We start from the raw sequence: 60,000 nt of genomic DNA, 5'->3' as shown, positions 1-60,000 counted from the left end.
ACTAAGACCTGATCATTTCTATGGTCTGTATGAGCGCTGTCTCGTAGGCCACCAGTACTAACCTCCTCCCCGTGCTGACCCTGCCCTTCCCTGTGTGTCCACCAGGGCGGCTGTACCAGACCCACCCCAGCAGGCTGCTGCAAGACCCAGGGCTGCAGGCCCAGGGAGCAACCTCTCGCAGGTCCATCAACAACCACACGTCCACCATGGCCCCTCCCCCCTCCTCCTCCTCCCCGTCGGCCTACCAGCTAAACCACGGGAACTACCAGAACTGCACCATCGTCCAGTCCCACTTGCCCTACTCCAACTACGGCACCTACGTCACCCTGGCTCCCAAGACTCTCATCTTCCCCGTGTTCGTCCAGGTCAGAACTGTCTGTTTACCAGCTTGTTGTTGTTGTTGTTGTAGTTGTAGTGGTTGACACCGACGTTGTCTACGTTGTCCTTGTTGCGCCTAGCCCCTGGACCTGTGCAGCCCAGAGAGAACCCTGCTGCTGTCAGAGGAGATGATCCTGCATGAAAACAACATGCTGCCCATTAAGGTAACACCACCACAACCATACCAACCTACTGGCCAGCCATACCAACCTACTGGCCAGCCATACCAACCTACTGGCCAGCCATACCAACCTACTGCCCAGCCATACCAACCTACTGCCCAGCCATACCAACCTACTGGCCAGCCATACCAACCTACTGCCCAGCCACTGCCCAGCCATACCAACCTACTGCCCAGCCATACCAACCGGCTGTCCACCAGTGCGACTACCGATCCAACCGTACAGCCTTATAGACAACTGAAGGTGACCCCCGGACCGGGAGCTGTGCTGACTACAGTACGGAGTCAGTTCAGTTTTCACCCAAATTGACGTTCTGAGTGGTCTGCTGTAGGTCCCTCGGAGACCTTCCCAGACAGACGGGCGGTATTATAGAGGAGGATGAAACTCTATCTGCCGCAGCCTCATCTATATCACCCCGCCACTGGTGAGACGCAGATCACTGGCTCCCTGTGACGACGATGCTGGATTGATCATCTGATACTATGCGTGTGCGTGTACCGTATGTGTGTGTGTGTGTGTGTGTGCTGGCTACATGCGCCTGGTAGTGAGTGTGTGTCAGGCAGACTCTTTTAAGGGTGTATCTGTTTTCCTGGCGGAGTGGTCAGGCCAGAGAGGGTCCAGTTGAGTGAATAATCCTGGCGCTCCCAGCAGCATCACTGAGAAGAGCTCAGAACCAACAGGCTCAAGGCCCTCCTGACCTCAGTAGAGCGGAGAAGAGATTCTGGCCGTGGCTCAGTAGTCTAACAATGGCCTTTCCCTCCTCCCTTCCGCTCTCGAATCACCGATCTCACAAGACTGGATGGGTGACAGCTGTTTAGAGCTTCTATCTATACAATGAAGGGAGTATTTTTAGAGCGACAGCGCACATGGCAGGAAGACGGTGCTACCCTGGTCAGCAGCTCCTCCTGTCCCCGCGCTGGTCGAGTGTGTCGCTGAGCTGTCTACCCGGTGCTCCGTCGCCCCCTGCAGGTGACCATGCTGATCTACAGCGACCTGCTGCTGCTCACCAGAGAGGACGAAGCCGGACGCTGCAACGTCCTCCAGAGTCCCCTGTACCTCTACAACCTGCGCTTGAGAGACGGTCAGTACCACGCGCACACACACACACACACAGTTTTTTCTTTGTTCATGCGTCAGCAGTAACAACATGTTGTCTGTACTCTTCCAGTTCCTGCTGATATCATGAGGGTGTACATCATCCACTGGACTGAGGTAGGCAGCGTTTCTATCCTCCCAGCCTGGTCATTATTCTCATGGGACTGCAACTACTGTATTGAATGAAGAGTAGTTGAGCACTCCCCAGAGGATAGCAGCCCTGATAAAGACCCTGTACCTTTTGTTTTAGCTGTCATTGACCCCACCTCCTCCTCCCTCTCTCTCTCTTTCTTTCTTTCTTTCTTTCTTTCTTTCTTTCTTTCTTTCTTTCTTTCTTTCTTTCTTTCTTTCTTTCTTTCTTTCTTTCTTTCTTTCTTTCTTTCTTTCTTTCTTTCTCTATCACTCTCTCCCCCCCCACTCTCTCTCCTTCCCTCTGTCTCTCTCTCTTCTGTATCTGGTCCGGTCTCTATCCCGCTCTCTCTCTCTCTCTTTTCTCTCTCTCTCTTTTCTCTCTCTCTCTCTCTCTCTCTCTCTCTCTCTCTTTTCTCTCTCTCTCTCTCTCTCTCTCTCTCCCTCTCCAGAGGAGTGAGGGTCTGTTCAGTCTGGAAGCCTACACGGTGGACCAGAAGAGGCGGGTGCACCAGTGTCTCAGAGACAACATCGACAAGCAGCTTGGCCTCAAACACACAGCTGACCATGAACAGGTAGGGCTTAGACACACGTGCAGTACACACACACGCACGCACACAAACACACACACATACAGACAGTACAGTGACTGCAACCAGGTCAGCTGTTCTGTTAGTTTGTCCATGTCTTTCTGCCTCTCTCTCTGACAACATTGTGTGTGTGTGTGCGTGTGTGTGCGTGTGTGTGTGCATGCGTGCAATGTAATGCAGGAGCCAGTGGATGACGTCCAGTGCGATCTGGGGGTCCTCAGTCTGAGCCACCAGGACTCGCTGTACAACCACTCCCCAGAGGGACCCCCCTACAGTGGCTCTCCCGAACCCTACAGCCTGGGCCTGGGCCTGGGCCTGGGCAACCTCACCCCTCCAGCCAGGACCCTCACCCCCCCAGCCAAGACGCCCACCCCCCCGGGGCACGTCCTCACCCCCCCTGTCCTGAGGAGCACGGAGAACCTCCAGCAGCAGTCCCCCCCCACCTCCCCGCCCCTCACCACCCCTCCCTGCGCGGCGGGGAAGGCCCGCAAGCTGCTGGAGAGCCCGGTCTGGAGGGAGAGGGAGAAAGAGGGGGAGTGGAAGGAGCGGGAAAGGGGAGCGGCAGACGAGCGGATCTGGAAGAGGAGGGAGAGGGAGGAGGCGCTGGAGAAGGAGGAGCGGCAGCAGGGGGAGGGCGAGAGCGCGTCCGAGACCTCGGAGACGGCAGGCGCGGCGGGGGCCCGCTCCTCCTCCTCCTCCTCCCCCTCCCCCCTCACTCTCCCGGACCTCCGGCCGGACCCGCTCTTCCCCTCGCAGGCCGCGCCCTCCCCGGACAGGCAGGGCGAGGAGGAGGAGGAGGATAGCGACGAAGACGAGGAGCGCCGCAGCGCGGGGAGGCCCTCCCCCGACAGGGAACGGGCGGCGGCGGCGTGCGGCGGCGGTCGGAGTTCGCTGCGTCGGCGCCGCACGTTGAGTGAGGGCAGCCTCCTCCAGGAGCCGCGCTCGCCACGCTTCATCTCCGACAGCACCCTCCACCACCTGGTCCAGCCCGACCCACCGGGCGCCGCCCCCGCCCGCTGGACCCAGCCCTCCGCCCAGACCCTGAGGAGGGAGCTGACCAGAGAGGGAGGCTCGGTCTGCAGGATGTACATGCTACTCTCGGGGAGGACGGTACGGTCAGATCCTCCTGCTCCTAGATCTGCGTGCTGCCGTCTGGCAGAATGATATTCTTCTGTACTGATCTAGTCTATCTAGATCTACAGTAACTACACGGCATCGCTACATTCTGTTACGTAGATCTGTTTAGATCTTTACCCTGGTACTCGGGTGTATCTTCTCAGTTTCCCTTATGGCAGCAGTGGTTGGGATTCTTGTAGGTTTGGAACAAGTTCGAGACGGGGTAGCAGCTGCAGGTCCTCATCCCTCCCCTCCCCTCCCTCCTCCCTCCCCTCATCCCTCCTCCCTCCCCTCATCCCTCCCGTCCTCCCTTCCCCTCCAGGTGTGCGGATATTCAGACTGTAGCTGTGAGTTTGGACACGCCCCCGGGAAGAAGAACAAGACCAAGAGTCTGTAAGTCATCGTGGAATCCTCCAGTCTGCTGCTGATATTCTGTCATGTTCCCTTCTGTTCCACAGACCTGTCTGATGTTCTCTAATGTGTTCCTCAGGGCTAAAGACATGAAGAACCGTCTGACCTTCCTACGATGGAGAAATGACCTTCACAGAGCTAACTCTGCCCACGGCCTGGAGAAGCTCCTCAAGTCCGCCAGGTCAGAAACTCTCTGGTGTCTCTCTGTTACAACCTATAACCAGTCTGGTGTATTGGAATGTATTTGTCATGACTTTGTTTGTGTTTGTGTTTGTGTGTGTATGTGTGTATGTATGTGTGTGTGTGTGTGTGTTGTGTGTGTGTTGTGTGTGTGTTGTGTGTGTGTTGTGTGTGTGTGTGTGTGTGTGTGTGTGTGTGTGTGTGTGTGTGTGTGTGTGTGTTGATTAGCAGGCCATCCCCAGAAGAAGCTCTACAATGGGGGGAGAGCTTTGACACACTGCTGGCCCACAAATGTAAGTCTCTTTACACACACGCGCACACACAAAATCATTTTTCAAGGTCTATTGGCTTTCAATAACTGAGTGTGTGTGTGTGTGTCTGTGTGTGTAGCGGGTGTGGCGGTGTTCCGAGGGTTCTTGAGGTCAGAGTTCAGTGAGGAGAACCTGGACTTCTGGTTGGCCTGCGAGAAGTTCCACCAGACCAGAAACCAGTCCAAGATGGCCGCCAGGGCCAAGAAGATCTTCTCAGAGTTCATCTCCACACACGCCTGTAATGAGGTGAGGAGAGCCCTACATACCTCCTACACACCTCTCAATTTAATGTAATTTATTGCTTTATAAATGTTCTTAGCCGTTAGACAAACATACTCCAGGAGCTTGCTCGATCGCCTTGTTGAGAGGGATCAGGGAAGAATTTTTACAGCTCACTATTCTGGCCCCCGGGTGATACTGTTTTTTTGCTTTGTTCTCTGTAAAGCACATTGTGTTGCCTCTGTGTATGAAATGCGCTATACAAATAAAGCTTTGATTTGATATCATGAAGTATGACCAATCTGTTTTCATCTGTCTCAGGTGAACCTGGACTCCTGGACCCGTGAGGCTACCCAGCAGAACCTCCTGAACCCGGGAGGCTTGACTGCTTCCTGTTTCCTGTTGGCCCAGAGCAGGATCTACACTCTGATGGAGAAGGACTGCTACCCCCGCTTCCTACGCTCTGCCCTCTACCTGGACCTGGCCAATCACAGGCCCGCCGGCATACAGCAGACCAATCGGAACAGACCTCTCTCCATGGTGGACCTGCACTAAGGAGGAGGGCAGACAGTTGGATGGTGATGGAGTGGTACTATTACGTCTGAGTTCCCTTTACCTCAACAGGTCTCCTCGTCTCTTCTGGGACTGCCCTCTCTCTCTGTCCCTCAGACAGTACAGTGAACATTTGGCCCGCAGGTCTCTGTCCCCTGGGACCGTACCCTCCCCACACACTCCTGGTAGCAGGGCGGGTCTCCAGGCTGTCAGTCCAGTCTGACCGGTTGAGCCTCATCCTACAGACTGAAAATCACCAGCAATCTGAGGCTCTTCTCTGGTGGTGGACTGCAGTCCGGGAGGCCAAGCCCAGTCCCAGTCCGTTACTGGGAAACTGTCCCAGTGTTCAGCTTCAACTGTCGCAGTGTTCAGCTTCAACTCTCCCAGTGTTCAGCTTCAACTGCAAGGCCATCTAGTGCCCTCATCCATAACAGAATACACTCCATAGACATTACTGTGCAATGGCCTTTTTAACCAGTTTTTATATGTCAGGAGTGTGTTTAATATTTAACAGCACTGGGAACTGTAGGCATGGCAACATAGAGAGGCTGTCCTTGTTCGGAGAAAGCCCCGCCCACCACTGTCTTGATTTTGAAGTGCAATAGGAAGGAAGATTTGATTGACATGCAGGAGGGATAGTCTGTTTTGTGTGTGATGTATCTTATGTAACAGCTGTTGAAGGGATGGCCGCCTCCACATACATACATATAAAAAAGGACTGAGAGAAAAACATGGAAGCACTATTTCTCTTGTGAATAATTAATCCAAGTAGCTGTCGTGCGTTTCTGTGGAACACCAAGGGAGGGCAACTTTTAACCAAACAAACAGGAAGTACAGTATTATAAAGAGAAAGTGACACTCTAGAATAACGAGTCTGTCTGATACAGTTTGGCTAACATAGAGATGATCACTTAAGAAGACTGCTTTACCGTGGCGTAATCACTGTACAGTTGAACACAGGAAAGCTTTTGTTGTAGAGACTGAGTACTGATGACTGATAGGAGCAGAGTGGTGGTAGAGTCTGGCTTGTCTCTCTGTCAGTCTGCTATCTGTGGTCTATGTAGAACATGTAGTGACGTTTTTCTGTACGCATTGTAAGCTGTAACCTCTATGCAGTATGAACACTCTCCTCTGTCCTACACCAGTATTAGGTGAATAAACTCCTTTATGTGAATCTGCTTTTGCGTTGGATATGTTTCTATCACCTTCAGAGAGGCCGATCTTTCTTTTATTTGCCACTGGAGGGCAGTGATGGTTCTAGAGAAAGTGAAAATAGCCATTATAAATTCAGCACGCATATTGAATTATAAACTACATTGAAAATAAACATACAGTTTCCTTAAATTAACTCTTTACTTAGAGAGTTAATTTAAACCAAGTCTCTGAGACATCAGTCACATAAACCAAGTCTCTGAGACATCAGTACCAGCCAGTCAGAATGGTATTAGTTCTGGCCTGCTCCTCCCGCCCTCAACCTTGCGATGACTTTGGTCGGCCATGTTGTGACATGAATGTGCCTTGGGCTGCGGAGACCAGCTGCGGTGACAGGACAGCCACCAATCACTTCTCAGAAACACGCACTCACAAACCTCCTCACTTAGCCCTCGATAATTACCAACCCATAATTGTACCTCCCGTAGGCCTGTGTGTGTGTACGTGCTCTGTAGTTTTATTTACCAATCAGAAGCTAATCATGTTGACACTAGCACTGCTTGCCCTGAGGCAGATTCTGACATCTCGGTACAAGATGCCAGCTCTGGAGGTGAGCCAGATATACTTAACCCAACAAATACTAATGAAGTGTATACAGTATATCACCCACAAATACCACACAGGACAAGACGAATAACCGGCAAGACTTTATTCAGCTATAGACGTAGGAGGGAGACAGAGGAACAGGTAGATGCTGTGTTGAGTCCTGGGGGGCCATGAGTGATGAAGAATTGAGTGGAGAGGAACACCAGTAGAGGGAAGCTGTCTCTGGCCTGAAACTGCTGGTCTCAGGTCAGTTTGCCTGTGTCCTCTCTAGAGTGTCAGGTCAGGGTTTAGGGGAGGGCCGCTGACCCCAGAGCAGTGGATCAAGGTTAGAGGTCAGCCAGAACAGAATGCGGTCAGCCAGACATGATGTGCTTGACGAAGGCTTCGTAGTTGACGTTGCCGTTGGCGTCCTCCTGGCCGACCATCAGGCGGTCGACCTCCACCTCCGTCATCTTCTCCCCCAGCGTGGCCAGGACGTGCCGTAGCTCCGCCCCCATCACCGTGCCGTTGCCCTCCTTGTCGAAGACGCGCAGCCCCTCCACAAAGTCCTCGTAGGTGCCCTGCTCCTTGGAGCGTGAGATGTGCTGCAGCATGGGCAGGAAGGTGTCGAAGTCCAGCAGCTCGCGCTGCATCTGCTCGGGCTTGGGCTTCCCCAGCAGCTTGAGAACCTCCGCGTTGGTGGGGTTGTGCCCCAGCGCCCGCATCACGTCCCCGCACTGGGAGAACGTGATCTTCATCTCACCCGCCGGCGTCTCGTCGAACAGCGTGAAGGCGTCCCGGAACTCCTCGATCTGGTCGGGCGTGAAGTCCAGCGTGATGCTCTTCAGGTCCAGCTCCGGCTCCTTGGGCGGCTCCGGGGCGGCCGGCTTGGCAGGCGCCGCCTCCTCCTTCTTGGGCTCGGGCTTCTTGGGCTCCGGTTTCTTCGGTTCCACTTTCTTAGGAGCCATGTCGCTGTCGCCCGGCTAGCTCGTGGGGAGCGAGTGAGTGTGAGGTTGGAGAGAGAGATGGAGGGATAACAAGTGAGTGTGAGGTTGGAGAGAGAGGAGGAGGGATGGACGGATGGAGGCCGCTCCCACAGCCTCTTCCCAGCCTTTATAGCCCCCGGGAATTGAGAGATAAGGTTATCTGAGCTTCGGTGTTAGCAGACTATAATAGGAAGAAACTGGAAATAGAACCACTTCACACTGGAATGCTGAGAGCCCCCACACCCTGAGGGTCTGTCCTCGGGCCCCCCTACCCTGAAGTGGGTGAGAGGAGAGCAGAGAGATACTGTCTCTCGGTCTGGGAAGGGGCCTCTCTCTGCGATATGAATGAATGAATGTGTGTGTATGTTTGTGTGTTTTCATGACTGTCGTGGGTGTGTGTGTGTGTGTGTGCATTTTATCAAGAAATTCATGGTCCTGTAGCACAGTCTGCAAGGACAAATTATTCCATAAAAATCAATTTTATTGCTGATTATTGTACATACACAGGGTTAATGGGTTACTGGCTCTGGTCCCGGGGCTGGTTTGTTCCCGGCGCTGGTTCTGTCTGATATATGATAACTATAAGGCACACAACAGCACATCCACAGTAGACTTTCACAGTCTTTTGCACAGCTCTACTTGGCTATGTATGTCAGTAACACGGATTACGAAAGGGCACGCAACATCAGCATGACGATAACAAAACATTATTATGGGTTGTAATATGTTATATTTACAGTGGTCCGTACAAATGGCTCAGAACTCAGAGTAAGGAGTAAGAGTTCCATGACTTGAGTCTATAATGGAGGGTTGACTTCAACCGGAGACTCCTTGGTTGGAGCTACAGACTGCTGGTCAGCTCTGCTGGGAAAGTCACTGTCTGGAGAAAGAGAGGTGTGAGAGGGGATAAAAAGAGAGGGAGAAAAGAGGAGAGAGAGAATGCGGAGATAGAGGGCAGAGGGAGAGAGAGAGAGGGAGAGAGAGACAAAGGACTTAGAAGCAGCATCCCAATGTGGACCAATAACCTTTTATAAACGTTATTTTGCTCATTCATTTATTCTTTCTCTTTCTCATTCATTCTCTCTGTCTCTCTCTCTCTCTCTCTCTCTCTCTGTCTCTCTCTCTCTCTACCATCAGTATGTGTCCAGTTGGGGAACAGTCTCTCTCTGACGGCCTTGCTGATGTCTGAGAAGATGTCCTCCTCTTCTCTATCTGCATCCACCTGCACCAGGAAATACAGCAGGTTATATCAGCAGGAACTCAGGACTCTAGCGCCCCCCACAGGCCAGGACCACCATAGAACACCATATCACCAGGGTACCCTGAGCAGCAGTGGTCTGTCTGTATGAGGGGTAGTGGAGTGGCAGCCAGCCAGCGTACATACCCTGAGCAGCAGCGCCCTCTCCTGGTAGTACTTGGCGATGGGCGTGATGTTCCGTTTGAATGTGTCCAGACGCTTCTCAATGGCGTGGCTGTTATCATCAAGACGACCCTGCTGGGTGGCCCGCCTCTCCAGGCGCAAGCGGAGCTCCTGATTGGAGCAGGCCAGAAGGATCACCAGGTCCGGGGAGCCAATCTGGAGGCAGGTGGGGCGGGACAGCAGGAAGTAAACATGACAATGGAAGGTGTACTGAGACAGAACGGAGGAAAGTGGAGTAGAGTAGAGTAGAGTAGAGTAGAGTAGAGTAGAGTAGAGTAGAGTAGAGTAGAGTAGAGTAGAGTGAACCTGTTCCTCGAAGGTGAGAGCCTGAGCTATGTCTCTGGGAAAGCCATCCACTATGAAGCCTCTGGCTGCCTGCCTCCGAATAAACTGCTGCTTCAGCTCTTCAATGGTGGTCTCCTGTTCAACAAAACAACAGCAGCTTCTGATACTTCTTCTTATTGGCAAGGTAACTGAGAGACAGAAAAGGTTAGGAGAGGGGTTTGTGGGAGTGTAGACATCGAGCCAATCAAGGCAGCCGTACCTGTGGCGCAAGCTCGCCATTGGCTATGATCTTGGCAATGACCTCCCACTTCCTGTCACTGGAGGCATGGTTAAGGAGCTGGGTCCTGAGAATCTCCCCCACAGACACGCCCTCCAGAAGGAACCTCCCCGCCAGTTTGGCCGTCTGGGTGCCTTTACCACTGCCTGGACCCCCTTGGGAGAGGAGGAAGAGGAGGAGGGTGAGGAGGTTGATGATGATGGTGATGATGATGATGATGATAATGATGGCTGCCTGGTGGGTCATTTCCACTGACTAGACCTGAGCATCTGTCTGACAGAGGCTGAACATGAGAGGAGGATGATGTTCGTGATGATGATGATGATGACGGCATGCCGTACCGATGATGAAGATGATGTGTGGGCGCGGCTTGGCGGGGTCGAAGACGTCGTACTCCTGGATGAGCCCGGACGACTCGGTCATGTCGGAGTCGCTCTCGATAGAGAACTGGGCCTGGATGGGAGGCAGCCGTTCATACCGCCGGTACGGACCGGCACTGGCACCCAGAGCTGGCTCTGTTGAAGAATAGAATAGGAAAGAATTGAATCGAGAGTCCTGTGTTATGCCTGAATCAAACTACAGGATTTCTGGGCCAATTTATCCCCGATTCACCCCTCCCGACAATCGAAGGAGAAATCTGGAACGTTGGTATCGTCGGTACCGATGTTCGGCCCAGATTATCTTGTAATGTGTATTTACATATCCAATCTTATACCTCCCGATCGGCTCGCAGACCCATTGGGGCGGCCCCGATAATATCAAACATGTTTGATATTTTGATTATTATGTCACTACAAGATTAAATTACATTATTACGCAACACAGCAGGGGTTCATTGCTCCCTTGGGCACGATAATATCCTGGAGTGTGTGATGAGACGTTATTTTCAAATCTTGTTGTATGTGGTTCTTTGAGATTCTCAAAAAATCTGTTAAGAATCTCCTTATGTGCGTGATGCTACCCGATTTTGAAATCAGTTAGGATTTTTTAAATCCTGTAGTGTGAGCCTGGCATTAGTCAGAGTTTTATGTTACCTGATCCTCAGAGGAGAGACAACAGCACAGAAACAGACACGGCAAATTGCATCCTGGTTGCCTGAGGCATGTCACTATCCCGTATGTCATGATATCTCCAGTAGAACCCAATGCGCCAGTCAGTTGTCGTCAGCTGGCTAGTTGCCATCAGTAAGAGAGAGTAGTCATGGTACTGCACCTAGTTTGCTGCCGGCCTTCCTGCTATCCAGTCCCGTGGCGATGGGGGGGAGGATCTTCCTGTCTATGGAGAGGAAGCTGTCCCAGGCCACGCCCTGCGGCCCGCCCAGCTCTGCCGCTCTCTGCAGGCAGCCCTCCAGGAAGCCCAGAGGATCCTCAGGACGGTGGAACATCAGCCCTGTCAGCATGCTCTGGAAGGGACAAACACACACACACACTGAAAATATGAAACAAAAGGAAGTGCTCATTGTGTTTTGTGTGTGTGCGGGAGGGAGAGGTGGGCAGGCTGTAGAAGGTGCAAATTATACCGTTTTTGAGGTGCATAATGAAGCTGGATGATTGCATAATGTTCTCTCTAGTTCAGAGGCCTCTGAGAGCCTCTTCTCTTCTTTCTGCTTGTAATGCTAATTCTCTCTGAGCGGTGTCTGTGTGTGTGGGTGTGTGTGTGTGTGTGTGTGTGTGTCAGTCCTAGAAGGTGACATGGCTTGAAGCACTGGAACACAGCTGTCCTGTCTGAGGTGAGAGAGGAGAGAAGAGGTGGAAGATACTGGTCTATCTAGTGTTCAGCAGCTCCTGTCACCTGAGGGTTGTGTGGGTACAGTCACTTTTACCTTGCAAAGCCACCATAACACATTGTTGATTCACTGTGTGCTCCTCCCCTTGGTGAGTCACACGCAGTACACAGAGCTGCTGTATCCTAGGTGACCGCCTGTCTAGCTGCATGTGCTTATGCTAAACCTCCCAGCACGATGAAACCCTCCCTCCCAGATATTCAGAGTCAGACACTAAGCTGGACATTCTGGTGTGTGTGTATGCTAAGCTAGGTTATGTCACCGATATAACTTGAGAGCTCTACACTTCCTAAAGATCTCTATACTGGGTATCATCATAGTGACAGTTTCATGGTTCTGACCGTCACCGGATACGGAGACAGACTGATACACTCATAAAAAAAGGTAGCATGCCTAAAAGATACGAGCCACTGGTTTGGTACCTTAAAAGGTGGGAAATGGGGTTGGTTGTCACACGGGTTGGTTGTCACACTGCTTATATCTTGTACTGTTCAAAAATGTTGGTATTAAAGTGTTCAGCTTTGGTGTCAGAGTTCACCCATATGGTAATTTCATGAATAAGCCACACATCATTGAAGTGAGGGGGGTTTAATGTTTTTCATGTCAAAAAGTAAATTTTCTACTTCTCAATGTTTTTCTTCTATACCTCTAAGCTATTAGTTTATCTTTAAACAAATATTTACATTGGAAACTGTGAAGGGAAAGCTATAGTTGAGACAGATTGTTCTTTCACTAGGCTATATGATGTGGTCGCTAACTGCAATAGTAGCAAAAATGTGTGTGTGTGGGGGGGTGGTTGTCACATTTGTGTTGGGGTTGGTTGTCACAACATGTCATAGATTGTGTATTACAATCTATAATATCATTCATTTGAATCAATTAGAATTTCAGAATCTTTTTTATAATGACCACCCTGATTTGACTATACACCCGAGTGTTAAATTGATACATTTTTGTGAAATAAAACCATTCAAAATATTTTTTTTACAGTGGTGTCCATTTTTCCTTTTTTTGCGTGGCTGTAAGCCAGCGCACCTAGCGTTTGTCCGGTTATCACTCCCTCCCTCCCTCCGGACAATGTTGGCCTGCATTTCTCTGTTGGCACCACAAGAGGCAGTAGCACACCAAAATCAAGAAAGACACCAAAATCAACCTGCTGATTTCCACTGCACAAGTAGAGTAGTGGTGAGAGCATTGGACTCCCACCCGGGAGACCAGGGTTCAAGACCCGGTGGGACTTTATGTTATCATCAGTGTAACTACTTTAGCCACAGACCTCTACCATTAATGTTATGGAAGCTGCTGCTAGTTGTTGTGAGCTCATGAGCTAACTGGCTATCCCACTCTTATTGTTCTGGATTAGCATTGGAAGCATTGGAACTCATGTGTCCAGGCGACAAGACCTATCTTAATTTATCAGCCATTTTTTCATGTCATTTCAATTCACAGCTATTTCAGTGGCATGCCTAGCTTCTGTCCTACCAGTCCTGAACAGAAACAAGCCAGCCACACACATAAGCCAGACTGGACCTGGCCTGGTTTCTCAATAGCATTGGGACAACCAACCCCATAGTGTGTGACAACCATCCATGCGATGGGGTTGGTTGTCACAAGTGCACAAGCTGTATTTGACAGTCCATCAATCTTTTGATCAGAATAAGCTCAGTGAGAGCAGAGTAGCTCCATTCCTACCTGACACCTTAGGCCCAATTACATGTTGAAAAGAAATCTATTAGGCATATGCTTATGAGAAATTCAAATGAGAGTAAAACGTGTGACAACCAACCCCGTTCTCCCCTACCATGCCATGTCAGTGATACATAGTTGTACCTTTATAGTTTGTTAGCCTCGTGAGATCTCGCCAGAATGTTTCACGAGGCTATCGTTTGTACCTCTGTTCTCTAGTCTCTAAAGTATCGTTCACAGAAATCAATCTGCACACATCCGTGATCAAAGATAACTGCTGTCTAGAGAATGTTTATCAGAAAACTACAATCTCAGTCCCCTTCACAAACAGCGTCCATTGACTAAGCTAGTCATAAACGTATTTAAGGTTGAATACAATCAACTCAACTGAATTAATTAGGCTTTAATTAGGCCATGCAGTTGGGGACTGCCAGGCTTGCACTAATAGTCTGGTGCATGAATGAAAAGTGCATAGATATGCGAGAATATAGAGCAAAATCCTTCGCCTACCTCAAAAAGTTGCGGGATGTGGCGTTTTGAAAGATACTCTTTGACGTCTTGTGTGTTCATCCTGGTTAGAATCTTGATGAGGTGGTGTGTGCGTGTGTGTGTGCTCCTGCCTCCGCGTCTCTCACATCTGGTGGCGCAAGCTCATGTCCGAAGGTTACTGCGCGCGAAGCAGCCTATATGCGCTTCCATGATTGACAGTTCCCTGACTGTGCCAGCGGAGCATATGTTATTCGCCCATTTAACACAAAACAACACAACAGGATACTTGGCCAGTCATAGTAGACGGCTGAGTTAGGGGTTGGCTGTCTTCAGAGTTTCAGTCACAATTTGGTATTTTATAGGCTACCATATAGCGTACACCTGTTGGTCAGGCGGTAGTATCGCCAATTGGCTGTAGGCCAAGGAGGTTACAGGAGGTGAGTGTCGCTTCAACGGGTTAATTTGAATAGGCTTATTGACTGTTACAACCACACACTGTTGGGTACGACCGATCCTACTCTCTGACAGGTCACATATGCAGGGTAGAGACAGACATGTCACTCTTCTCAGTAATCAACAACATCAACACCTTAAACTTGGAAGAACATATCTCCCACTTCTTTATTTAAACATGGCAGCATTAGGCCCTGCCTATCAACCCCAACACCCCTTTCTGGCTCCCTAGCCCTACACACCTAGGCTACAGTATGAAATGATAGAACGAATGCATCAACCCAGTCAAACAGAGGACAAGACGGAGTCACAGCCATCTGGAATGATGTGCCTTTCCTCTTCTACAGGGTTGGGTGTGTGTAGGGGGTTCTAGACAGGTTCTGAGAGACTGATGTATCTTACAGCGTCCATCCTACATCCATATTGGCAGTCACTCTACTAATAACCAACAATATTACTATACACTGCCACTGTGTGGTTGATAACAGAAACTACAGTTCTAGATCTCCCTCCATCCCTCCCTCTAGATCACCTCCCTCTAAGTCTTTACCAAGGAAGAAGTACTATTAAGCCTACACACGTTGAACTCTGGACTGGGGTCGGCATGGATTCCCGCACTAATGGTTAGAGTTAGGACACGGGGAGAGCTAGAGAAGCTGGTCCTACTGCTATGTACAGAGTCATTCCCCACCCTGGATCCTGGTTCCTCAGTTCATACTGACCCACTCTCTGTGATCGGATGGAACACAGGTCATGAAGCTCACTCTATCTGTGTGCTCACAAGTTCACAAAGGTCCAGGATGCTGTGTTGACTCTCTAAGTAGTGTACAGTCTTATTTAGCATTGTCCAGAAGGAGCTGGGTCCAGTATGCTGGGTCCTAGCAGGTTCGAGCTGCTTCCGGAATGTTCGTTTCTAGGCGTGTCCTGGTTAGCCTGGTCCAGTAGCCGGTTTAGCCTCTGGATTGGTATCGCTGCCCTGTTGTCCGTCTGTGTTCAGCAAGGCTCTCTGCTCGTCCATGCGTCTGGCCTGAACCCGCTGGATCAGACTGAATAAGTCCTCATCTCCCTCAGAACCAGCACTAGAACCATCTGGGTCTGGCAGAAAACACCTCTGGTCCTCTAACCTGGAGGACTGGATCGTGGGAAGCAGAGAGAAAGAGAGACGGTGGACAACATTTTCATTGTATTTGTCCCCAGAGGGCAATTGGTTTACCTGATACCTGATGTTCTCAGGTATTTGATGTTTACCTGGTATTTCATGAGCATGTTGAAGAAGTCTTCCCCGGGGCCCTGGGGGCTGCAAGCCCCACAGCGATGTCCCAGGCTGGGCAGGGAGAGGCTCAGCTCGGGGAAGTGGCTGATGCTTGCTCTCTGGTCATCCAGACGCTGGCTCTGGGAGTAGGCGATCAGCTCAAACAGCTCCTCCGTCTGGGCCAGCAGCAGGCCAGAGTCTCGCCTGGGGCTGGGCCCGCCTGAGAGGGTGCTCAGCTGGGCAGGTCTTGGTCTGGATCCCCCAGCCTGAGGGCTACGCTGTGCATGTCTGGGGCTCTGCCGGGCGGGTCTTGGGCTGGAAGCCCGGGGGCGGAGCTGGACAGTTCTGGGGCTGGCCCCCCCGGCCTGTCCGTTTGGCTGTGAGAGTGTGTGGCCTTGCTGGTCAGCCATGACACCACTCTGGAACTGTGGGAGGAAGTCTGAGGGGCTGTCCTTATCAGAGGGGCAGGGAATCTGACAGAACAGGATAACAGAGGTCAGAGGTCACACAGAGGGACTTACCAATCAGGAGATGATTGGAATGTGGCAGATATTCCAATCACACCTTGTGTCCTCTTAGAATTGAGGTCTTGTACCTAAATCCTCAAACATTAGAGAGATTTTAATATGAGCTAGTAAGTAGCCTCATCTGTAGATCAGGGAAAGGTATTTTACATTTCTATTCACACAGAGGCAGCCTTGTAAACTAGGTCATTGAGAACAATGCGACAAGCACCAGCCTAAGCAAATTATGCACAGTGGATGTCCAAGCGACAAACTCTATGACACCAACATAGAATAGAATACCCTGGACTAGGAATACAAGGTTCTGGATCAGGGCTAAGACAACTCCGGCACACCACTGTCTAGCTCGGACACAGAAACTAGAACTGTCCAAGAGGGTTCCACCATGTTTGTCAGCGATGGAGTGTTCAGCTCCGTGCTGCAGGGTTCCCCTATACAGAACACGCTTCAGGGGGGCAGAATAGTCCACAACTGTTTTTAAAAAAAAAGACGTTTTCTACTGCACCTTCCACTCCCGGAACATGGGCGTGTGTTTGTGAACTTCAACAGAAGTCCAGCTCACCTCCTCCTCCTCCACCTCCTCTTCACAGTGAAACTCCTAATGTTCCTGCACTGCAACGAGCTCCTGCTCACTCATTCTCTCAGCCTCCCTTCAGCTCTGGCTGTCTCAGTCGGCCACATGCAGCGGGGCGAACGAGAGAGAGAGAGAAGGGGGAGGGGACCGGGGGGGCTGAAAGAGAGATGGACAAAGTTGCCCCTCTAAGCTTACATCATGGTTGCTATAGGAACAAGAGAGTGGCTTCCAAGTCTTGCCAGTGACTCAAACACACATACACACATGCACACACATACACTGTTTGTCTCTCTGTCTCGCTCTCTCTCTTTCTGTGTGTGTCTCTCTCTCTCTCTCACACAAACACACACACATTCCTGCATTGTTAAGTCCCATTCAGTGACTCCAAGTGAATCCGTCGCCTCCCTCTCCATCATGAGGCTCAGTCAGGGAGCTGGTGCACTGTGTTCTGGAACCACACTCATCCACACATCTACTCAGAAGTACACAGAACCAGGGTTGTTGGTTAGCTGCTATGTTAAGATATGAGAGGGACCAGAGTAGCCTATGGTGAGGACTAGAGCGAGAGGATGCTCTAACCTACTAAGAGCCCAATGAATGGCCCTCTGTTCCTGGGTTATTGTCTGGGACTCCAGCCCTCCCCATTGGCTGTCCACAGGAGTCTGCAGAACTCCAGCCCTCTCTATTGGCGGTCTGCACTCCAGCCCTATTGGCTATCTGTACAACTCCAGCCAACTCTATTGGAAATCTGTAAAACTCCAGCCCTCCCAATTTGCTGTCCAAGGGAATCTAGAGAACAGGAAGATGATAGATAGATAGATAGATAGATAGATAGATAGATAGATAGATAGATAGATAGATAGATAGATAGATAGATAGATAGATAGATAGATAGATAGATAGATAGAGAGATAGAGAGACAGAGAGACAGAGAGACAGAGAGACAGAGACAGACAGATACTTTAATGATCTGGAAATTTGACGTTTCAGCAGTGGAAAAATTACAGCAGAGGTTTGAAATGCAGATACAGACTATTGCATAGTGGCAATAAGCATAAAAAGAAGAAGAACAATATACATCCAGAGAATAGTATAGAATAGACTATGTACAGTATATCTTACATGTATTCGATATTTCCAGGAATACACATACATACATACATACATACATACATACAAACATACATACATACATACAGGCTGTATAGATATGTTTTGTAATAGACATACATACAGTACATACTGTACATACATACATACATACATACATACATACATACATACATACATACATACATACATACATACATAATAGAATAGAAATAGAATAAAGTACTCTCCATCTGCCACAGCTCCAGAATAGACTTGAGTTTGTCCCTCATCCTCCTCTCCTCCATGAATGTGGAGTTGTCAAATCATGAATACTTCTCCAAATATGGTATCCATGAAAGTTTGTCATTATTGCACACATTCCTCTTCCAAAGACACAGAATTTCCCCACATTTTTCTTCCAAAGAAAGAAATACCTGGAGCTTCAGACTACGCCTACGCTGATCTTCTACCTTTCTTTCAACAGGTGTTCCTTGTCTAACTTCAGTTCACACACACACGCACACACACACACACACACACACACACACACACACACACACACACACACACACACACACACACACACACACACACACACACACAAGGCTGTCTTTTTGCTGCTCCTTTTTTTTCCTGATGAGTTAAACATTCAGTGACCTTTTGTTCTCTGAACACAGGCAGACAGCTTTACAGCAGTGTTTCAATATCTACCGGTATGTAAATAGATGTGAGTTTTCCGTCCATGCAGGAGGATCCTCTGGAACACCTCTATGCTGCTGCTGTAGCCATGCGGTCCTGTGGTAGGAAGTGGAATGTGGTAGCCTGCCCTATGCAGTCTATAGTGGGTTTAGTTATAGACACCCCCTCCTGAACAGGGCAGGGATTGTGAATGACAGAGGAAATGGGATCAGAGCAGCAGCCATGGAATTTCCTGATCAGGCATTTGCCTTTGTGCTTTTGGTTTTTCCATCGACACCAGCACACACGCACATGTAGGCCTATGTGTACACACACACACACACACACACACACACACACACACACACACACACACACACACACACACACACACACACACACACACACACAGAGAGAGAGAGAGAGAGAGAGAGAGACAGAGATGGAGAGAGAAGAGGAGGAGAGGTGATGATGATGGTGAAAATGAGGATGAGGAGTGAAAGGTTTCCCTTTGCTGACCCTCAGGGCTCATTCTCACACAAATTCTGTTAAGAACCTATACTATCCAGCTGAACCACAGAGACGTTGACTTTTTCACCAAGCTCCTAAAGTAGAATGACTGGCAGGACTTCATGCGGGCTGCGCTGCTCCTGCGCAAACTGACGCTTCTAAACAAATGCCAGCAGCGTCATCGTCAATACCGAACAGTCACGTAGCCTAGCTGGCAACAGATCGTATGTTGTCTCATCTTAGTGCTGAAATTATGGCGATGCCGAGTGTTGACTGCCGCCAATCACTCCGAATGTCAGGCATCTTATTACTGAAGACCAGCATCATTTTAGTGTTTCTATTTGACAGGACTGGAGGCACGCGACTGTATACTGAAGAGGACCCGGTGGTGATTCTGACCAGCTCCACTCTCAAGCCGTCTGTCCACAACTCATCCACCGCCTGGCTCGTACAGTTCTACTCGTCATGGTGCGGACACTGCATCCAATACTCGCCCACCTGGAAGGCATTGGCTGGAGATGTGAAAGGTAGACTAACAAGCTAAATTGCTACTAGCAGCCAGACGATTAGATATGCTGGCGCCCTGCCTCTAAGTGCTTGTTGGGCTGGCTAACTTGCTAGCTTGAACAGCAACAGCTGCTGCTGCTTGAGCCCGGGTACGGATGATGCCATGTAACGTTAGGCTACTCTTTAGTCGAGGATATGATAGCTAGCTAACGAATTGGCTTATGAAAGTGACTGTGGGGCACAGTTACTTTCCAGTCTTGATCAAGAAGGTCAACAGCTGGTAGAACATTCGATAACAATCACGTCACACCTGTCCGCACAGGTGAGGTATGGCCGAACCTTCTCACGGCAACGTTAGTGGTAGATAACTGATAGCCGAGCCTAGTAGCCCCTAGCTGGCATCACCTCCAAGCTGCTGAATCTGTAATGACCCGGGTCTTTGTTGACGTCCGCTGGGGGCTGGCTGGCTCGTGAGAGGCCGCCTGCCAGCTGTCGCCAGCTCAATGGGGGTCAGGGGGCTTTTGTCTTCCTTCAACCCCGGGAAGCAGGTCGGAACAGCAGCCCAGACACGGGGACCGGGAGAGAAACCAAGAATATATGAAGAGGGCCAAAAACTGGGAGATAGACAAGGGGGACAGAGAGGGGGACAGGAACAGGGTACCTCAAGTCTCTCCGCAGTCTGAGTTTACATAAATAAGAATCTCTCTTTCTGTGTTATCAGCTGGCTTTAGACCTGTTGCTCTTTGTGTGTGCACTGCAGTGCCTTCTGTCAGTGGGTGTTGACATTCTCCTGACCCATCTGCCTCAACAAGCTACTCACAGGAGGGCTTCTCATTCATTGATATCCACATGGACCTTTTAAATCTCTGGATCAGGATAGTCCTATATTACAATGTTATCTCTCATCATTTAAATTTGCATTTGCATAATCATCATCTCAATCTCACTTTCTTCTCTTTGTCTCCCTCTATCTCTCTCTCTCTCTATCCCTCTATCCCCACCCCCTTTCTCCCGCTTCCTCCTCTCAGATTGGGCGCAGGCCATCAGGATCGGTGCGTTGGATTGCGCTCACGAGAACAACTTTGACGTCTGCAAGGAGTTTGGCATCCACTTCTACCCCACCTTCCGAGTAGGTGGCTGGCACAGTGTTTGGAGTCGAGCTGGTGTCTCTGAATTCTGAAATGTGCCGAGCTTCTAAAGCCTGCGGTATACTCGCAGCACATTGCTTCGATGTGCGTACCTGCACATTCAACCGCAACCGACGCTCCAAAGGAACACAGGAGACGCGTGGTAGACGCGTAGGCTTAGTTAAAAAGCAAGCATGTCGCAGGCTTAAAGGTGTGTATTGACATTTTGCCCTTGCTTTCTCTCTTTCAGTACTTCAAAGCACAAAGCCTCACATTGGACTTTGGGAAGACCTACAGAGGTAAGAGCTCTTACAGATTCTGTCTGTCTGTCTGTCTGTCTGTCTGTCTGTCTGTCTGTCTGTCTTTGTGTGTGTGACTGTATCTGTGTGTGTGTGTGTGTGTGCAGGGGCAGACCGGGAGCTCCAGACTGTACGTCAGCTGATGGTGAACATCCTCCAGAACCACACCAGACTGGACTGGCCCGACCGCTGCCCTCTGCTGGACCCTCTTAGGTCAGTACACCCCTGCCCCCCACCCACATGCCCTGGACTCACTCAGTCCAGAACCCTCCTATCCTGCTGGTCCTCAATAGACAACGTTGAGTATGGTCAAGTACAGATGTGTACTTGGTCCTGGTGGTTCGTGTGTGTCCCTGACTGATTTCGGACTTCCTCTTGACTGAATCTTCCTCTCTCCTCAGCTCGGCGGATATCGTCCCTCTGTTGGGTCAGAGGTCAGACCGGTACACGGCCATCATCGTAGAGAACCAGGACTCTTACGTTGGGAGAGAGGTAATGGCGAATGAGTGTGTGTGTGTGTGTGTGTGTGTGTGTGTGTCTGTCTGTCTGTCTGTCTGTCTGTCTGTCTGTCTGTCTGTCTGTCTGTCTGTGTTGAAGGGGGCTGTAACGTGTATGTGTGTGTATGTCTGTCTGTCTGTTGGAGCGGGCTGTAACGTGCGTGTGTGTCACGTGCATGTCGCGCATGTGTGTGTTCCAGGTGATATTGGACATGATGACCTATCAGGGTGTGATGGTGCGGAGGGCGCTAAGTACAGACAGCAGACTGGTAGAGAAGCTGGGCCTGGACACCTTCCCCTCCATCTATCTCCTCCACCCCAACGGCACACACACAGTCCTGGACGTGTGAGCGCTCCACCCGCCTTTCTCCTGTCACCTCTCAGCTGCACCACTCGCTTCCACTGCATACTTCTCGGCTTTACTGGAATAACTGGATTGGTAACAGTATTGTGTTGTGTGTCTACAGCCAGAAAAGACTGCGCTTCTTCTTCTCCTCGTACCTGAAGCTGCTGCCGGGTGTCCAGAGGCAGAGCAGTGCCCCCCAGGGCCAGGGAGCAGTACTGCAGGCGGTGCCCGGAGGCCAGCACACTGAGCAACCCTGGAGGGACTTTGACAAGTTAGTCTCATGGTCATAGACGGTGCACAGTACAAAGTAGACAATCACTTTTCTTTATGTCAGTTATGATTAGTGACTCAGGTTTTGATTGAGTTTTAGCATTAATGTTGATGTTCCTGACTTTTAGGAAGTATTATACAAGTGTGTCTGTCTGTGTCTGTCTGTGTCTGTCTGTGTATGTCTTTGTCTGTGTGTTTGTAGCTCTAAGGTGTACATGGCTGACTTGGAGTCTGGCCTCCACTACTTGTTGAGGGTGGAGCTAGCCACCCATCACACCCTAGAGGGGGAGGAGCTAAGCACATTCAAAGATTTTGTCACGGTGGTTGCAAAGGTACACACACACACACACACACACACACACACACATCTGAACCATCTCAATCTACCACTAGAGTCACCTAAAGACTCCTATGTGTTTGTCCATAGCTGTTCCCGGGGCGCCAGTGTGTTGTGAAACTGCTGGAGACTCTGCTGGAATGGCTGGTCAGTCTGCCCCTGGAGAAAATCCCCTATGATGCCATCCTGGACCTGGTCAACAACAAGATGAGGGTGAGAAACACACACACACACACAAACACACACACACGTGCACACACACACACACACACCTTGTGTGCTTGTATATATTTCTTGTGTGTGTGTGTGTAGATCTCCGGCCTGTTCCTGGGGGATCAGCTGCAGTGGGTGGGCTGCCAGGGCAGCAGGGTCGGGCTGAGGGGTTACCCCTGCTCCCTCTGGACTCTGTTCCATGTCCTCACCGTGCAGGCGGCCTCCAGGCCTGACGCCCTCGCCAACACCGGTGTGTATCTGTTATTTCTATCTATCCTTTATTTATATAAGGAAGGGGGCGCCTTTACAAACACACCTTGGCTGTGCCTGGACAACACGTGCTCACAAACACACGCACGTGCCTACCTGTAGAATGAGCTCTGCTCTGCCCCTCCCCCAGGCCTGGAGGAGAACCCCAGGGCCGTGCTCCAGACCATGAAGAGGTACATCGTTAGGTTCTTTGGCTGCCAGGAGTGTGGTCAGCACTTTAACCACATGGCCCAGGAGTCTCTGGACCAAGTTCAGACCATGGACCAGGCCGTGCTCTGGCTCTGGAGCAAACACAACCTGGTCAACAACAGACTGGCAGGTAGGTGTGTGTGCGTTTGTGTGTGTTTTTGTGTGTGTGTGTGTGTGTGTGTGTGTGTGTTAGGGCTGTCAAATGAGCTCAGACAGTGATTGATAGATTAGAAAGCAGCAAGGTCTCTATCTCCCTCTGTCTTTCTCCCTAGGATATCAGAGTGCATTTAGTAGGGGTAGGGTACAATAAAACCTCAATAATAGACCTTGACACTTTTATTAAACTATAAACATAATTACAAAATATAGCTGCAAGCAGCGATACGGGGGCCAAGCATCAAGCGCAACGAGCGCCTCAAAGGTAACCAGGGAAACACGCCATGGCCACGTTTGAGCTACGTGATCATTGAAAATGTCAATGAAAATACGATGAAAGTGCGATGGGGTGGCTTTTCACAAAAATGCTTATATCAACATCAAAATTGAATTTGGCGATTTTGTGTCCAATTAGTAAGTTGTACAGCATCCCATGACCTACTCACACAAGCAGTTTGAACCCCTTTTGGCCACCGGGGGTGCTACAGCAAGCGTTTTTAGCCACTTTTAAGCATTTTGGCTTGTTATAGTGCCAGCCTGTGGCCAATCAGCTTCATATTTCTCCCGTGAACATCAGGCATGTCCATGCAACAATGTACAGTTTCAGAAAAATCGGCATGGCAATTTAGTTTATTGTTTATAGTTTAATCAGGATCCCCATTAGCCGACGCACAAACGACAGGCTAGTCTTCCTGGGGTCCTCATAAAATACTTATGTTACAATAATAAAATACACAAGTTACAATAATAAAATGTACAAATTAATGTTACAATAATAAGATACACAAATTACAATAATACACAAATCCAGTCTAAACTGGAAATGAGTTCTCTAGCGCTCCCATTTCGTTTGATTGGGCTAATAATGGAGGCTTATGGCGCGTTCCAGGCAACCCGTAACTCGTGTTTTTCCGACCTTCTACACGTGAAAATGCACTGGAATGGCAGTCAAACCCGTAACTTCCCACCCGTGAACTCGTACCAGATCGATGTACTCCCAGTTGCGCTCTCTGACGTCACACAGCCCTCTAAGCAAGATGGCAGCCCCCATGGGTATGGCGACAAAGATAACTTGAGGGCAACATGAAGTAAATTTGTACGTTGTAATCAAAATAATACAAACGATTATGCACTACAATCTGCTATGTGTATGTAATGATGCCCAAATATGTTGACAAGAGATAGCTAGTGCTAGCTAGCTAAAATTAAGGTAAACCCGAACGTGACCATGCAAAAGCCGATGATGTCAATAAATAAAATGTAACGTACGATTTCTTAGCATAGCGAAATTAGGCATACAATGTTTAGCTTGCCAGCTCTGACAATGTGCCAAATCTCAAGCTTTTACCATATCGGCTTGTATACATTTATCCAGAATGCTGTCATTCAGACAGTTTGTCGTAACTTACGGGCTCAAAATCCTATCTGGAACGCGGCATTAGTCTCCGTTTGTGTGGTGATATGTTTGTGTGGTGATATGCGTACAGTAAGTTTTGTGGTGTCCGTCCAACCGAAAAATCCACTCCGCTGTTTTCATTGGCTCGTAGTGGCTTTGTTTTTTGTTCTACAAAAATTCCCAAGGAACCAAAGTTTCGTACAGATTGGTGAGAATTCCTAGGGCGAGATTCATTTTAAGTGTTTTTCACAAAATCCAAAATGGTGGAAAATCCAATGTGGAGGAAAATGACGTCATAGAACTCGGTTTGAGCCAAGGAATCCAACAATACCTTATTTTTGAAAATCTGACTTACTGGTGAGAAGTCAATGTCAGTGTCATTTTATTTATATAGCACCATTCATACAAATCAATGTAGCACATAGTACTTTAGATAAAAGAAGAAGGATAAAAACATAAATCATATAAACACAGTGAGAACAGCTTTAAAAGAAACAATAAAAGTAAAATCATTAAAAATTTAAAGTAAAATAGAATAAAAACTATAAAACATGGTGCAAATTAAGAACACAAAGATATAAAAACAAGTAAAGCTACGTGGTAAAAGCAATGTTAAAATTGTATGTTTTAAGATCTCGTTTAAAAATTACTACGGTCTCAGACATTCTCAGGTCTTCTGGCAGGGTGTTCCAAAGGCTGGGGGCATACGAACTAAAAGCTGCCTCCCCATGCCTCTTAGTCCTGGATCTAGGGACCATTAAAAGCTCAGTGCCAGAGGACCTGAGGGACCTACTGGGTCTATATATTAAAAGCATCTGATATGTATTTAGGTGCTTGATTATGTAATGACTTATAAACTAATAAATTAATCTTAAAATCTGTTCTAAAACTGACAGGTAACCAGTGCAGTGATTTTAAAACTGGTATGATGTGAGCTTTCTTTCTGGTCTTTGTAAGAACATGTGCTGCAGCATTTTGAATCACTTTTTTTGGTAGGACAGACAGGAGAGCATTACTAGTCCAGCCTGCTAGTAATAAAAGCATGCATTAGTCTTTCAGTATCAGTCTGGGAAAGGAAAGGTTTCACCTTGGCAATGTTTCTTAGGCGATAAAATGAGGTCCTTGTCATATTCTTTATATGGGCCTCAAAGCTAAGATCAGAGTGCAAAGTTGTGTGCATACATCTTGGTGGTGCTAAATTGTTGGAAATAACGACATGACACTTGGTGACAGGAGTCATGGGATTGTCCCTGATCAGCATGCCAATTTTCACAACTTTTTACCATATAGTTTATGGGCTGCCTTAGACTCCAGTAGCAGAGGATGAAGAAGAAGAATAGGAAAAGGAAGAAACGCAAAAAAAACAAAAACAAAACGCTGTCACTATAATGTAAGAAAGAACATGAAACATGATTAAATACAAAATGGAATAATATTCAACATCTAGTCTACTACACAATCACTATTTCCTCTGCATCAACGCTACATTTACTTCTGTATTACTGCACTATAAACTGCTCATTCTGTTTGGGCCTCAGTGTCCCTTGCAGTCTTGTGTTCTTTTGCTTGGGGTTGCGTCTCTTCTCTTTCTTGAGTTGCTGTGCCCTTATATTCTGCTCCCCATTGTCAGACACTGCATCCATGCGTCCATGAAGTACAACATAATATTGGTAAAGATACAAGATACATGTACACTTAAATTATCATTACATGCCCATTAGAGTCTAGTGCTCCAACAACTAGATCAATATTACTTTGTTTTAAATGCATAGAAAGATAATATTGTATCCGAAAACAGTAAATAAATAAAGTTGATATCTATCTATATAAAGCTGAATGGAGTCCTCATTCTAACGAAGAGCCAATGTTCTAAAAAGAAAAAAAAAAGAAGTTTTTTTAATGTTCCAGTCAGGATTCCAACTGAGGACTTCAGTATTCAAAGAGCTGTGCTTTCCCACTGCACTACAGAAAGCACTGTGAATGCATGCAACGGAAGCGACATTGACAAAGACCTGAGCCTAAATCCAAAAGTAAAATTGAATGGGCAGGGAAGTTTTGTTTTAATTCGTGGATCTGCCCAGTGATTCGGAGCTGGTCCAAAATTTAATGGGTTCTAAGTTGGCCCATGCTACACCCTTCCACCGAGTTTTTTAAAAATCGGTCTGGTAGGTTTTGTGTAATCCTTCTGAAGAACAAACCAACACACACGACAAAAAACATCCTCTCACCCTGCGACTTATGCCAGCCTTTCACCTACCGACTTTCCCCTCGATTTCAAAGTCTCAGACCAAATTCCAAAGTGGGAATAAAATCTCGAGAGCCTTGCTGGAGTTGCTGTGCGCTCCCGTGATCACAGTCGATAGCTGTAAGGTGGTCTTAACTCGATTCTGGCCAGTCTTTGTCACGTCTTGGCCTTACGACAATATCAAACATCGAATTCGAATATCGAAGAAGACCGCGCGTGCTGCTTTGGTCCAACAAAGAATTGTCATCTTAAACATTGAGCGGAAGCTACTAATCAAACATACATTTTTACAATCAATTGTTTGTTTTTTCCCCACTGTTGACGAGTAATCGTAGTTCAAATATTTATTTGACAGCCCTAATGTGTATGTGTATGTGTGTGTGTGTGTGTGTATGTCTGTGTATATACAGAGGTGTCCAGGGTCAGTAACATGTCCTCCCTCCCCAGGGTCGATGAGCGAGGACCCCAGGTTCCCTAAGACCCCGTGGCCAAGCCCCGCCCTGTGTCCATCCTGCCACGAGGAACAGAGCGGCCTGCACGTCTGGAACGAGGAGCAGGTCCTGGCCTTCCTCAAACGTCACTACGGAGCTGACAACATTTCCCTCAAATACACCCTCAGCCCCCTTACCCCACAAGACCCCCGTCCTGACCCCCGTCCTGACCCGCGTCCTGACCCGCGTCCTGACCCGCCCCACCCAGCCCAAGGTGCTGCCCAGACCTCTAAGCCTGTCCAGGAGGGGGGTGCGGCCCACCAGGAGCAGACGCTGCCCCCCAAGGGCTCTATTTCCCAGTTGCCCCGGGCCCGGCAGGGTGGGGGGGGGGTGAGGCCGGGCCCGTCAGCGGGGATCCTCAGCCTGGGGTTCTCCAGCGTGGACATGAGTCTGTGCGTGCTGCTGTACGCCTGTTCCTGTCTCTTCCTCATGCTCATGTTCTTCTTCTTCCGCGTGCGCTCCAAACGCTGGAAGGTTCGCTACAACCGTCCCTATGTATAACAACCCTAGTGGACATTTAGGGAAGGGGACAGTGGAGGACAGAACTGCTCAGAGACAGATCACTCAGATTCAGCTGGCAAAGGGAGTGTGGTCTCCCTGTTTAACCCAGATGGTTAAAATAATATTTTTTATTTATTTGTTTGTGTTCTTTATGTTGATATTTACTGTGAAATATCCCTCCTCTCTTGATGAAGGGTTTGCCAACAGAGACATAATGACATGGATAGATCGATCGTTAGATACTTTATTGATGCCCTTGGCCAATTGTTGTGTTGCAGCAGCAAAGGACAACAAAAAGGCAGGATTGGGATTAAAACAAAGCGAGCGAGTATACACCATGGACTGTGGAGTGAATGGAATCAACCATTTCAACAGGTTTTTTAGTTGTTGTTTTTTTAAAATCTTTTATCAGAGACCTTAATGTTTCTATTTGAGACCTTTGTTTGTATGCTTAAACTATAACTCACTCAGTCCATCCATGATCTAGTCACAGAAATACTACAGTAGATTCGTCCACCAATGGAAGAGAGAGAGATGTGCACCATGCATAATGTATGTTTTGATTGAGAGTAATGAGTTTTATTGTACTGTACATAATGCAGGTTTTAATGTAAGCAAGCACACGTATGTCCACTGCTGTGATGCGTGATCATCGAAATTACACCTCAGTTTGAATATTGGCAAAGTCCTAATGATATTGCGGTTTCTTTTGAACATTCTCTTTCGTAATGCATTATTGTATTGATATTGTATGGATCATAACTCGTAACCTGCCTACTTGAAAACTACAAAAATGTGTCCAAACTCTTCAGTAGACCCAGAACAGCTCTCTGACTGAGGGTTGCGCTGGTTTATAACATTGCCTTTCCAGATTTGATTAGACTGGAAGTTATACAACCTGTATATATGTGAATAGGCCTATGTGATGATTCTGAGGGCTGGTTTTGTAATACAGCTATGTGTGGGGAACGTCTGGTTTTCTGACCGCCAGTGTTCAGTTGAAGAGGTGACGGAAGCTGCACAAGCTACTTTGGCACATGATTCTGTACAGAGCTTCTGATCTGCTGAAAGTTAATTTTATTTAACATGTCTTTTAACACGTTTTATTCCTGTACTGGTGTAATATTTTTCTTGAATTAATAGGTTTCTTTATTTCCTCCAAATGTGTTTTGATGTTTTATTTTCACATGGTTTTCAAGTGATAATGAGATGAGTTGTGGTGGTTGTGTGTTGTGGAATGGGATGCTGTAGAGTTTGCCTTAATAAGACTAGAGGATCTGAAGTCCCTGTCTGCTGTCTCTCTTCTGAAGGAATGAACCACATTCCCTCTTCAGCTGTTTAAGATGTATTTTCATGCTGAAATAAATATTTTGAAAGTTTTCATGCCTGGCTTTCAGAGACAGAATTCTTCATCAATGGCTCTAGATCTGGAGTCAAATTAACTACTTTTCTCCTGCCTTTCCTATAGGCCCTGCCCTGCCCCTCCTAAAGCTACTGCCCTGCCCCTCCTATAGCCTAATGTCCACTAGGGGGGGCTGTTACATGGGGACGTGTTGATTATATGAGCTGTTACTGTACATGTTAAATGTCTGACCCAGAATGCCAAAACTTGTTCTAAGGTACTGTTTTCTATCTCAGGGTACAGAAAATGTGTTTCGACACTGGAAATAATAGGCTACTGGTCAAGTTGGGACAGTGTGAACCCTAGTCAGTGACACAATGTGCCTATTTTTGTACATCCAAAATGTTGACGTTTGCTATAGTTTCATTTGTTTTGCAGTCACATTCTGTCTTGCGTTGTCTTCGTTTGATGTTTTACGTTTGCCGTTTCACAATAAAAATGATCTCAAAATGATCTCTCCCTTCTTTGCTTTATTTCCTTGTCGCTGCTGCCCTGTCCTGCCCCTCCTATAGCTGCTGCCCTGTCCTGCCCCTCCTATAGCTGCTGGCCTGTCCTGCCCCTCCTATAGCTACTGCCCTGTCCTGCCCCTCCTATAGCTGCTGCCCTGTCCTGCCCCTCCTATAGCTGCTGCCCTGTCCTGCCCCTCCTATAGCTGCTGCCCTGCCCTCTTACAGTTGTGGCTTCTTGGACCCACACTGAGAAGCCCTCTGCCTCTGTCAGTCCAGTCCTTAGATACCCTCTATCCTCCTTCACCCTGCTGTCTGCTTACATGGCAATCATATGAATATAAACACTGTCTCATGCAGTCATAACAGCATCATCTGATGACATTTTGTTTGTTCATTTGTCCTCCTTACAGTATATAAAATAGACAGGGTGAGCTGTTTTTCCAATGATAGATTAGACTATTCAGTGGTGTGCGTTGCTGTGTGTGTTTGTGTGATTGTGTGTCTCTCCGTTGGCACATAGACGCAGTATGCACACTATGTACTCAGCATGCCAAGTTGGGCCAGGCACTGCATTGCAGCGCTGTGCATTTGGCCAAGTCATGGCACACAGACAGACAGACGGGCAGGGAGACTGTCCCAGCACTGTACTGTAAACAGTCACTGCACACACAGAACCTGTACATGCTCTGTCTGTCTGTCTGTCTGTCTGTCTGTCTGTCTGTCTGTCTGTCTGTCTGTCTGTCTGTCTGTCCGTTTGTCTGTCTGTCTGTCTGTCTGTTTACATAGACTTTGTAACATTCAACCTTGGGATGTGTTCCTCTTACGGCAGATGAGGTATGTAATATGTGTTTCTGTCTCTCCTCTCTTCTCCTGTCCTCTTTCCTGCTCTCTCCATCTCTCTCTCTCTTTATCTCCCCCATCTCTCCCTTTCTATATCATATCCCTGTGTCCCTTTCTCTTTCCCTCTCTCCTTTTTCCCTCTCCCTCTCTCTGCTCCACAGTACACAGCCACCCTCTGCAGGGCAGTTAGCCGCATTAGCTCTCTCTATGTCCTTAAATGACTCCTCCACTCCTCTCCGTCTCCCCCCTCCCCCCTCCCTCCCTCCCTCTCTCTGTCTGTGTCTATACCCGGCCCCCCTCTCCTCCCTGTGACACACACGCCAGACGATGCATTGATTGTGCTCAGAACCTCACCCTCCTCTTCAGCTCGGCTTCGTATGGAGAAGGAGAGGACGACTGGAACACCGCAGCTGCTGTCTGCCGGGGTAACACGCTTCTCTATCAGCCTTTGTAGCTTGGTTAGAGGACTGGCCAGAGCAGATGAGAGGAGAGGGAGAGAAAGAGAGAGTGAGAGAGAAGGAGAGAGGGAGAGAGTGAGAGCGAGCTGCTTCTGGGGATTTCTGCTGAGTGTTGGGTTGTCTGGCTGCTCTGTTTATCCTCAGAATACCTGGGAGCTTCTGCAGAGCAAGGAAACTTAGACTACATAGTCAAAAAACAACAATATGGAGTTCATGGTGAAACTGAAGTGTGGAGAGTTGATGCTAGCAGCGTTAGCTGTGTCTGCGGAGAGGATTGTCAGTGATGCTAGTGATTCAGATATTCTAAATTAGATATTAGCATGCAGTGTTGTTTGTCTGAACTGAACTTTTTTTCCTGTACGCCTTGCTTCTACCCCCCACCCCTCCACACACACCTCCTCTCTCTATTTCCCCGTCTCCCACCTCTCCCTCTCTTTCCTTCTCTCATCCTCTGTCCCGCCCACGTCCCCTCCCCCTCCTCTCCCCATCCACAGACATCTCCTCCTGGTTCTGTACCCAGGTGTTAATCTGTGCACAGCTAGGCTAGACTAGGCTAGGCTAAACCAGGTAGCTCTTTCTTTGTCCCAAAGCCGTATAGGTGGCTGTACCTTATAGAGTAGGCTAGCACAGGTAGCTGTACCTGCTAGACCAGGCTAGCCCCAGGTAGCTGGTCCTGTCCCTCCACACTTATCTAGGCTAAGCTAGCCCAGGTACCCAGTCCTTGTCAACTCTAGGTTTGACTAAGCTAACTCATGTAGCCTGGCCCTGTCCCTCCAAGCTAAGCTAGGCTAGGCTTGCCCAGGTACCCAGTCCCTGTCCCCCAGGTAGCCTGGTCCTGTCTCCTGGCTGGCCTGGTCCAGTCCCCTGGCTAGCCCGGTCCTGTTATTCCATACTAGACTAACCCAGGTAGTTGTTTTCCCCTCTGAGCTAAGCTAGGCTAGCTGTTGTAGGTCCATCATGTCCCAGCTCCTCCACATGGAGATCCCAGAATTTGGCAGCTCTGTGCTGGGAAGCCTGAACGAGCAGCGCCTGCAGGGCCAGTACTGCGATGTGGCCATCTTGGTGAACGGTCAGGCCTTCAAGGCCCATCGCGCAGTGCTAGCCGCAAGCAGCCTCTACTTCAGGGATATGTTCAGCAGCAACTCCCAGAGCCTGTTCGAGCTTCCCTCCTCCGTCACGCCTGCCTGCTTCCAGCAGATCCTGTCTTTCTGCTACACGGGCCGTCTGAGCATGGCTCCCTGCGAGCAGCTGGTTCTCATGTACACAGCCGGGTACCTGCAGATCCAGAACATCGTGGAGCGTGGTATGGAGCTCATGCTGAAGACGAGCTCCCCCCACTGCGACTCCCAGACCACCAGCTCAGAGGACCTGGGGCTGGAGGCGGCGACGTGCAGCCCCAGCCAGGTGCACCCTGGCCTGGGCACGGCTGATGGTCTTCTGGCTTGTGGTCAGATCAAGCAGGAGAGGTGTGACACTCCTCTAGATGGTGAGCACGGCGGATGCCTGGAGGTGGAGCAGGGGGGGAGTCAGGGGGCGAATCAGGGAGGAGGTCTACGGGCAGAGTCCAGGGGGTCAGAGGGTCACGCCACCAGAAGCAGTGCCCTGTGTTACAGCGGTGTGCAGTCCTACCCCCTGGCCAGTGGGGAGCGCTCTAGTCCTGGAGGCTCTAGTCTGCCAGCCACAGACAGCCCCAGCTCCCATCCCCTGGAGGAGGACTTTGAGGAGGACTTCTATGGGAGCAGCACGCCTGGAGTCTTCGGACAGATCTACGGTCATCCCTCCAACCCCTACAGCAGTAACCTCTCTTACTTCCTACCTCCACACTGCTTCACTTTAGCACTCTACTACACGCTTGGACACTCATACACATGTATACTAATCTTTAGTGCTTTACAACTCACTAGCATACTCATCACACCAGTCTACTGATCCCTTTGCCTGTGGTGTTCTGTCCCCTCAGTGCAGGAGAAGATAGAGATGCTGTCCCTCCCATTGGCCACCGAGAGGCGCCCCTGCGTTCTAATTGGCCGAGATACAATGGCTCTACCTGCCAGTCTGATCAGTCAGATTGGCTACCGCTGCCACCCCACCCTCTACACAGAAGGAGACCCTGGAGAGAAGGTGGAGCTTGTGGGCGGTAAGACCACCCCTACCCCTACCCCACACAAGACTGCACTCTGTCAACGGCAATGCTGTCTGTCTACCAGGGTCAGGGTCAATGACATTTCAGTCAATTCAGGAAGGGAGATTTAATTTAAAATAAAATAAAAACTTTTATTCAAAAAGCTTTTTTCTCATGAATCCTTAAGTATTCGCAATAATATGCCTAGCTATTCAGTTAAAATTCTGAATTGAGTGAATTAAAATTGAATTGACCCCAAACCATTCTATCTAAGAAAAAAAAACTATAAAATACAATAGCAAACTTGGCCAAATCATTTTAAACAAATAAAAAATGTCGTTTTTCTTCTACTGTAAATGTAATCACAGCATGGCATCTGCATCCACTCCAGATGTAGCTATAAACCTTTTGAAGCCTGCTTACATTTGCAATAATAGAGGATGTTGTCATGGATACAGACTATAAGGAAGATCTGCTGTGTGTTTGTGTAGTATCAGAATCTTGCTTACAAGCTATGCTGGTAGTAGAGAAGCTGTTGTGTGTATTCCAGGCTCTGGTGTGTATATGACACGAGGTCAGCTGATGAACTGTCACCTGTGTGCCGGCATTAAACACAAAGTCCTATTGAGAAGACTATTGGCTACCTTCTTTGACCGGTTAGTAAAGAACAGAGGGGAGGAGAGAGAGAGAGAGAGATGGAGGGCAAGGGAGAAATAAAGATATCTCTGTGGTGACTGGTTTTGGTATTGTATCCATAGAAACACGCTGGCGAATAGCTGTGGGACTGGGATCCGCTCCTCAACCAATGATCCGAGCCGTAAACCTTTGGACAACCGGGTCTTAAACACGGTCAAACGTGAGTAACAGATGGTTAACATAACACACTTTATTTGCTAGGGACCACCATGCATACAATTGGTCCAGTAAACTAATCATATCTCATGCTGTATCCCTCTCTCTCTCTCTCTCACTCTCCCTCCTCCCCCATGATTAACAGTCTACTGTCAGAACTTTGCTCCTAACTTCAAGGAAAGTGAGATGAACGTGATTGCTGCCGACATGTGCACCAATGCACGGCGTGTCAGGAAGCGCTGGTTGCCCAAGATCCAGTCCCTCCTCCCCGACAAAACCCACCGGAAGGGCCAGGCCAAGACCGGGGCTGCTCAGGCCCAGACCCAGGCTAGTGCTGCTTCAGCCTTGGACTTGGATTCCCGGCACATGAGCCAGGCCTATCTGCCCCTGGACCCCCAGCTGTACGCAGAGCGCCGGGATGCCCACCTGCAGTTCCTGAGCTCCCGGGGGGGGCAGGAGGGATCTGGGGTGGGCCAGGCTGACCCTGAGAAAGGAGGGGCCTCCCAGGCAGGACATGGGACTGAAGCCTCCCCCACAGAAGCTCTGCCAATCCCATCCCTCAGTCCACACCAAGACTCCTCCCCCCACCCCACTGGACAGTTGGAAGAGGAGGAGCCAAGGGAGGAGCCAAGGGAGGAGAGCCAATAAGATCTTAGACTCTTGTCGCTTCAGCTGCCTATCTATGTACATGTATGTAGGTGTACAGTATATATATATATATATATATATATATATATATATATATATATATATATATATATATATATATATATAATATGTATATGTTTGTTTGGCAACTCTGCTGCATGTGAGACCCCAGCTTTGCAGTTCAGACCAAGGACATGTAAAAAGAACTCATAAATAAATGCTTCTTGACCATGCTATGGAGATGAGTGCTGCTCAAGGGCACCCCCTGTGGGTTGTTTGACGTCTCAGGTAGGTGGACTAACCTGAGACATGAGGACATGGGTTGGCTGACAGCTGTCTACTGCACCAAAGAGCCCAGTCTTGTGAACAAATGCAACTGCATCACTATAAAGCTACATGTTTTGCTGTACTGTGAACACAAGACACTCCCTGAGGTTGCTTACTAAAGACTGGTTGTGTGACTGGGCTGAGATTAAACAAATGGGCCAGTGCAGATGTCTATTAATACACCGTATGTTCAAACCAGGTCATCCAGCTCTGGTGCTGTAGGTTTGGACCATGTTTTTAGACTATAACTGCTCTCTGCAAGAGAATTTGTATAAAACTAGGGGTGTTTCTAAAAGCAGTATGAGCCTAAAATAGACTGAAAATTGACAATTAGGCCTACCTGAAGCTCTTGATATTGTTGGTTATTAATAAAGCTAAGCTTGAATATTGGTTGTTGTTGGGTGTTTAGTTGCATTTAGCCTAGCCTATAGCCTACCAATTCTCTTAATTAGTTAAATCAAAAAGGTGTGGGAACAAACTGCTCGTTAATGTATCTTATCTATTTGCGACGTTGCAGGCCACTGTTGTGTCACACACTTTCAGATAAAAGTTAGGGCTGACAGTCATTTAGGCTGAGTCAGTCGACAAACAGTTGAAACGGAGGAGCCACGTGCAGGAGCACATAAGAAGGGCAGTAGATCTATTTATAGAAGGAACTGAGTTGGAAGCTTCGGAATCGGAGCAACACTTGATATCACTGCAGAACGCGGAGCCACGGCTGTAGTGGCCCTCTCCCATCGTAGAAAGGAACAGTCAGTTGACTGACTTGATATAGTCGGATATCAGGCTGCTGGGAACCCAAAATGCCAGTTAATCAGAGTCGAGCCCGACGAGACCGGAATGTCCTCAACAGACCGGAGTTTATGTCGTTGAATCAATCGCCCCGAGCAGGACCTGAGGCTCCGAGGGGGAGCGCGCGGCGGCCGGGAGCGGCGAGGCACCAACATTCTTGCCCAAATCAGCAGCCGGAGAGCGCGCCGCAGGAGCCGGCAGAAGGCACCAAAGACCGCAAGGATCTACCGGAGGAGGACTGCATGCAGCTCAATCCATCCTTCAGAGAGATTGCCATGAACTCTCTTCTAGCCATCGACATCTGCTTGTCTAAACGGCTCGGGGTTTGCGCGTATTCTACGTCCTCGTGCGGCGGCGCGCGCTCCATGGTTAACTTGCTGGCGTTCACCGGGCACGGAATCCCGTGGGTTTGTGGCACCCTAATTTGTCTGACCAGGAGCAACACGTTCGCTGGCCAAGAGGTCCTGGTCAATCTGCTGCTTGGTAGGCTATGTAACTAGTCTGGTTCAGTGTGACCTGTGTTAACTGTTCAGCCCTATAGCCTAAGTCATACTAAACAAGTTGTGCGGCTTCGGTCTACTGTCCGTTTCTTATTCCCACAACGCTGTGCTTTGGCTCACTGACTCCAGGCATATTAATAGGCTGTAGCCCCCATTGCTTTTTCTATTCTCAGAGTAGGCTATTAAATAACGCTTGTGGGGCTATTTTCTGTGATATTTCTGTATCCTCTCAAATCTGGTCTCTCAGTTGAAACTGATTTGACAACTAATTAAGAAAAAATAATTGAAATATTAGATGTAAATAAAAGGGTATCTTTATCTGTGCATCTCAGTAGTTAGACCTATGGTCTCGACCTATAGCCTAGTTAAATACAGTTTCCCAGGGTTAGATTACGTTCATGGGGTTAGTGTTGTGGTAGGGGGTGGGGTTCAGGGTTAACCCTCACTTGTCTCTCCCTCCCTCTCAGCGCTCCTGCTGGATGTCATGACTGTCGCTGGGATACAGAAACTGGTGAAGCGCAAAGGACCCTGGGAGATGACGCCCAGCTTCTTCGACTACGTGGCGATGGACGTGTACTCGTTCCCTGCAGCCCATGCCAGCCGTGCTGCTATGCTAGCCAATTTCCTATTGGCCCACCTGGTGTTGGCCTTTCCGCTGCGCGTCCTGCTGATATTATGGGCCTTCCTAATAGGCCTGTCCCGCATCCTTCTGGGTCGACACCACCTGACGGACGTGGGATGTGGGTTTGCGCTGGGCTACCTCCACTACAAGCTGGTGGAGATGATCTGGTTGTCCTCCTCCATGTGCCAGTCACTTATTGCTATGGGAACGCTGGACTGGAGCTCCCTGCTGTAGGCCAGGCAGACCCACCCACGGTCACATGCACCTGCCTTCCTCCAGCCAATCAACCTCAAGCCTGTTACCATCCAGCCAATCAGCTCTGATGTAACATCTGAAAACACCAACCTGATCATAGACATGCAGAGGATGAAACCTTCAAAGCACAAACAGTAGAAACTAAACCATCTCAGCCCTTCTTTTCAGAGTCTGAGTATAGAATGCAGAAACGCTTGTATGCAGTAAGGAACATTCTCATTTATTCACCAAGTAATAGTATAAAATGGATCTTGTCGGATTCATCAAGTTACTTTTTCTTTTCAAAACCAGCGTGCATCGCCTCTTTATGAAGGATATGTTTGGCATTTCTATTGCTGAAAACAATTAATTAGTAATAATTCAGATCAGTGACATTTTTATTCTCTGAATATATAAGAATGTTGGCATGTGTATGATCAGACTGACTGAAAGAACCATCATTTATCAGGGATTTTGTTTAAGAAACTTTTAAATTTCTCTGTATTATTAAAATCAGACATATTTTGTATATTATATGCACAACCTAAGTTTTTGTATACTGGCCCACAAATTGTATTATATTAATTTTAGAAACTGTTCATGTTTTCACTGTATAATCTAGGGTACTTTGGTAAATGCATTAGCTTAATCAAACAGAGACTAAAGACTCAACCTGAAGAGAGAAATGTACACCCAGAAATGAATCCTGTGTCCATGCAGTAGTAGACCTACAGTATTAAGGACTGTTGCAGTAGTAGACATATTAAGGATTGCTGTGGCATATTCTATCAAGTTAGGGAATTCCCTGCATAGTTTTGTACAGCAATTGAATAAAAACTATTTTCCTGCCTTTTGTGAAGCTTTATCATTAATGTATTTGACAGCTTCTAGTCAGACCGACATCCTGGTCAGCCTAAAGCCCAGCCAGAAAACTCAGTGTAGCTGGAGGCAATTTTTGGGCCACTGATCCAACACCTACTGTACAATGAGTTTGTCTCATGTATTGACAAAACAATATGTTGCCTGTCCTAACATGCTTTTCCATATCAAAATATGTCCAATGTTTATGTCAATCAGTTCACAAGCCAATCAGTGTTAATATTAAGGATGCTTAACTTTTGAAGGGTTAAGTCACCTTGGGTCACATAGCCTACATGCAGCACCTCCATCATGACCACTATTCTAATTTTTTGTGAGAAAATTAATAGCAAACATGACAAATGTTATCTTCTTATCAGCATTGTCAGAGTAAGATTACGTTTTTGGTAATAATAATAAATTAATAATAATAATAATAATAATAGCATACATTACATTTTCATGACTGTTTTCTTAGGTTGCATTTGTTCTCCATATCATGTTTTTAAAATGCCTGTTTTCTCATTTTATCTTGTTTTTCTTTGTCCTCCCATGTAGTTGGCTGTAACTACTTTGTTTTTAAACACCTGTTTTATAGCACTTTGAGATTTTTTTTCTAAATGTAAAGTGCAAAACAAATAAAATGTATTATTATTATTATTATTATTATTATTTATAAGCGCCTTTCTTAAAGGACGCTTTACAGGGAGAGACAAGTCAGACAGACGACAGACCAGAACAAAAGGGGCACATGAATCTAGGCTATTAACTTAAAGGAGTAGTAAAGGGAAAATGCATGTTTAGCCCTGTTTTAACGTTACTTATGATCATATACAATGGTTCAGATCAAAACGTTGACAAAACTAGCACTTTTGAGAAAGTCTGATAATTGCTCTACCACCGTTTTGGTCATACAATGGATGTGGGTGGGCATCTTGAAAAATCTTTCAAAAACATGTTAAACTTTCGATTTCAAAGACAAGAAACTCACCGAGGTGTTAGTTGGCGTTCTGACATATAATTTGCCATAAAGTTAGATTCTAGTTCATCTGGAAAGGCTTTTAAAAAATATTTAGCATAGAACTATTTAGTCGCAGCACATACGTGTGTAAACTTCCGCAAACTAGCCTAGCAACATAAACAATAACAATAGCTACCGTAAGTAGTTCCTGAATCCCTTCTGCGGATTGATCTAAACATCTACAGCGTCAATACAAGTCAATGGATTTCATAAAATGATCAATAAAACCCTACAGGATTCATACTTTGCGGCGAATTTGATGTCAGAACACCAACAGACATCAATTACCCCCTCGGTGAGCTTCTTGTCTTTGAAATCGACAGTTTAGCAGTTTTTTAAAGATTTTTCAAGGTGCCCATCCAAGATCTTAGTGAACAGATGGGTTTTGAGGGCTGGTTTGAAGATGTCCAGCGTCTGGCCATTATCTCTCTTTTATTGTATGATTGGCCTTTGTGATACATTATTGGGTCTTTGGGCACTCAAATGAAACCTGATAGGCCTGCTATATGTGATGGGCTAGCGCTTTGCAAAATACCAAAATTAGACTTGTTCAACGTTGCTCATTTAAAATTAGCTGACAATTGTATAATTACTTACATTACTTTGTATAATTACATTGCATTGTATACATTACATTGTATAATTACTTACTTACTTATAATTACCGAGGCGGCTGTAGCTCAGTTGGTAGAGCGGGTCGTTCAATGATCGAAGGGTCAGTGGTTCGAATCCCAGCTCCGTCTGTCCACATGTCGAAGTGTCCTTGAGCAAGACACCTAACCCCAAATTGCTCCCAATGAGCAGGTTAGCGCCTTGCATGGTAGCTGCCGCCATTGGTGTGTGAATGGGTGAATGAGAGGCCATTGTAAAGCACTTTGAGTGCCGCTAAGGTGGAAAAGCGCTATATAAGTGCAGTCCATTTACCATTTACACACGTCTTATGAAAGCATTACCTTATGTTATGAAATCCTTTTCCACTATGAAAAAAAAAACATTTCCCACTATGTGCTGAAAAGTGTGCTGAGGACTATTACAGAGAGTACGGTTACAGGAAGCTACTTCCACGACACGTTCCACACTTCCTTCAACGAGCTTAGCAAGCTACGTTAGCTAACGTTAACTTGGTTGGAGCTAACCACAAATTGACACTATTTGTATACGTCGAACCGTTTTACATTTTCATAAATTGTGACGGCAAAGATTCATAATGGCAGAAAGTGACTGGGACACAGTGACCGTGCTGAGGAAGAGAGGTCCAACTGCTGCGCAGTCAAAGTCCAAACAGGTAGGTACCGTCTGCTAGCTAGCTAGCTAGCACTAGATGGCTATTTTAGCCTAGCAAGCCAGCTAGCAGCTGTCTGTGTAACTAGTAACAATTCCAGTTAGCCATTTTCCCAACCCACACCATTGTCATTTAGCTATCCCCTTGGGATAAATAAAGTGTCTAGCATATCTAGCTAGCTAGATTGTAAATAAGATGTTATTTTATGAGAGCTTATTTAGCAATAACAGTAGCTAACGTTAGCGTATTTACACACGTCTAAGTTAGGTGCCCACTTCTTAGCTTGCACTAACTATATAACGTTACACTAGAGCTGGTGGTTTGCTCCCATTTTGTTTGTGTCCACTGTCAACGCAGTTGGCACAAGTGTTAGCTGGCAAGTGATCTGATAGGGCTACTAGCTAACAAATTAAACGGTAGCTAACGTTAGACGATTAACACTTTGCTAGCTAGCTATAGTTAATCAGTTGGCAGCTGGCAATTGATCTGATGGGGCCACTAGCTAACAAATTAAACGACGATTAACACCTTGCTACTAGCTAGCTAGCTAGCTATGTGCTTCAGGATAGTTATGGTGCGTTCGTTTATAACTGGAAGATGGCAAATTGCGACTTGCTACTAGGAATTATTAAATAAAACACCGCATGAACTCGCACTTCCTCGTCGCAAATTCGGATATGTTTCTCAGCCCCCAGTTGCTCGAATGCACTAGATATAACTAGGTAACTGTGATATAATGGTATATAGATATAACTAGGTAACTGTGATATAATGGTATATAGCTCGAATGCACACAGGTCGGAGGTAGGTATTTTGCCACTTGCGACTTGCCACCTCCGACCACAAACGAATACACCATTAACCTTCGGCTGTTTTATTTTATAGGCTATTGCAGCTGCTCAGAGACGTGGAGAAGAACTTGAAACATCCAAGAAATGTAAGAACTCAATTTACCCATCCCTGTTCAATGTTTTGCCATGACTAAGTAAAGCTCTACATGAGGAATGTATTCCATAATAGTGCTCTGTTGTTTTAGTGAATATTCAGTTGCAAACCAGACCATTCGGTGGCAGACTTGCGTCTCATACCACTCATACAACATTTTTAAAGAATGGAGAACTAGTTTGCACAGGGAATGGGGTTATATATTGTCACTAATGTTGTGTAATATCTGAACTCCCCTCCTCCTCCATACCAGGGGCTGCAGGACAAAACAAACAACATGTCATCACCAAGAACACTGCCAAGCTGGACCGTGAGACAGAGGAACTGCAACACCTGAGGGTTTCCCTGGAGGTGGGCAAGGTCATCCAGCAGGGACGTCAGAGCAAGGGTCTGACGCAGAAGGACCTGGCCACTGTGAGTAGAACACACACACACACACAGCCCACTGCCCATCCTGTCTTATAGAGAGACAGAAACGGAATCTTCTGGATTCTGAGAATGGGATCTGCCAGTGTGTCTAAAAGCTGTGGTGATGTTGTTTTCATAGAGAATCAACGAGAAGCCACAGGTCATAACAGACTACGAGTGCGGGAAGGCCATCCCTAACAACCAGGTCATGATCAAGATCGAGAGAGCAATAGGTGAGTGTAGCTTGGTCAAACAAGTCAGTAACAATAATTTTAAATACATGGATAGTTTGCAGCTTGAGCTACCTGCAATTTTAAAGCACTATCTTCATGCTTTTTGAACTGATCCATTGAGCGCAATGAAGAACATTTGAAATATTTCACATACTGTAGCCTACTGTTGGCCAAACGTGGTGATTGGTCAAGATGCAATCATATCATTAGTATGTAATGCGTAACACCTGTGTTTTATCTTATGTTACATTATTTTAAGGAATGGTCAATATGTCAGTGAATAGGGCTATGGGGGAAAACGATTCTGTGCATCACAGTTTAATATTTTTACATTTCAGAATTGATTCTCCAAGTCCTGGTATTGATAGCTATGTATAATTAATATACTGACACACACACACACACACACACACACACACACACACACACAGAGTATGTTTATATGTAGACAATAGAGATTTAAATTAATTGATTGAACTGAAGTGAAGGCTTGACATTTGTGATGCATAGTCTGACTCATCAGATGTAGGTTTTGTCATTGGGTTTATTACTGCCCAGTAAGTGTCGACGAGAGTCCCCTCAAACAACAACAACCTCCGACCAGCTCCGTCCAAGACGATTGTGATGGTCGATGTTTAAAGAAATACAGCGTTTTTTCCCCTTTATCTTTCTCCAGTGCTGGCACAGCGTAAACAAAGTGTGGAGATAGGTCTGGCTATGCATGACTGTTGTTATGCATAATGCCTATGCCAAGCTATGACGGGTGTTATGACCTGAAGTATCTGTTGTCTGAGGTGTTGCATCTCTGTTTTTCCTAGGGCTGAAGCTGAGAGGGAAAGACATTGGCCAACCCATGGAGCCAGGGCCAAAGAAGAAGTGACCTGATCATGTCCCGGAGGCTTCTAGTACTGCTGACACGGTTTACTTCTCTGGAGGGCGCGCACACCAGGGACTCCTGTATTCAGCTGGGATGCCACAATCTCTTTCCTGCAAGACCATGAGTCTCTTAGTGCCAAGATGAAAGATGACTGGACAGATGAAGTGAACATGTAAATTCAATTGTGCTGTGTTTTTTTTTTTTCTTCCTTTGGGCTTTTAGCTTGTCACTGGTACATCACGGTGAACGTTAAATTAAACATACATTTATTTACAGTGTGGTCTAAACATACTGTTAAAGCCCTCAACTCCTCACTACACCGAATGCGGGTATAGGCTATAACAATGGACTACACTGTTAATGTAATATCTTTTATTTGTGGTATGGATAATTTGAAAAGGTTGCTGTTGTAATATACGAGTATGCTGCTTTCATCGAATGTATGATGTCTCGCGCACTAAAGTCAAGGGACAACAAAAGCAAGTAAATAAAGGTTGGCATATGGAACAACTGTTTGTGAAATTTTTCCACCCGGACAGATTTGTAAGGGCACCGTTGCTATAGGCATCAACAACGCCAGTGGTTTTTGGTCTACACAAAAGTGCCAAATCTAGCCAGTTTATCAAGTTGCCTACCAGACTATTCTGAAAGCAACCATTGTTTTTTTCCCCTCGAGATCCTAGAGGACACAAGCGATGCTAGCGAGCAGCTAGCTACACGGTCGCGTTACTATTTTGAGGCTTGAGGTCGTCAGCATTTTTCACGATTTGGTCTGGAGTGCCGTAGCTGGCGTATCGTCTTAGCAAGCTAGCCGGGTTCTGTTGGTAACTATATGACCAGTGACCACATTAGTGACCCGAGCTTACTTCCCAAGGCATTGTAGTGTTCGGACCTAGAATACTACCACCTAATACATCCATGACTACCACCCACCCACTCCACCGGAATGTGGCCTGCCGCCTGACAACCAACGATGATACCACGACATCTTAGCCCAGGCCTGAAGAGAGACCTATGCCTGTAATATGTCGGGACTATATCCTTTAGCAGAGAAAGCTCTATCTGAGGGTTATGCTCGGCTCAGATACAGGGACACATCGCTGCTCATCTGGCAACAGCAGCAGCTAGAGCTGGAGCGAGCACCACCCACAAACTACCTCAGCCGTAGTCAGAGTTCTTTGTATAGTCAGTTTGGGAACCAGGCCGTGGTGGTGCGGGACAAACGCACCCTGGATGCCTCTTCTGACGGCGGCCGCTCCAGGATCTGTCGGATTATGTGACAGCTGCCCTGATTGACAGGAGAACTACAAGCGACGCTCTGAAAATGTTGCTGATGGGAAATGGATTTCATGTTGTGACCTGTCAGAAAATGTCTCATGTAACTTGCTGTTATGGGGCTTTATGAGGCGTTGCAGTGTTAAATGTCTTTCACTTTCATGTAAGCATGCTTTATAGCAGTATTATTGTGAATAAATTATACATTGTGGTTCATATTTTGAAAGAAGTTAAGCTATTATACCTCCCAGTTGGAGGCACTCAACAATCTATGCAAATTTCCATCTCTGCAACATCTAACTGTAGCCTAATACTCAGAATCCGTCAAGAAGCTGAGGCCCCAGCAGTGACTATACAGCCAAGTCTTCTGCGTGAAAGAGAAAGACACATGCCACCATGCCATGACAGCAAGAGAAGCATGTTTAAGCTTTAACATATCAAGTAGCCAGATCACTAGAGCTTATATGTACCATGAACACAAAACACCTGCTCCTCTCCAGCAGTTTGATAAAGGTTGACCTCCATCCACGCTGAGATAAACCAGGCTGTCATAGACTAGCTGTCAGGCACCAACAGGTTTAAGCATCCCTTCCATTCTGTGATCTCACAACTTGCCCAGGCTGCCCTTTGTTGTAGAACTCAACGATTAGGCATCAGAGGCCTTCTACAGATAACTTCACAGCAGCCTTGCTCAGAGGGGAACCCAGAGGGGCAGTTATCTGTTAAGACACCCTCCCGTTCAGCAGTGATACATAAACCAAGCTAGTGCACCTCAGTGGAAATAAGCCATGAAGCGTCAGAGGCCTTCTACAGAGAACCACACAGCAGCAGTGTACGTTTACGTAGTTTATTTATGAAAACAAAGTAACTCAGAAAATAAGGGATCCCATAGAAGTAATTACATCAGATCATTCAGCTTTGTCTGTTCTCCCCCAGGTGGCCTGGATGAGGGTGACGTTTTCTCCAGGACTGCTGTCTACACAAGATACTATACAGTGCTCAAAGAATATCTGAGAAAGTTATCAGTCGGAGTGCATGCAAATACATAAAATCATTTAATTAAAATATAAAATCAACTATAAATTGACCATGATCTAAAAACAAATGAGTGGATATGGTGAAAATACCTCTACTCATATCCTCATCCATGTTTTACTCAGCTAATTCAGCTGACTCAGAGTTGTGGGGCCGCCGGGCGTTTGAACGTCACCGTTACTGACCACTGGCTGGCCAAAGGACTTATGGGAGACAGGCACGCTTCCCACTTCAGACACCACAGAGCCAGAGCAGTTATAATTCAGACACCACAGGTGTACATGGTCAACAAACACGCTGAAGACAAGATTCTGAATTTGGCAGGAAGACCAGATTGCAAATCACAACATAGTTTACTAGCTTGATTTACAGGTCTTTGTAATGTTCAAACAGAAAGAAAAAAGGCTGACTTTTACTCTGAACAGACCAACCCCCTTTGATCATTAAACTAATTAACTCGTTTTAAATGTGTTGTCCACACAAATACTACAGAACCTAGCGGTGTCCGGGCTACAGTTAGTGTTCACTCACCAGAATAGGAAATGAAAACATCTCAATCTCAATAGAATCTGTGTCCCAAACAAACAAACAAAAGCATTGTATTACATTCAGAAATGACAGTTAGCAGACATGGCAGGTGGCAGATATACCCATCACTGGCAGAGAGACAAGTGTAAGAGACAGAAACAGCTAAAACTAGAGGAGAGATCTAGGAAATAAGTTGAACATAGCCTTAGTTTCTTTTCCGAATAAATGACTTCAGACCAATCACACAAGCTGATCAGTGAAGAATCAGAGGTGACTCGTACAGTTCTGTCTGTCGGGGCAGTTTATTTAACAACCCTAACATCAGTCTGATCAGCCCTACGCCCTGGGGATAGGGGGTGGGGGAATATCAAAACAAACACTGGTACAAAAATATGAGACACAAATAAGATATCAACACAACCCATAAAGAAACATGGAAAAGTAGTGTTCAGTTAGCTAGCGTCCCATTGTTGACCTTGTGGGCGTGGGCTCTGCACAGGCGCTCCCACCCGGGGCTGCAGACGTACAAGAGGTCCGACAGAACCTGGAGACTAAAGAGGTGCTAGGGAGGCTCATGGGAGGCTGACAGAGACAGAAGTCACTAAAAACAAAGCCGTTTTAAATCCACTGAACATTTCAATGACATCATCATTCACATCCTGCGATTAGAGCAATAACCAAGAATATACTGTAACCATGGTGATTCGGTCTGTGTTGTAACCATGGCGATACTGTCTGTGTTAATCCATGGCTGTATCCAGAGCCATTATTTACAGCCCTGGCTGGAACCGTTCAGACCAAACATGCTTCTGGAATGTTGTGTTGGTGGGGTGGGTGGCAGCAGACGTCTGCCTGGGGAAGGGAGAGAGAGCTCTTGTTGCTATATGGAGGTGTGTCTTAGTGTTGTCCGGGATTCCGTAGGGCTACAGCGACAGCCCCCAAGATAAGGTCAGCTGGGAGCACCAGGAGCAAGTGACACCTTTCTCTTCCTGTCGGCAGAGGAAGTGGGATGGCGACGTTCCGGTGATACCGGGCGGTTCCCTTAGAGGGCAGCACAACACACGGAGACTAGGGTCAGTCAGCTACAACACTCTCACTCTGATCCTACTGTCTGTCTGGCTCTACAGGCGTCTACATACAAAACATGGTCAAGATCCTCAGCATCAGAAGTCTGTTGTTCCTCTTAGAAAGGTCCTCCAGGGGAAATGAGCACTATTAGCTATAAAAGGGTTAAATGACCTAGAGGGCCTCGGGGGACGTATGTACAGTCTGGTTTCAGGCTGGCCGCCTCCAGGTGGCCCTCAGGGCTCCAGGCTGAGACACTCAGGGTGTGTATGTGTGGTTCAGTGTGTGTGTCTGTGTGTTTTAGGAGAGTGCGCCTTTGTGTGTGTGTGTGTGTGTGTGTGTAAGCATATATGTATATGTGCGTGTGTGTGTGTGTGTGCGCATGTGTGTGAGAGGTTCAGTCTGAGTCACTGCTTGAGCTGGATCCACTGGAACTGCTGCTGCCAGAGTCGGAGGAACTGCTGCTGCCACTCAGACGAGAGGCTCCGCCCCCCGCTGCTCCGCTCGCCGCCTTCTCTGTGAGGGGAGAGGACACGCCAGAGTCGTTAACAAACAGGCACGCATGCGCGCACACACGTTGGCGCAGCGGTGTCGTGACAGTGAAAAGACACACAGCCACAGCTTTGGTGAGGAGTAGTGAAGGAGAGGCTGCCATCCATGCAGTCAGAAAGAGGGAGGCGGACGCCCAAGACAGAGAACATGAGTCTGTCTAGCGTGAGAGGAGTGGACCATGGATACTAGAAACATGACCCCCCCTACCCAGCAGAGAGCCTTCTGCCCTGCGATGGACACAAACTCAAGGTCACCCCAGGGCCCAGGTCACATGATCTAGACCTGGGGCCTAGGTTAAAGGATCTAGACCCGGGGCCTAGGGTACAGGATCTAGACCCGGGGCCTAGGTTACAGGATCTAGATCCGGGGCCTAGGTTACAGGATTTAGATCCGGGGACTAGGTTATAGGATCTAGACCCGGGGCCTAGGTTACAGGATTTAGATCCGGGGACTAGGTTATAGGATCTAGACCCGGGGCCTAGGTTATAGGATCTAGACCCGGGGCCTAGGTTAAAGGATCTAGACCCGGGGCCTAGGTTACAGGATCTAGACCCGGGGCCTAGGCTACAGGATCTAGACCCAGGGCCTAGGTTACAGGATCTAGACCCAGGGCCTAGGTTACAGGATTTAGACCCGGGGCCTAGGTTACAGGATCTAGACCCAGGGCCTAGGGTAAAGGGAGATTAACTGAGAAGATTCCTGATTTCAAGACCCGTCACCTGACAAACCTCCATCTTGTTCATCTCTCCAGCCCATCTAACCTGTCTGTCTCTCACGCTAGCCTGTCTTTCTAGCCTATCTGTCTCTCTACCCTGTAATAACATGCTGTTACTAGCATGTGTATCTCTATGTTGATCAGTCTTTCTGTCCCTCAAACCTGCGTGTCCTGCTCTCCCTAGCCTGTCTGGTCTCTCTCTAGCCTATCGGAGCCTCCAGCCCAAGGTGGCAGCCTGCACCAGGAAGAGCTCTGAAGCACAGGTACCTGTTTTGGGCGGTTTCTTGCTGTTGTTGTTATACAGTTGTCTGCTCACATCCTGTAGTCTCTGCTCTAACTCTCTCTTCTTGTCCTGAACCAGCTCTTCCTTAGACTTGGAACTCTTTTCCCCAGAACCCACTGCAGGAGGACACACAGCAGGGCATCAGCACCTGGCAGGTGTGGCACCAGCACTAACTCCACCCCCTAGCACCTACTCCCACCCAATCTATGACCTCTACCTTCTAACCACTGAACTCTAACCCCTACTGGCGTTTATGGACGTCTGTCAACAGGGGGAGGTGAGACAGTATGACTGACCGGAGGGGACACAAGGAACAACAAGACAGACAGGCAAATACCAGCAGGCAGACAAGAGACAGGCAAGCAGACAGACAGACAGGGAGCAGAGGGAGATCATAAAGGGTCTGTAGAGCATTTGGACAAAATAACAAAACCTTCAGACAAGCTGTCAAACACTAGACAGAAAACAGAGAGCGGAAGAAGAGAAGGAATGAGTTATGGAGATGGATAGAGAGATGGAAATGGTGGACACAAGCAGAGAGACAGCCAGGTCTTACGTAGCAGCTTCCTCTGTTTCTTCTGCAGGCAGGACTTGACGTATCTCTCCAGCTCTCTGAGCGTCGACGGCTTCAGCGTCTCAAAGTCGATCTCGATTTCGTCCGGGTTCGAGTCTCGCAGCGAGGGCTCACGCGACTGGATGATGTGCACAACGCGGCCAAGCTTCTCGCCGGGCAGACGGTTGATGTCGAGGCTCAGCTGCCGCTTCTCGTCGTACGACATCGGCAGGGACGGCTCCTCCCCCTCCTCGCCGTTTGCTGGCCCCGCCTTTGAACCCTTCTTCGGTTGCCTGGGGACGAGTGTCATACGCGTGTTAGAAGGTTTGGTTGCAGGCTGATCTGAACAGGCTAGGGTGGGGAGGGACTAGCAGAGGATAAGGGTTCAGAGGTCAGACGTGGTTAGGGGACAGGCGGGGTTAAGGGGTCACAGGTGACAGACAGAGGCCTGGTACCTGGTAGCGGTCACGGTGCTGTTCGCTTTCCTGGCTGGAGCTTTCTTCTGATTGGCTGGCTTGGTCTGTTGGGCAGCTTTAGGCCTTTTCTCCTCCTCCACCTTCGCCTTGGCAGGTTTCTCCTTCTCCTTCTCTTTTTTCTTGTCTTTCTCCTTCTTCTCCTTCTTCTTCTTTGGTTTGCTGACCGGAGCCTGTGATAGGACGGCCAGCTGCTCATGGACCGCCTTCAGCTGACGGGCGGGGCAGAGAGAGAGAGCGAGAGAGAAAGATAGAGAGATAGAGAGAAGGGGGAGGGGCTATCAGCCGACATTCCAGCTCTGGAGTTAGCAAACAGACAGACAGGTCTGCGTCCTAGCCCTCCTCCCGTCGACTCTGGAGGGAGCGCTGGTCCAGTCAGCTGCAGGCGTCTGGACATGCGGTGCTGGTCTGAGCGGGGGCGCCAACAGTCTGCAGCTGAGTGGACCAGCGCAGCGCCACGGGACGCAGGCGGACCAGGAGGCAGGGATGAAAGAAGTAGCCGCATCTCTATTGAGGGAGCAGTAACCAATCACCTCTCCAGCCACTCCATCCCGGGTTAAAGGAGTATTAAAGGGAAAATGCATGTTTAGCCCTGTTTTAAGGTTACTAATGATCATATACAATGGTTCAGATCAAAACGTTGACAAAGCTAGCATTTTCGAGAAAGTTGATAATTGCTCTACCACCGTTTTGGTCATACAATGGATGTGGATGGGCACCTTGAAAAATCATTCAAAAACATGTTAAACTCTCGATTTCAGGCTTTTTAAAACATTTAGCATAGAACTATTTAGTCGCAGCACATGTGTGTAAACTTCCGCAAACTAGGTAGCCTAGCAACATAAACAATAACAATAGCTACCGTAAGTAGTTCCGCTTCCAGAATCCCCTCTGCGGATTGATCTACACATCTACAACAGTCGCTTCAATACAAGTCAATGGATTTCCTAAAATGATCAATAAAACCCTACAGGATTCATACTTTGCGGCGAATTTGATGTCAGAACACCAACAGGCACAAATTACACCCTCGGTGAGCTTCTTGTCTTTGAAATCGAGAGTTTAAGTTTATGTTTTTGAATGATTTTTCAAGATGCCCATCCACATCCATTGTATGACCAAAACGGTGGTAGAGCAATATCAACTTTCTCAAAAATGCTAGCTTTGTCAACGTTTTGATCTGAACCATTGTATATGATCATAAGTAACCTTAAAACAGGGCTAAACATGCATTTTCCCTTTACTACTCCTTTAAGGCCATAGAAATGCCAGGACACTCAGCAGTGGAGTGTGACGTCAAGCCCGGACACATACGGACTAGTAAGACATTGCGCAGACCGAGAAAGCTCACCCAAATGGTCTGATGAGTTGCAAGTGTCTGGGGCGGTATTGGAGTGTGTCACACTGCTGAGTGTAGCTTTAGCATGAATGTCTCTCCCAGACAGACTTGTACAGGAGCGAGATACCTCATTTTAATCTCTATGGTGAATTAGACGCTAGAATCACTCAGAAATCACCCTTTACTTGGCCCTTCAGCATATGATATGATTCGCTGTTGGCCCCCCAGGTACATCTGATTTGATATCATTGACAGTTACTCACGATTATGATGCCAAACTTAAAGGGATAGTTCACTGTTTGTATACTCATCTATACCCGCTGATAAATCCAGACAGGTTTTTAATCCACATTAGGGTTCCTGAGAAACCTAAAGTTCAGGCTTGTTAGAATTTTGAGCATGACTTAGGGATGTTAACAATTAATCGATTGTTAATTGCTAATTAATCAGCAATTCATGGTCGTAAGGATTTGCTCGAACACATGAAATTTACTCGATCTACTATCAAACACGTTTGATAGTAGACCACGTTGTTTGATAGTAGATCGAGTAAATTTCACATGCTCGAAGCAAATGCTTAACGACCATGAATCGCTTATTGATTCATTGTTAACATCCCTAAGTATTATTGAAACTGATGGCCTCAATTACCCACTTCTCTTAAGAACAAAGTTGAAAAAGTGATCTATCCCTTGAATATCTACTGTTACTATGCAGACTAGATCAAAGGCAGGAAGAATTGTAATCAAAAATTCCCTAGCCCTCAGTGGGACCAGCCAGTAGAGAGGTTGGAGAATGGCTTCACCAGTAGCATTTTCACATGAATGGCATGAATGCACCTACAAGGTTGTCTCTATGGTCAGGAAGGAGCGGGCCACACCTTTGGCCTGGATGCAGCCAACATTTTGAAGGGATAGTTCAGTATTTCAACATTAATATCTGAGTCTGGACTAGCACTTTACTACGCTAACACACTGATTGAGCAGAACAGGAGACAAGCACTGATTGATATTGGGATAAAACACATAGGTAATTAGAACAGAACAAAAAACAAGACTGGCTCAAATTGGGTTGACTCATCTACTGTCTGTCTCATCTCCCATTATATGCAGCTATCCCCTGGAGCTATACTTGAGGCTATCAGACCAGACACACCTCTGACTTGACAGCCACAGGCAACAGAAGCACTGCTAACTAAGCGGCTAACCTCACCAGCCACCATCCAGCCCTAACCAGGCCCAGCCTTCCCTCTCCCAGCCGACATGTAGCATGTAGCAATGTCTAAAGCCTTTAGATACTGCCTAGTCTACAGAAGCCTCGACAGATAACTCCTACCCCTACCTGATGCCCCTAATCTACCTCACTGCCGTCTACATACCCCCTCATCCCCTGTACTCCGCCTTACCCCCCCACCCCTCACCCCTAGCGCTCTCTAACCAAGGTGCAGTATGAACAAGGAGGATTGTGGGACTGGGAAGTAAGAGGTAAATCACCTGGAAACGTTTGGCACACCCGTTTTTTTCCCCCGCCCTGTTAGCAGTGGGGTGCTCCTGAGTGAACCGCTGGGTAGAAAGCCAGAGGGGGGTGAGGGGTCAGAGATACACACTCCACACAGCAGTTAACATCAGAAACACAGCTCAACTCTGTTGGCCTGGCCCGGACCGGGCGGGCCAGATGGACTTGGCTTCTCCAAGCTTGAGCTACAGTGTCGACATGCAAGCCACAGTGAAGACTGTACCAGGGCCCTGTCTACATAGCCTACAGCAGGAGACTCTGGCTGTCTCTGTGGTGGTGGTAGTGGTGGCCGGGGGGGGGGGGGGGGGGTTCTTCTGTGGATGACCGGCAGGTAGAGCAGCCTACATGGCTCTCAGACCTGCCCGAGGGTTCTCACCTGGGTTTGCTCCGGCGCTTTGGTCTCTAGCTCTCAGAGGGCTACTAGTTGGTGTTCTCTTACAAGGTTCTACTCGGTGATATGTACACTGTGGGTCTGTGTGGCCTGTTTCAGTCTGACTGGTCTAAACACTAGTCTGGCTGTGCTACACTACAGGGCAGACATGGGGGAGGGGGGGGCGGTCCATCCCTGCAGGACGCGGGGGGTCTTGGTCCGAGGTTGGTAGAGCCCACCTGTTCCTGTAGCTCAGCCAATCGTGTAGCGCGTTCCTCCTCGGAGTCGGAGCTGTCTGAGGAGGAGGAGCCAGCGCTGCTGTCGCTGCTCGCCGTGCTCTTACTGACCACCGGGGGTGCTGCGGCCTCCGCTGGCTCGTCTGGCATCTTGGCAAACCGCATCTCAAAAACGTCCTGCCGCACACACACGCGCACAGACACACACACACACACACACACACACACAGAGGAGTGTTCAAACACAAACGTACAAAGGGAGGTTCACAAGCACACACACAGACACACACGCAGTGTTCAAACGCAGACATACAAAGGAAGGTACACACACAGGGGGGTTAGGCACAGACACACACAAGTGTTCACACACAGAATTACCCCCCCACACACACATACACACCCAGGTGAGGTGGTGGTCCTACCTGTAGTTTGCGTGCCATGGCCACCACCTCATGGTCTGGAGGGTTGTACTTGTAGCAGTTGGAGAACATTAACCTGACGTCCGTGGCGAAGCTCTGGGCGTCTGGGTACTCTCTGCCATCCATCTTTTTCTGAGCAGAGACAACCACCATCAGACTACTTGAACTGAGGACAATAACAGAGCTGTTCCACCTCAGGGCCGAACGGTTCGGAGCACAGAGGGGAACGGTTCCAACTGGTGTTTCCACCTGGAAACGGTTTGGCGTGGAACGCGTGCTGACCGCGCGCAGCACGCTTGTAGACCAACCGCGTTCAGTGCAGCAGAACTGTTCACGTTATGCCGGGCTCAGACTAAAGGATTTTTGGGCCGATTTATCCCCTATTCACCCCTCCCGACAATCGGAGGAGAAATCTGGTCTGGAACGTTGGTCGAGGCCGATGATCGGTCCAGATTATCTTGTGATGTGAGGTGTTTACAGATCCAATCTTATACCTCCCGATCGGCTCGCAGACCCATCGGGGCGGCCCCGATAATATCAAACAAGTTAGATATTTAAGTTTATTACGTCCTGACTTTACAAGTGAGACGGCGAGACCAGTGGTTCGTTGCTCCCTCAGGCACGATAAGATCCTGTAGTGTGTGATGAGCCGTTATTTTCAAATCTTGCTGTGTGTGCTCGTATGAGATGCGCAAGAAGAATATCTGTTAAGATTCTCCTTATGTGTGTGATGTAACCCGATTTCGAAATTGGTTAGGATTTTAAATATCCTGTAGTGTGAGCCCGGCATTAAGGTCAGTTTTAACTAGGTATCTATACAGCGTTTGGGGAGAAGGCTGTAGATTGAATTGTGACAAAGGCGACGTATTGTCCAGTGAAAAATAAGTGACTACTGTAAAAATGGTTGCTTTGCTCCATTACCCTTCCTTGAATTTCTGTGTTGAATGTTTCCTATCTACACAGGCTGTCCAAATAAGACAATAAGCTCTTCCTACAGCCCGTCGCTGTACTTGTATCTTAAGAACCGCTGTAGGTTTTAGAAGTGCGTCAGAACAGAACAAGAGCAAAACCCAACGGGGAGCGATAACAACCGGCGTGTTTATGACACACACACAAAGGGACGCCGTCGCGGAAGCGCCACATCGCTCGCCGCCTGGGGGTTCTAGCAGCCTGAGAGATGGAAACAGAAACGGCGACCGTTCCCACGGCTCCGCGACGCGGCACCGTTCGGCCCTACCGTGGAAGATGCTCTGTGTGTGTGTGTGTGTGCGGGTGCGTTACCTTGACAGTGCTGAGGTCCATGGGGTGTTTGATGATCTCGTGGTAGTCGTGCAGCTCGAGAGCCTCGGCGTCGACGGGCTTGTAGAAGGGCCAGGCGTACGCCGCGTGCTTCTTGGACAGCATCTCCTTCAGGATGGTGTCGCAGTGCTTCATCTGCTCCCCCAGGCCGCCGCCGCCGCCACCGCCACCCCCGCTGCCCCCCCGGGCCTTCTTCCCCCCGGTGCCCGCCTCTCCCCCTTCCTCCTCCTTGCGAGGCGCCTTCGGGGGGCGCGGGGCGCTGTCACGACGGGATGCCAGCTTGGCCTGCTTGGTCTCGAGGGGCGGGGAGTCACTCCTGCTGGCCGCGATGGCGGACGTGGTGGGGGTGGTGGTGTCCGCTTTCCTCTTTACTCCCTTCTTCTGGGGAGGACGGACACACACACACACACACAAACACATACACACACCTCACATCAGCAGCCTGATTCTCCTCGTCACCTTCGCAGTTTACAGGCGTGTCAGATCATGTGGTCTGGACAGCCACAGACGTACAAACGCGTGACAATGTGGTGGCCGTTACCTTGACGACTGGCTGTGCCGTGGGCATCATGGCGGGTGTGGGCGGCGCAGGGGCAGGTGTGGGGGTGGCGGAGCCAGAAGTGACGGTTGGCACAGGTGCGGGTGTGGCTGAGATGACGGGTGTCTGAGAGACGAGAGGTGGGGTGCTGGGGTACGAGGCCGGGGGGGAGGCCGACGACTCAGCCTGCTGGCTCACTGGACGCACACACGCACGCACACACACACACAAGTTACTCACGAAGGGTTCCAAAGCAACACTGCTCATTAACATTCTTGTCTGATGTGAAGTAATCAGCCTCTGTGGGTTGCGGTCTGTGTTCCCCAGGTAACAGCAGGTGAGGTGTCTGTCAGGATGGGTGTTGGCTGGGTGGGGGCGGGGGGCAGCTCTGGTTCCAGAAGACTGCTGAGGCAGGTGGGATAGGCAACGGTAACAGAGGGCCAGGGCTGAGTACTATAGGGCCAGGGGTGGAGGTAGGAGGGGGACTAGGGACAGGTCTGGGGTAACAGGTGGGGAAGGCTGGGGGTACTAAAGGGCTGGGGGTATTAAAGGGCTGGAGGTATTTAAGGGATGGAGGTAATAAAGGGATGGAGCTGGGGCCAGGGGTAAGGGTAGCAGAGGGCCAGGGATTGGCCTGGTAGGCTAGGGCTGAGGGTTACCTTGGCCAGGGCCAGCTGGTTTGCGGGCCTTGCCTTTGGGGGCTGGAGGGAGCAGAGCCACCTCTTCCTGGGGCATCTGGGCCACCTTCTGCAGGAAGATCTTCTCCAGGGCCTGGGCCATCAGCACAATGTCGTCTGTTGGCTGGGGAGTGGAAAAGATCAGACAATTTGAATAGAATTGAAAGGGGTGTCACATTCTGGTCTTCTGCCAGAAGGAAATGTCCAAATGTTAAATGACAAATGTCCACCTAAGCTAAAACAAAGGTGTTAGCTTTAGGATCAAGTCCATGTCTACAGGTACTTAATCAAACTACTCCTTGCGTGAGCCTAGTCATCGAACCACCTCCATTGCGGAAACAAGCCGTATTAAGCTTGTATATGGTCAGTACCATTTACATTGTTGGAGACAAAGTGATAAAGTTGTAGTTGGAAAAAGTAGGCGAACATCCTGTTGTCCCGCAAGCACTCAACAGCGCTCTAGTAGCGTGTGTGTGTGTATGTGTGTGTGTGTGTGTGTGTGTACCTTGTTATAGATGTAACAGTTTGTGAACATGGTATTGAAGTCCTGCATGCACTCGCTGGCGCTCCAGTAGTAGTTGCTCTCCAGCCTCTTCTTGATGGTGCCCATGTCCATGGGGCTCTTGATCACCTTGTGGTAGTCCTGCAGCCCAGCACCCACAGGTTACACACGTCAGACCGGAGAGAGACAGACTGAGATTGAGCAGATGACAGAAACTAGTCTAAATCTGTTTCAACCAGGACTTGAAACATCACCTAAGAGGGCATCACCAAAAACGTAAACCCTACCCACAAAAGGTGTACATGTTCCTAGTAGACTAGAATAGAACATTATGTCACATATCAGCAAATGAGAGAGCTAAAGAGCCTTTCAGAGTTGAGTATTTACTTGACAGATATACTGGGCAGACATATGCCATATGATCAGATATTGGCTACTGATTATTCCACTGTATGGATCAGACATCCTGTATATTGTACCTTCTTCATCAGTATTTCATACTCCCCTATCCCCTGAATAGACCAATGATAGACTTACAGCCAGGCCGAGTTTGATGGCGTCGACAGGCAGGTAGAAGGGCCAGGCGAACTGGTGTTTCCACAGGGTCTTCACCACAACATTCTGCATGTACTGCAGCTGGTTGGTCTTCCTGCCCGGCTTGGTGGGATTGGACGTCTCCGGGGGCGTAGGATTGACGACGGTCGGGGCAGCCTCGGGCGGAGCAGACATCCTGATTCCGGAGGGAGGTCCTACTTCCTACTTCCTCCCGGCGGGCGTGTTGCACGTCTGGGCGTGTGTCTGGGGTCTTCAGTGGAAACAGGACTCCTCTTTCTGCTCCGTAGTCCTCCAGCCACTCTCACATCCCATTGCACAGCTGCCCTGCCAAACAGAGAGAACACAGCCTGGTTAGTAAGTAGAAGTCTAGCCAGGGCAGACAAGTTAAACCTATTCTTCGATACGTTTAACACAGGGTCTTCTGCCCAACACTCCTCCAGGATCCTCTACCCAAAACGACCACTCTAGTCTTCTACCACTACTGCGGCCCCACCTACATCTGCCCTCCTCCTCTACCAGTGGCTGTATGGCGACACAATCTGCCTCTGGAGGGACAGACAGAAACCTTTAGCATGAATCTGCAACGAGAAGGGGTCGATTCTGCCATTGTTGAATTGTGAGAGTGGGACAGGAGATGGAATACAGAGGCCTGGTGGAGGACTTCGTTGAGTGATGCAAGCAGAACCACTTGCAGCTTAATGTAGCCAAGACCAGGGAGATGGTGGACTTCCGCTGTCTCCATCCAAGAGGCTGATGTTGATGTGATCCAGACATCAAGTAATTAAGAGTGCACCTGGACAACAGGCTGGAATAGGCAGGAAACATTGATCCCAAATACAAGAAGGGACAGAGCTGAATATACTTCCTGAGGAGGCTCAGGTCCTTTGATGTATGTAGAGCAATGATGAACAGGTTTTACTAGTCCGTTGTTGAGAGTGCCATCTTCTATGCGGTTGTGTGCAGGTGCAGCAGCATCAAAGCAGCGGACGCCAATCGGATGGACAAGCTGATCAGGGGGGACAAATGGTGTGGGAGGGACTCTGTCCTGGGGGAAGAGATGAATGGTCGCTAAATGCTGGCCATAATGGACAATGTCGCTCACCCCCTACATGACTTCCCGGGCAAGCAGAGGAGCACCTTCAGCCAAGAGGCTGATTTTGCCACAGTGCTCAAGAGAGGCTCTGGAGGTCCTTTGTACCAGCCACCATCAGACTTTTCCAGTTTGGTGGGTGTTGATGCTCTTGGAATGGACTGCCAAGTGGAGTGATACTTGACACTGGAATCAATCTTGAAACTAAGCATCCATAGGAATCTCTCCCCTTGTTGAACACTCGTTCTTCTGAAGCATGATTATATCTCTATATACATGTGTGTGTATTGTATAGTCTAGTCTCTATATATAGTACAGTGCCATTTCCCCTCTGGGATTAATAAAGTATGTAGTGAGAATGAATAAAGTAGTAGTAGACAGAAGAAACACAGCTTGGTTAGTCCAGTACAGACAGAACAATAAGACTGGCAGAGGAGGAGACAGGTGCCGCTTGTATCAAACAGGTAACTTCAGTCAAGCCTCTTAATTGCCTAACTCCTCTCAAAAATAGCAGTATAACTCAGTGGGACACCATATCAGGTCTTGCCAAGTTGTACCTCACCAGCGCTGAGATGGCATGCACACACATTGCCAGTAAAGATCTAACTACTCTCGGCTAGTGGCAGGAATATCTCATAATCGCATCTGCAAAAGAGTTATTACGTTGGCTAAATTAACTTTAGCTAAGTAAATCAAATATGAAAGTACTCATTACATAGCTAGATTGTTTAATGAATATGAAGGCAACTTATGTAGGTTAGCTAACGTTGATTGCTAGCTTCCTAGTAGATGTTTTTAGCGGACCCGATGCTAAATGTTACTAGTAACAGTTACTACTAGCTAGCTAGCGAACAGAATAAGACAGTGACAGCTAGATAGCTAACTTAGCTAACTAAGTTGGATTGAAAGCTAATGAGTTGACAAAATTGAAATTTACGTTCACTGTCGGTTATAACGCTTATTGGAATCAAAATTTCAACAGGAAATTCGCAAGCTAACGTTAACTATAAAATTAGTTATAGCGCCGACTAAGCAAACGTAAGTGCAAACCAGATTATTTACTAACGCGTAGCTTGATAGGTAGCTAGCTACCAATGCAATGAAAGGTAGCTATTAGCTAGCAGACATAGCAAGCTAACTAGCTAACAGCTAGCTAGCGTTATCTGCCTAGAGTACCGCGTTGCCTGGCAATTTATTAACAGTAAGACTGAAACAACAAGCAATCCCTAACCTCTGAAACACATCAAAATCACAATATATAACTCAAACCGTGAGGTGAAAAGTTGCTGGCGAGCTAGCTATTACCACAGATTATAATTATATTCCTTTCAAAAGATGGCGGGCAGAGCAAAGCAATGCTAAATAGCTAGCTAGCTAACAAGCTGGTTAGCTAACGTTATCTAGCTAGCTTCTATTTGGCAGTCCTATTTGTGCACGCGGTGTTTCAAGAGCAGATGTTCCAGTAAAAATACTAATGTAGCCAATTAGCCCTGCAAATACTGAAGAAAATCAGGTATTTCAATGTAACATTACGATAACTCTAGATATAGCCTAGCTAGCGAGCTAAAAAAACAAACCTAGCTAGCAAAATGTAACTAGCTAATAACTAGCACTAAGCTTTGTAGCTAGCTATGCATTGTTTCAAGGCGCCGAGCGGGCAGACGGGACTCCCCTAAAAGCTACCTATATCATAAGTGCATTTGAGAGGCATATGCGATATGCATTACATAAATTGAATAAAACTAATTGGAAAACATAATTTACTTTATTACTTTGTCCTCTAATGGCTCCAGCGGTGTTAAGTTCGCAGTTTTCTGGCACCTTTTATTTAGCGAAGTGGCATAATAGATGAGTTATCAGCTGTCTGCGCGATCCCTTCCATGCCCATGCGCAAATCAGTGAAGCATCATGGGCCTGTGGCGTTCGGTTCAGACCATGGAGGTCGACGGAAACGCTTATAGAGTTGGTGAACATCCCCAAATGACAGACTACATTTCCAAGGATGCAACACTCCGAGCCATCTTCTGGTTCTGACCCACTCGTCTCGCCGTCTGCCCAATTTGACGTCCACTGAACTCTGAAAATATGGGCGGGTTAATCGATTAACTACTTATTTTTTCCATCAGTTTTGCACAAGCCCTACCATCATTACTTAAACACGCAACATTCTACATTAAACCTTACTTGACTTGCAATTCTTGCTTTAAGCCCTTGGCTCGTTTCTATAATAGGCCATTGTAGATTGTCTTCCATCTCACTCGGGTGGGGGTACATTTTTCGAGGTCTCCTCAGTTGTGCCCTCTGTATCTATACATCCCTCCTCCAACTGTCCCTGGAGCGGCCTCTTTTCCTCTTCCC

At 48.0% G+C, this 60,000-nt stretch overlaps 9 protein-coding genes across 11 annotated transcripts in view; 6 read left to right on the top strand and 3 right to left on the bottom strand.

Moving 5' to 3' along the window:
- The window catches only part of LOC311324896 (regulator of G-protein signaling 3-like), a gene marked incomplete at its 5' end in the record, with an annotated part of 9,055 nt that extends 3,810 nt beyond the window's left edge, over positions 1-5,245 (top strand). The window contains 11 exons of the mRNA XM_084457493.1: positions 106-365; positions 459-542; positions 1,530-1,641; positions 1,729-1,772; positions 2,237-2,359; positions 2,555-3,484; positions 3,813-3,883; positions 3,981-4,082; positions 4,313-4,374; positions 4,472-4,638; positions 4,933-5,245. Coding sequence (XP_084313619.1) covers positions 106-365; positions 459-542; positions 1,530-1,641; positions 1,729-1,772; positions 2,237-2,359; positions 2,555-3,484; positions 3,813-3,883; positions 3,981-4,082; positions 4,313-4,374; positions 4,472-4,638; positions 4,933-5,166 — 2,189 coding nt within the window. The 3' untranslated portion in view covers positions 5,167-5,245. The remainder of the gene's footprint in view (positions 1-105; positions 366-458; positions 543-1,529; positions 1,642-1,728; positions 1,773-2,236; positions 2,360-2,554; positions 3,485-3,812; positions 3,884-3,980; positions 4,083-4,312; positions 4,375-4,471; positions 4,639-4,932) is intronic.
- A 2,029-nt stretch (positions 5,246-7,274) lies between these two features.
- cmlc1 (cardiac myosin light chain-1) lies at positions 7,275-7,868 on the bottom strand (the record flags this gene model as incomplete). Its single annotated transcript, XM_084456781.1, has 1 exon — positions 7,275-7,868. The coding sequence occupies one exon, from the start codon at positions 7,866-7,868 to the stop codon at positions 7,275-7,277; it is 594 nt and encodes a 197-aa protein (XP_084312907.1).
- Positions 7,869-8,683: 815 nt separating this feature from the next.
- Positions 8,684-13,907, bottom strand: ak5l (adenylate kinase 5, like; the record flags this gene model as incomplete). Its single annotated transcript, XM_084457492.1, has 8 exons — positions 8,684-8,766; positions 9,018-9,108; positions 9,271-9,462; positions 9,613-9,726; positions 9,851-10,023; positions 10,210-10,383; positions 11,081-11,270; positions 13,848-13,907. The coding sequence occupies 8 exons, from the start codon at positions 13,905-13,907 to the stop codon at positions 8,684-8,686; spliced, it is 1,077 nt and encodes a 358-aa protein (XP_084313618.1).
- Positions 13,908-19,144: 5,237 nt separating this feature from the next.
- On the top strand, positions 19,145-29,560 carry qsox2 (quiescin Q6 sulfhydryl oxidase 2). Its single transcript, XM_084457008.1, has 12 exons — positions 19,145-19,436; positions 20,445-20,545; positions 20,794-20,842; positions 20,950-21,055; positions 21,244-21,334; positions 21,540-21,685; positions 21,807-21,956; positions 22,158-22,287; positions 22,383-22,505; positions 22,605-22,755; positions 22,906-23,094; positions 27,209-29,560. Exons 1-12 carry the CDS (start codon positions 19,163-19,165, stop codon positions 27,751-27,753), a joined length of 2,055 nt encoding a protein of 684 aa, XP_084313134.1. The 5' UTR covers positions 19,145-19,162; the 3' UTR covers positions 27,754-29,560.
- Positions 29,561-31,859: 2,299 nt separating this feature from the next.
- On the top strand, positions 31,860-34,524 carry nacc2l (NACC family member 2-like; the record flags this gene model as incomplete). Its single annotated transcript, XM_084457491.1, has 5 exons — positions 31,860-32,697; positions 32,863-33,039; positions 33,575-33,680; positions 33,783-33,880; positions 34,022-34,524. 5 exons carry the CDS (start codon positions 31,860-31,862, stop codon positions 34,522-34,524), a joined length of 1,722 nt encoding a protein of 573 aa, XP_084313617.1.
- A 1,130-nt stretch (positions 34,525-35,654) lies between these two features.
- On the top strand, positions 35,655-36,999 carry plpp7a (phospholipid phosphatase 7a (inactive); the record flags this gene model as incomplete). Its single annotated transcript, XM_084457555.1, has 2 exons — positions 35,655-36,126; positions 36,611-36,999. 2 exons carry the CDS (start codon positions 35,655-35,657, stop codon positions 36,997-36,999), a joined length of 861 nt encoding a protein of 286 aa, XP_084313681.1.
- Positions 37,000-39,954: 2,955 nt separating this feature from the next.
- On the top strand, positions 39,955-43,116 carry edf1 (endothelial differentiation-related factor 1). The gene is made up of 5 exons (XM_084457551.1): positions 39,955-40,163; positions 41,046-41,097; positions 41,359-41,519; positions 41,653-41,746; positions 42,565-43,116. The coding sequence occupies exons 1-5, from the start codon at positions 40,086-40,088 to the stop codon at positions 42,624-42,626; spliced, it is 447 nt and encodes a 148-aa protein (XP_084313677.1). The 5' UTR covers positions 39,955-40,085; the 3' UTR covers positions 42,627-43,116.
- Positions 43,117-43,648: 532 nt separating this feature from the next.
- Positions 43,649-43,903, top strand: brd3os (BRD3 opposite strand; the record flags this gene model as incomplete). The annotated part of the gene is made up of 1 exon (XM_084457742.1): positions 43,649-43,903. One exon carries the CDS (start codon positions 43,649-43,651, stop codon positions 43,901-43,903), a length of 255 nt encoding a protein of 84 aa, XP_084313868.1.
- An 828-nt stretch (positions 43,904-44,731) lies between these two features.
- On the bottom strand, positions 44,732-59,515 carry brd3b (bromodomain containing 3b). Of its 3 annotated transcripts, XM_084457279.1 has the most exons (12): positions 59,407-59,515; positions 56,535-56,876; positions 56,001-56,138; positions 55,478-55,619; positions 54,822-55,015; positions 54,263-54,661; positions 52,985-53,113; positions 52,566-52,739; positions 51,935-52,003; positions 49,085-49,314; positions 48,633-48,922; positions 44,732-47,042 (listed from the first exon to the last, which is right to left on the bottom strand). In XM_084457279.1, the coding sequence occupies exons 2-12, from the start codon at positions 56,724-56,726 to the stop codon at positions 46,924-46,926; spliced, it is 2,076 nt and encodes a 691-aa protein (XP_084313405.1). In that variant the 5' UTR covers positions 56,727-56,876; positions 59,407-59,515; the 3' UTR covers positions 44,732-46,923. The 3 variants fall into 3 exon arrangements, with proteins under 3 accessions (XP_084313405.1, XP_084313404.1, XP_084313406.1); XM_084457278.1 differs by lacking the exon at positions 59,407-59,515 and having other exon boundaries at positions 56,535-58,253; XM_084457280.1 differs by lacking the exon at positions 59,407-59,515 and having other exon boundaries at positions 54,263-54,658; positions 56,535-58,253.
- Between the last annotated feature and the right edge of the window lie 485 nt (positions 59,516-60,000).

Source organism: Borostomias antarcticus (assembly GCF_949987555.1).
Source record: "Borostomias antarcticus genome assembly, chromosome: 23".
Classification (NCBI taxonomy): Eukaryota; Metazoa; Chordata; class Actinopteri; order Stomiiformes; family Stomiidae; genus Borostomias; species Borostomias antarcticus.
Note: the sequence above shows the minus strand (reverse complement) of the source record. Positions and strands in the feature narration are given on the sequence as shown.

Excerpts from the sequence above, each read along its gene's own strand:
- qsox2 (XM_084457008.1), top strand. The coding sequence starts at position 19,163 with ATGGCGATGCCGAGTGTTGACTGCCGCCAATCACTCCGAATGTCAGGC. Across the intron at positions 19,437-20,444 it reads ATTGGCTGGAGATGTGAAAG|ATTGGGCGCAGGCCATCAGG; the intron begins GTAGACTAACAA and ends TCCTCCTCTCAG. Across the intron at positions 20,546-20,793 it reads ACTTCTACCCCACCTTCCGA|TACTTCAAAGCACAAAGCCT; the intron begins GTAGGTGGCTGG and ends TCTCTCTTTCAG.
- edf1 (XM_084457551.1), top strand. The coding sequence starts at position 40,086 with ATGGCAGAAAGTGACTGGGACACAGTGACCGTGCTGAGGAAGAGAGGT. Across the intron at positions 41,098-41,358 it reads ACTTGAAACATCCAAGAAAT|GGGCTGCAGGACAAAACAAA; the intron begins GTAAGAACTCAA and ends CCTCCATACCAG. Across the intron at positions 41,520-41,652 it reads CGCAGAAGGACCTGGCCACT|AGAATCAACGAGAAGCCACA; the intron begins GTGAGTAGAACA and ends TTGTTTTCATAG.
- brd3b (XM_084457279.1), bottom strand. The coding sequence starts at position 56,726 with ATGTCTGCTCCGCCCGAGGCTGCCCCGACCGTCGTCAATCCTACGCCC. Across the intron at positions 55,620-56,000 it reads ACTGTTACATCTATAACAAG|CCAACAGACGACATTGTGCT; the intron begins GTACACACACAC and ends TCCACTCCCCAG. Across the intron at positions 54,662-54,821 it reads CGGCACAGCCAGTCGTCAAG|AAGAAGGGAGTAAAGAGGAA; the intron begins GTAACGGCCACC and ends CGTCCTCCCCAG.